The following is a 71,216-nucleotide window of genomic DNA, read 5'->3' on the forward strand; positions in this document are numbered from 1 at the left end:
CGATGGGTTGTTAAAAAAAAAGGTTTATTCCAGCTAAAGACGTTACTTTCCCTGAGAAGAAGCTTCAGTGTTACACAACATGATCTACAAACTGTAGACTGGTCACATTTAAATCATTAAGCAGCTACCGTATGTTCACAGCTTCCTAATTATCAAGGCAAACGAGACGCGTCAGCGTGACAAAGCAAACAGCACTCAGTTAGTATTTTAGTAGGAATAATGAACTCAGAAGGCCTGCCCACATTTCATTTCCCTCCCCGGCCTTCATAACACGCAGTTTTTCATTAGAACAGGCTCAGGCCCTAATCTCCTGGAGAAGGTGCCACTGTGCCGTCCAGTATTTCCCCCCTTTCATTTTCCCTGCGTCAAAGCTTCAATCCCTCCTTCTCCCTCTTCCACGCATTTCCGAGACGGAGTCACAAGTCCCGAAGGTGCTTCGATTGTAATGAGCCGCTGAGCGAGAGCTTCACTCACGCTCGTGTCAGAGTTTTTATCCATCAGGTTAATAACTTTCCACCATTGTGCTGTTCGAGGCAAAAGAGTTCGCTGTTAATTCAGGTGTTCACTGGAGGAAGCAGCGTGGCCACATGTCCCTTCAGCGACTCGCTCGACCTCAGTCTGACATCTGAAACTTTGTTTAGAAGGAAGTGACAAACACGTGACTTGTTGTTGTTTGAGTCACTGCGCTTCGCTCTCGGCCTGACATTTCCTGAACGCTCACATTTTAGTGATGTCCACGGAGTCGTGGATGTCAATCACCTGGAAGCCCAGGTTGTCGATTCCCAGCTTCTCCTGATTGTTGTGATGCTCTTGGCTGTGGTTGTTGTGGTTTCTCTGGTCTGAGTCGGTCTCGAAGCAGCGGACGCAGTGCGGCGTGGTGACGCAAACGCTTTTGGAAAAGTTCGAGAAATCCACGCGGTACTTTCCCGTCTTGGTGCGAGAGATGATGGGCAGGAAACTGTATCCCCACTGGATCTCCTGCGGAATGTAGGAGGTTCGGACCTGACAGGCGGAACTGGTGGACTCGGCGATCCCGTCCAAGAAGACCACCAACTCAAAGTCCTGCTGGGGAAGAGAGTCGGCTGACAGTTCGTAGAAAGGACTCGATCTGTTAATCACGTGGTAGAGGGTCAGAGGGCAGACAAAAAACAAGTTATCCTTGCCGGCGTCAACCATAAACTCGATGTCCACCTGGTCCAGGATGATGGTCTCTCCATCTGGTGTGGTTGTCGTCCTGAGCAGCTTGCCGTAGATCTGGCTGCCGATTAATAACGTCTTTCGAAGGTTGGCCACTCTGATGAGGAGACACAGACTTCCTTTCTTTAAGCAGATGACAGCTGTGTTGCTGAAGGTGACGGTCTTTGCCCTTTTTTTGGGTAATGAGATCTTGGCCAAGATGACGCCGCACATGAAACAATTGATGAAGACGCCGATTAGAGACTGGATGATGATGAGAGCTACAGTGCCAGCACAGTGCCCGGTCAGCGCCCTGCCGCCATACCCAATGGTGGTCTGGGTCTCCAAGGAGTAGAGGAATGCTGTTGTGAGGCCATTAACATTGTCTACACACTGGACATGTCCAACTGTGCGGTTTTGTCCCGTCAGATCACCGTTGCTCTTTGCGATCCAGTACCACAGCAGGCTGAAAATGAACCAGCTACCTGTGAAGGAAGCCACGAACAGGAGGAGAACGAAGCGCCAGCGGATCTCCACAAAGGTGGTCCAGAAGTCCACCAAGTACGCAAAGTGGTTACTGTACTCGATATTGCCAAACTCAATGTTGCAGCGTCCGTCTTTGGTGACCAGGCGAGTTTTGCGGCTTCGCAGTCCAGCCGGCTGGATGTGACCCTGGAGCAGCTGGAACATCCTGGAGCTGGAGAGATCAAACGCTGGATTAGTACAAAGCTGCGCCCATGTATTTCAGAGCAGGACTCACTTTGTGCAAGTTTCCCAAAATCACAAATTTGCCTCAAAGAGCTTCACAATCAACAACCATAATAAGACAAAAGGACAAAGAGACCAGCTGGTTTAGTTGTAGACAAGCTGAGTAAAAACCATGTTGAATATTTTCATATATTAGATTATTATTTGTTTATTCACTTCAAGGACTCAACAGCTAAGCAGAACAAATTTGTCTGCTGCGTTGAGTCTAATTCTCATTCCTTAACGATTATTTGTGTTTCCACTTCCTGTAAAGGACAAGTCTGTGATGTTCTATATTTTTCTTATTGTGAAAAGAACAAAAAAAGTATCTTTGTAGCCTCGTGTATCATAGAGCTCATCACCTTCAGCTCCATCATCAGTTTAATTTGACTAGAATTCACCCTGAACCCAACTTTAGCACCTTTAGCATGCGTGCTACAGGCCTCAGCCAGCCTTTGTCCTTTGCATATTCTGCAGTTTCTGATCTGTTTTCAGGCAGATGGTTCAAGTGGTGTGTGGTTGTACATGTCAGTCAGAACATGCAAATAATCATGCTGCACTAATGGCATCCAGTTTCTCTTCTTCATTATTATTCTGTTTAGTACAGACCTAGAACAGGATGGCTGTCCGATGCAGGCTCAAAGACTGCATTGTTCATCAATTTGAGTTATTGTACCTGTTTGTAATGTGCAGTACGCAGCACGTGGTCCACTTTCAGTCTTACATAACAGCCACTGATTAGAGTCCAGACTCAGATTCTAGAAACGTGTTTCTTTTGAAAGAAAGTGGCACAAAAAGCTTGAAAGACACAGAATAATCTTATTAACAACATGCTTTAATAAGGTTATTATTTTTAGAAACCTGCTAATGATCCTGTTTACGTACATGTTTTATTAGTTTTATATGATTTTGCTGTTGAAAAAACGAGGAAAACTACTTGTGCTGTTCCTGTTATTAAGCCTTGATAAAAGTTTTAAGAAGCAGTCATCAGATTCCTTTATTTCTTTGTGTTTTGCTGTTAAATAATTGGCTAAATCACTTCTGTATATTCTGCTAGAGAGCGCAGTGTAACATCAGTGTAAAGTAACATCCTCACAATAAGACTAACTCTCCTCTGATACTGTATGTGTGAGACATTGGACTCATCTTTGCTGTAAGAGACACATTAAAGCACCACAACACACACTCAAAGTCCAACAAGCGAATCGTTCATCCTCCCTCACGTCTGTAAAAAGAAAGTTTAGTTTCAACCTACCTGCTACGTGAGACCATGGGCCCGGAGTGCTCACTGGATCCCCGCTGGAACTTCAGACTGCTTTCTTTCAGCGAGTGGCCATGGAGGCGTTGGAAGGATTTTAATCCACAGTGAAATTTCCTAATCCCAGCCACATGCCACCATGTACGCTGGCTTCGTGCGGACGGAGGAGCCAGCCGGAGAGCTCCCAGTGGGCGTCAGTTCTGTTGGAGTGGCAGGGCGACCCTCTTCATCACTACACCAAAAAGTCTAACAGCACAACCAGAGGCTTGGTCGGCGCGGGGCTCGGGATGGCTGAAGTTCTGAGGAGGGGCATGTTCTGGAAAAGGCCTCAGTGCTTTTGTGTGGCAGAAGGTGTATCTATTGAAGGGGCCGAAGTGGCCGGTGCTGCACCCATGCTGTTTTTGTTTTCAGCCCTGAGAACATTTGGGATTTGCGTCAGGCCTCACAAAGAAATCCCCCAATTGCATTTCCCCTGGTCCCCCTTCCCCCCCTTCGAACCTGCAAGGCTGCCTCACATTTGCATCAAAATGAAGAGCTGCGGGGACAGAATGCTGCTGCCATATTCTTCTGGCTGTAGAGGGACCATTTTCATATTTGTGGAGCATATTTCAGCGATCTGTTCAGGTATAAGAGAGGTGTTGAACTGATAAGATGCCCCTCAGCGATGGATACAGATGCTATTAGCTGCATGCAAATGAAGGGAGCAGGAGATGGTTGAAGATGCAGAAGGAGTTCCTGCTGCATTGATTCAGCTGCAGAGATCCTGCAAGAATCTTACAGTAATTCAGAGAAACTGTCAGAACACAGCAAGTGATTTTTAATCAGGTGTTCAGGTGCGTCTGTAAATACACAAATGTTTTAAGGAAAATAACAGAGCTGCACATAAACATACTGCAGACTCATTAAAGGAACAATGCTGATTTGCTCTCTTGCAGCATGAAGCTAGCACCAGGACACAGGAATAGTTTGACATTTTGGGAAATTATTTGATTTCTTGATGAGTAAAATGAGCAAATTCAAACCACACTCACGTCTGTACTAGAAATAGTACAGCCGACAGCCAGGTAGCTTAGCTTAGCATAAGGACTGGAAACAGAGGGGAACAGCTATCCTAGCTCTGTCCAAAGGTCACATTATCTACTTAAGTTAAGATAAGATCAACTTTATTAATCCCCAGCTGGAGAAATTTGGTGTTACAGGCAGCATCAATAAAAATAGCAAATAGCAAAGGCAATGGAAAATGAAAAATGAAAAATACAAAATAAGACTACTTAACAGCACCTCTAAAAATTACTAATTGACATGTTGATATATCATGTTTGTCTAATCTGCACAGCACTGATGTGTAATTGGTGTGTGTGTGGTGTTAAACCTCATATTATGAACTATGTCAATAGTCAATACCGGATTTAACAATTGTTATTTCAGGGACACCACATCCTGAACAGAGACTCTGCTGTGTTTGTGATTTTAGCTCTCTGATGGACGTTCTGGGTTTCTGTTTCACTTTTTGTGCAAAAATACCCGACAAATTAATAAAATCTGACCAGATCGCTACATGCTAACAGCTAATTCTGCACTCTGAGCTGAAGAGTGTTTAACATTTTCCACTCATTACTGTTGCATTTTTTGCAGTTTATTGCACAAAAACAACTTTTTATGTTGTTTTCTCCACAAACTCTTAACTATTATGGTTTGTTTTCTACTCTCATGTGCGAGAGCGTCTATTCTCAGTGCTTGTATTGTTGGATATGTTCATTTCACCCTGCAATACTTCACTCAGTTTATTCAAAGTGACAGTTCAATCATCAAAAAGGAATAACTTTGCAACTGCAGCAGCTTTGATAGCAATGATCATACAACAAGAGCACCTGATCTGAACTCTGACTTTTAATTCAGCGTTTCAGGATGTGATTTATTGTTGCATCATATGAGTGGATTTTAAATTCATACTGCCTCTGTAATGGAAACATAATACACTTCATTGCCATCACTCTGCAGTTTGATTATTGTGTTGTATCAGTAAATGCTGGTTTTTGGTTTTTTGTCGTTCTACTCTCACGTTTACCTGAAACGAACAGAAAGGGCGTCGGTTCTTCTTCTTGATGTGGCTCTGATGATGACTGTTCTGCAAGTTTCACTCTTTTGCTGGTGTGTTGCACGCTGCAGGAAGATGACATGTAGAGGATGTGGAGGAGGCTGGTCTCACTGTGCCTGATCCGGGGAGGGGAGGGGGGGGGTGTTCAAAAAACCCCCCCATAGTTGCAAGAGAAAACCACAGCATGCTCGGTACCATTGAGCTCAGCAAGCTGTGTTCAATGGTTTGCAACAGAGCCGAATCCCAAATGAGCCTCATGTTGTTCAGTGTTTAAGTACATTTATTCAAGTACAGTTCTGAGTATTTAACTTAATTACTTGCTTACTGGAAATACCAACACGCAGTAATTATCCCAATATTCTCCTCTTTGACCAGCTGATGTTTGACATTTCTGCTTCTTTCAGGTTTTGTCATTCAGTGCTTTGTAGACTCTAAAAAAATCCTGCTTACTAATTACTGAGGGAATTAATTATGTCGACCCCCAGAGCAGTAAAAAGCTCGATGTGCCAAAAATAGACAAAGAAATAGTGAAGAGTTAAGGTATTAAACAAGGTAATTTTGGGTAAACACACATAACCTCGCAGCTAAGACCAGCAGACACCATCATTTAATACGCACCTCATTAATCCTGCACTTTAAAAAGCATTAACAGCCACGAGCATTACATTTTAATCCTCATGTTCTACAGGAATGTCATATTTTCTCACTTTGGGTTTGAGTACTTCTAACAATCTTTCAGTTATGATTGTGTTATTTTGCTTCTCCAGTTTGCCTTCAGTGTCCAGTGGGATGAAGCTTCATGCTGTAATGAAACAGAAATGGCTCCATCTGGTGCACGAGTTCCCTACGACAGCCGAACACCTGAGAGGTGTTGGAGGAGCCGCTCGCCAAGAGAAAGGCTGCAAGATACATAACTGTCATTTAAAAAACGCTGAAGTATTTTACTGTGAAAAGCTTCTGCCTGCAAAACTCTTTGAAACTCTCAGCCTCCCAAACCTGCAGTCTGCTGTTCAATATGACATCAAATGCTAAGACGCATTTGTCTCAAACAATAAACACACACACATACATGTATATCTATATATATGTATATATATATATATATATATATATATAGAGAGAGAGAGAGAGAGAGAGAGAGGGAGACAGAGAGAGAAAGAATGGCCAGAAAAATGCCTTTAAGAAAAATCATTTTGGTTTTATTTAGATAATCCCACCTGTATTCTCTGTATTCTATTCTCTAAATCAAATCATCCAGTTTTTAAAAGTTGAATTTAAGTTGTTTTCTTGTTTCTGTGTTTTGCAAGTAAAACAAACACAGTTAAAATAGATTAATTCTCAAATCTTCAAGTTTTTCGTTGTTCGATCCAAAACATTTAAGTAAAAAAATCAAACCGGTTTTGAAAAGTTGTACCGTGAAAGGAGAAAACCGCTGACATGGTGCCATAACACAGAGCAGTCAATAAAACAAGCTCTTCAACATCAGGATTAAATAAAAATGAGCTAAACTGAAACGATAACTGCCTGGTTACAAAACTAATGATAAAAAAATGATGAACATAAATTCACTGCTGTTTTGTTTTTTTAGCAACAAGGTACCAAAGTTCATTTATTGTCATTTTACAACACAAGGCTGCACATGGAAGCTGTTTCCCCTTCATGCTACATGTATATAGGACATTAGCATTAAGCACATTTTGTAAAAGTACTGTTCATGTACTGTGTGCTAATATATATGCCTGACCTGAACAAAAATAAACTACTGTAAAACTAAAACTAAACCTTTCCGAAAAACTAAACTAAAACTAGCAAAAAACTAAACTAACATGAACTCTAAAAGTCAAAACTAAAAATAAAATGAAACTGAATATTAAAACATTTATAACTTTGGATGCATGATCTTCTCCAGGATTAAAAATCTGAAACTCTGAAGATAAAACCAGAGTCGTAACAGTTGAGTCCAGGTTCCAGCTCCTCTACACGATGTTCCTCTCCAGCATGGGCTCCTGGGCCAGAATCCGTCTGAACCCGAGGGCGCTCAGGTCCAGCGTCTTAAAGTTCCCGTCAATGATGAGTTCTGCCACGCCACGACCCACCGCCGGCGAGTGCTGCAGGCCGTGGCCGCTGAAACCGGTGGCGAAGTACATGTTGTTGACCAGCGGGTGAATCCCGATGATGCCGTTCTGGTCGAAGGTGTTGTAGTCGTAGAAACCTGCCCAGGCTCCGGTCACCTGAGGGGGGGGCGAGAGGAGAAGAGCGGAGATACACCGACACTGATCTGTCTGATTTTTACATTTTCATTTGGCAAATAACAAAACTGCAGTGCCACACTTGTAGAATAACTAATTATATAACATGTTCCAACCCTACCTTCAGTTTCTCGAAGGCAGGGACGCGATTGGCCAAGTTGGGCCAAATCTTGTCCTCAAAAAACTGGTGGTCCACATCCAGGTTACTGGTATCAGGCTCCTCCACCTGAGGACAGACGAACGGAAAACAACAAATGTTTTTATTCTTATTTATTAAAAAAAAGTGAGAGAAACAGCCCTGAAGCTCAACAAACCTCCAGCGGAGACGTCCCGGCGATGTAGTTCCCTCCTAACCCCTCCCTCCTGAAGTAAACTCCAGAGTAATCAATCACGAAGGGCGTGTCTAGACCTGGACCATCAGGACAGTGGACCACAAACACATACCTGAACAGCACAAAGTAGTATCTTACATACAGTAATGCAGTAATACAGAGTACTTACAGGTTGTTAAAGCAGTGATGATGTATCTCATGCAAACCCACCCATCCATCCCCCCATCCCCCCATCACCCACCAATCCATCCATCCACATTTTACTGAACTGCTGCTCGATTGTTGTCCTTGGTTCAAGCAGGCAACTAAAATATCTATACCTATCAATTAATTCTAAAAAACATGCATTTTAATATCTAAAAATGTGTAAAATTTAGAAAATAGTTAGACAATTAAAACAATACAAATTCATTATGTAACGGCTCCAAACACAAACTGCATTAAAATCACACTGAAACACAAAATCACAACATTTAAAAACAGAAAAACTGAAACAAAAGTGGCAAATTTTAAAAAACTGACAGGTGAGTAATATTACTCTGCTGAGTACCTCGACGTCGTACAGTAAACACAACATAACCACTGCAGTTAAAGGGGGTTGACAGAGTTTACGATTTAGCTTTTCATCTATACAAAATGAGAGCGGGACTGAGCCGGAGCTGCTGTTTTAAACTGATCTTTCATTGCTTGAAAGCTCTCTGCTTTCATTCAGATCACTTTTCACGTGGCCGAGCGACGAGTGTCTTCGCCTTCAAGTGTGGCCGTTCGCTAAACGCCGCGGTCGGACTACGCGTCATATAAACCTGTTGTTTTCTAGCATAACCAGGCTTTAAGTGTGTGTTTGAGGGTGTTCACATCCAGACTGGGTGAGCAGTGAAACGACTCGTAACCCAAACTCACCAGTATGTTAAAAAAGGGCTATAATTTGTACACAGTTGATTGGATTTGGAGGCAAACACCCTGAAATTAAAGCCGAGAGTCAGCGCCGTAAAGTCAGAACACTAATGGAGTGTATGAGGCCGCTGGCAGCGCCTCTCAAAGAAAACTAGACTTTCTGACAGCAGCTAGGTTGTTTAATGAAAAGGGAAAACGTGGCCCTCAAGTCAAAGGCCGACCTTTTCCGAGGCTCAACGGGCAGCGGAATTCCAGCGATGGTGTCCCTGGGGCCGAAGCCAACTCCCAGCATCTCCGCCAGTTTACCAGAAAAGGCTCCTGCTGCATTCACCACAATGGCACATTCCACCAGCTGGTACTCCAGGCTGTTTGGCATCTGCACCTGCTCAACACAGCACATTCAACACATTATCCCACCATGTGCAACGCCGAGGAGCTGCTCGCAGTCCCACGGCAGCGGGACAAGTACTCACGTCCTCTGCTTGTGTAAAAATACTCCATCACAAGACAAAAAACTCCTACTGGAGTAAAAGTACACAAGAAAAAAAAAAGCACGAAGTCAGGAGAAAATAAAGAAATTAAATGACAGCAGAAGTTTTCAGATCAGGCCAAATTCTACAGTCAATCCTGCAAACTCGAATTAAAAACAGTGACTTAACGACCACAGAAACACGATAAATATCTTAATTACAGCAGCTGTTGTTAGAATTTAAATCACGCCATCACTGAATCCCATTGAAATCATCATACTGCATGTTCTGTATGTAAAATCTTCATTTGTGAACGAATACACAACAGTACAATATTTCCATCTGAGGTGTAGTGGAGTAAAAGTACTCAGTTACTCTCTGCTGCTGCAGGCCTACTTACTTTGACAGACTTTATTCTCTTGAAGCCCAAACATTCACCATCAACGGTCGTCATCTCGTTTGTCATGTGTTTAAAATCTGCGGAGGAAACGGAAACATGAGCGTCGGCCAGCAGACAGTCAGCGGGCCGCTTTTTAAAACGACGGCGTCGCCTTTGAGTCGCCGTCAGCAACGAGTCAAACGATCAGTCGATGACAGAAAATCAATGAACAACTATTTTATCAATGGTTTCAGTCACAGAAACGCTGATTCCAGCTTCACAAATGTGACAATTTTCTTTTTTTTTACTATTTGTTGGACAAAACAAGCAGAATGAAGCTGAAGGCTTTATTCTCACAACTCCTGACAACATTTCTCACTGCTTCCTGAGTTTTTACAAACCACATAATCGATTAATGGAGAAAATAATCAGCTGATTGATCCAGAATGAAAAGAATCATTAGTTACAGTCTGATAGAAAATAGTGTAAAATGAAGCTCAACCAGCTCCTTTTTATGAACGACTGAGTCACAATAATCTAATGAGATTTCACTGCATTGAATACTTTTATTTTAATACTTTAAGTACATTTTCCTGATTATACTCATTTACTTTTTTACCTTAAGTAACAAATTCAATGCAGGACCGAAGGTTTTAGTCCATTGTTTGCATTTTAATATGAACATTCTCTGCTCATTCTTCGTTTTTGACATTTATTTTTGAGAGTAAAGTGGAGCTCAACAGTGAAGTGATTGATCCGTTAACGAGCTCCATCAGGACGAACCTGTAACTTCTCCACAGCACTGAATGACTCCCATAGAGACGGCTTTCCTCCTGAAGGCGTTCAGCAGAGTCCAGGGGTCGAACCAGCCCTCGTTCTCCAGCCCTGGAAGGAAGGTGGAATCGTTAACACCGTCAGAAAGAGGTCGAGACGTTACATTTCCACACGAAAGAGAGGCAATCTGTAGCTTTATCCATAACGCCCTCTCACCGAGGTCAAGTCAGATGTATTTTCTGTCTTTCTATACTTAAACCTTTGATTCGGATAAGAAAAACGCAGGTCGCTGCTAACAGATAGGGGGCAGTATAACACCAGAAGACCCGCTAACTGCTGCTCTCTAAACTGTAGCTATCTTTGGCTTTGGCTATTCGCTGCTGTTAGCTAGTTAGCTCAGTTAGCTGTGCAGCTAGTGGTTCAATTAGCTGAACCAGCAGAACCAGGATCAGCAGCCTCCCAGTGAACACGGCCAGACCAGGACCGAACCAGGCCTCTGCACAAAGCAGATGGAGCTGAACGGGAAGTCAGACACAGGAACGGTGTAGAGAATCCAGTAAATTTTCAAAATAAAACACCCTGCACAGACTCCTGATCGTACATCAACAACAAAGACGACTAAAACAGAGGTTAATAAATACATTTGATAAATAAGAGAAACATGAATGGTGTCCAGCTGTATTTTTCTATTTAAAAACTATCGCCACCTGTGGTACAAAGTGGTATTACAAGACAAGACGAGCCGCAGCTAGCTAGTTAGCATGCTAACGTCCATAGACCTCTGCAGCTTTGACATCCAGCCAGAACTGTTACTTCTTCACATTCTGCTGATGTTAGTTCATCTTTTGATGATGGTTTAAATTAAAATCTTGGTCGTAATTTACACGTCGCACCTTTGAAACTTTTTTGATTTTTATTAACAATTATTTTATCGATACAAATTCTGGCTGACTGCTTGCTTTTGTTGTTTAAACCCTTCTGTTATTGTTTACTACTTTCTTCCATATTTACTGCTTGTATTATTTGCATGTTTGCTTGTTCTATTTCATATAAGAACTGCGCAGTGTGAAGTGGATCTGCGTCTCATGTCCTCGTCTTTCTTTTCTTTTTATTCTCACACACATAAATCAGCAGCTTTGTCTTTAGAGGGAGGGAGGAAACATGAGACTGCAGGTGTGACTTTGTTAAAACTGCTTGTATTGTTGAAGCAGACAGGATGAAAAGAACAGCTTCTTTAAAACTACTGGAAGAAGAATGAGAGCCGATCCATAAAAGCCTGAGTGTAACTTTATTCTCCGGTTTGTGTCTGATGAACTCTGGATGCATACAGACGGCTGTACTCTGAAAAACTGGCTTTGTTGGATTCGCTTTGTGATGTTATTTGACGACATCTGACGAGGATTTCTGTCAGACACAAACTTTGTTCTGTTAAATTGAATTTGCTTCCAGTGAGCTTTCAGTGCAGTGTGATACAGCCACAAATCATTAATGTGAGGAAGATCTTGCAGTATAAACAAGCAACTGTAACAGGGCATGTATGGAAGATTGATGCTGAGATTTGAATGGCATGAATTTGACACTGGAATACACAAAAAAACATCTTATCAGAGGTGGACAACACTGAGGGCCAGATTTACTGAAACTTTTTTCAGATTTGACTCTTTCTACCCTGAACACATGCAGAGTCTTTATTCAAACAGGTGCACCAGGCTGCAGTCAAGTCATGTTAGAAGGTGCACGAGCATTTAAGGGAAAATCCTGCAAACAGTGAGATGAGACACGCTAACAGAGGACGATTTTGTATTCCACTGGATTCTCTGAATAAACAGAGAGCAAACAGGACTGCAGGAAATGTTGTGGCCTTCAGATACAGAGCTAAAAATAAACCAATAAAAATACAGACTATAACTAAATCTAATTCTTGAAATAGAGATAGAGAAAATATCGATTAACATATTTTCTTAGTAAGTCTGGCCCTAATCGGCTGATTGTTGCCTGATTTATCAGCCTGATGCTGTTAGACAGTCAAACTCCAAACACCTTGAACTGACAATCTTACAGAGGGATTAACTAAGAGCTTGTGTATGATCTGCACTCACCGTATGAAGCGAGCACCACGCCCTCAGTGTTTATCCAGGGAAACTTCTCCTTCAGTTGTGTCGGCGAGAGGAGTGAAACTTTGGCTCCAGCGCTCCTACATCAGAACCACAAAGTCAGAGAACGTCTTCAGCTCTCTGATATCACACAGTGCAGGGCCCAGTGACTTTCACTATTCTTCATGGTAACAGTATGCTTATACTCTTATATAATGTACATATATACAGTAGGTTGTTATATTTTTTATTCTGTATCCTTTTTGTCTTTTTAATCTTTCTATGTCTCTCTTTTATTCTTTGCTGTCAGCGTGGGATTAATAAAGTTTTATCTTATCGTATCTTGCCAAAATGTGGATGCAGGATCTTTAACAGTAGGAGAGTGAACAGAAAAATACGTACTATGTCTTTGTGTCTGTTTGATTAAAAATAATGTTTTGCATCAAATTCACTGATAATCATTACATTTTGATTTGATAATGTGGGAATAAATAGAAGTGAATCTGGAGAAAATGAAGCTGGATTTCATTGGACCGTGCACACAGCAGCACTGAACGACTGACACCTCTGGGTGCTGTAGTTCTCCTCCATGATGTGAGCCACCTCCTCGCTGGCCAGGAACAGGTATCCTGACTGGTTGAACTGCAGGTCCACCGGGTCTTCATTCAACACGCTGAGGTGTTCCTGAGAGGACACAGAGGTGAAACGGTCAGTTGCCCTCGTTAACACACACAGACGATTCTATGCTAACAAATGAGAGAGGTATGGATTTTCTCAATTGACTGAAGTGAATAGAAAACTGTGTGGTCATTTGCGATGGGGTTTTGTTTTTGGTGTTGTTGTGTTGGATTGCATTACGATGTAGATAATAAAATGAATAAATTAAGCTTATTTCTATTGGATAGTTCAGATGTCAAATATGATCACTTATAATAACTGGTATTGGTCAAATGTCAGCTGGTGCACAGCTGCTCTCGCTCACATATTAACACGACACACACTGAGTGTGATGGGCCACGTTTAATGAATTAAAGGCTCGTCAGTCATTGCCAGTGCGATAGAGGCTCTTTGTAAACAGTAACACCACCCGTGGCTCCGGCGTCACCCACATTGATGTTCCTCATGAAGTCTGCGGAGGCCAGGGAGAGGTGGATGTTCTCGGGCAGGGAGAACTGCTGTCGGATCCCCCCAGCAGACAGCACGGTGGAGGCCTGCGAGTACTGCAGAATCACACACAGGAAGAAGAAGGTAATACTGACGATGAATGAAACACTCAGAGAGAAAACCTTAAACCTTATTTCTCTCATCTTCTAGCACCTCCAAGAATGATTAAAGGCATTACTTCTGTTTTTCACAATTTTATCCACACATTCCATTATGAACAAACGTAAACAGCAAGACTGTTCATGCATGGATCCTCACCGTTGGGTCTTTCTCCACCACAACAACTTTAAGTGCTCCTCTCCTCTTCTCCTTCTGCTTCAGCCAGTAGGCGATGGACCAGCCCACCACACCTCCTCCGACGATCACAATGTCGGCTCTCTCCGGCGGAAGGTTCTGGTTTATCTGAAGGGGGCTCCAGTCGCTCCCTGGCAGAGCGTCCGACGCCTTCTTCCTCATAGCTGCCAGCTGGGCCTCCAGGTCTGAGGCACAAAAGCACAAATTCTATTCTACTTCATCATCACATGGCAGATGTTGACTAGCACATTACAACTCCAGATGTTTTCTGAAACTTTAACCACCACTCTACTATTCGGCATATAAAGTAATTAACATATTAGAGAATATTTCAATATAGCTAATTTCCAATGTAAGTGGGCTGCATTTAAATCTTCCGCCAAATCTCATGACGTTAGAGTAAGGGGTACAACTATTTCGAAATAAAAGGGGGGGGGGATTACATGCATGCCGAATTGTAAAGAGGGGCCTGACAGTTCATCAGAGACCTTCAGCTGTGACATATGAACTGTATAATCTTGAGGATATATAAATCATTAAATAATTTGGGGTTTTCTGAATGTGAATCAGCTCGCTTGTTCACGTGTTCTTTATCTGTCATTTCCGTTCATGTCACTCACCTTTGAAGAAGTCATTTCGGAGAGGTGTGCCTGTGCTCAGGCTTTGACATGATGTTAGATGTCCACACAGCCATGTGTGCCGGGGTGTCACTGGTCTGGAGGTGAGTAATCCATGAGCCGTCCCCACCTTCACATGCAGCCGACGCCACGTTGACATTGCTGTGAGCTAACTAACGTTAGCTTGCAAGTCGGTTAGCGTTAAGCACACAGCAGGCTTCACCGTGCAAACCAAAGCAACAGCAGTGTGAACAAACTTGCATATCTTCTCTTGTGTGCAGTCAAACCTGGCAATCTGACAGCGAGGTCACTCTGAGACGACGTCAACAAAACAACGGAACACCGGCTGGACGGTGCTTCCCTTCAAAATAAAAGCACACATTTGTCTATGGCTCCTTCGTGCCATCACGTTTAGGAACGCCAGTCTGTGCCTCTCGTGTATTAACATAGCAAGGAACAAACTGGAGCTAGAAACAGGTATGAACTGGCTTTTTAATGTTAAGTATAGTTTAGTATACGTTTAGTTCATTTAAACAAAAGCACAACAGAAACAAAGAGCATCTCCAGACTGGAGAGAGCGAGTAATAAGATGTTTATAAAGTGCTTTGATTTTCTATGAGAAAAGGAAATGTTTCATAGCTTGTTTCGCTTTAGCCGACGAGCAGCCCTACAGTGACACCAGGTTGTCTATAAATGACCTCTCCGGAAAAATCAACTGTTTTTTCACATGAGTCAGTTTTATAATTCCTTAGTCTACTTCTCCTTTTCAAATATATCCACATTAGACTTTGCATCCCCTCTCCATCTTGGTACTAGTTGGTGAACTTGGAAAGCACTAAAGAATAATTTCTTTTATTATCTTTTGTACATTCAAATGACCATATCGAGCATTTTTACTGCCTATATACATGCAGAATGTGGCAACTTGTGTATATCATATCTGACTGGGAAATTGGGATGAAAGGACAGGATACGACTTGAATTCACATCTAACGCAGCTCACTCTCAAATATGGTGCCATGTGTTTGAGGAAAAAATATTTTATTTTGAAATCTGCTCAGGGAACCTTAATTATGTTCCTGCAAACTTGCTGCTGGGTAATAAAAGAGGCAGTGGCTCATCATGTGACCGCGTAGGGCCAATCAGAGGTGGGCAGACCAGTTTGGGTGCAATTTTTCCACACTGCAAAGTAAAAAAAAATCAAACAAGTGTGGGCATAATCTTATATTTTCCTTTAGCTGCTCTAGTTTGCCAGGTTCTCAACAGTGATTGGTGGATTGACACACGCCTCTTTCACATACTTTTCTGTAAACTGCTGTAAATACATGCTGAAAGGATACCCAATGTTGTACCCTGTTGCAAATTTAGTCAGCCACATACAAAAACATAGTGACCACATACAATCTTGGTTTATCCCTGCACTCCCAGCTCTGTTTGCCATTTGTTTAGCTGACCACACGTTCTCCACCAGTCATAATATTCCAACAGCACTCACAACCAACATTGTTTTCCTTCTCCCACACGATTTGCCTTTTAATGTGTGGGGTTGCTGTCAAATGTGTCATCCTCCACCGCAGTAACACATGTCGTCCTGCAGAAATGCATCCACTTTAGGTTGGTGACATGGTGGCATTTATCTTAACACTGTAGAATGAAGGGAAACCAGCACTGTACACTTACCTCATTCCTATAAATGGTGTGTTAATATCTCTTGAAGGCAGGAGGTGAGCATTACAGACAGCCTGATCAGATGACATGATTACAAAGATATAAAAACTTGTAGTACAGCAGGATTCAGGCTGTCGATTCCCCTGTAAAGACTCCCAAACAGAGGGTACTTCTGCAGTTTCAGTATGTGTATAAACCGTTGAAATACTTGTAGCAAAAGGTCACAAATAAATGGTTAAAATTGCTAAAGTAATGAATTAATGGCTGCAATAGCTAACGGAAATGGATAGACAGGTAAATTAGTTAGCTAAATGTAATGAACAATTAGCTAATAGTGAGCTAACATTCAAAGTAATGCATAAAAGTCTGAAATAGTTAAAGTCAAGAAACGGATGAATAGCTGCAATAACTACCTAAAAGTAATGGCATAGTTAGCAAATGTTAAAAGTAATACTTAACATTACAACATTTGAAATAGCTAATGACAAAAGTTATAGATACAAGTTTGAAATAGTTAGCTAGTATCAAAAATAATGGATAAACGTTTGAAATAGTTAGCTAGCATCAAGGGTAAGGGATAAATGTGTAAAAGGATAAATGACTGAAACTGTTAGCTAATATCAAAAGAAATGAATACACATTTGAAATAGTAAGCTAAAATTAATGGCAAAGTTAGCAAATGTTAAAAGTAATACTTCACATTACAACATTTGAAATAGCTAATGACAAAAGTAATAGATACAAGTTTGAAGTAGCTAGCTAGCATCAAATATAATGGATAAACGTTTGAAATAGTTAGCTAGCATCAAGGGTAAGGGATAAATGTTTAAAAGGATAAATGACTGAAACTGTTAGCTAATATCAAAAGAAATGAATACACATTTGAAATCGTAAGCTAAAAGTAATGGCATAGTTAGCAAATGTTAAAAGTAATACTTCACATTACAACATTTGAAATAGCTAATGACAAAAGTAATAGATACAAGTTTGAAGTAGCTAGCTAGCATCAAATATAATGGATAAACGTTTGAAATAGTTAGCTAGCATCAAATATAATGGATAAACGTTTGAAATAGTTAGCTAGCATCAAAGGTAATGGATAAACATTTGAAAGGATAAATGACTGAAACAGTTAGCTAATATCAAAATAAATGAATACACATTTAAAATAGTTAGCTAAAAGTAATGGATAAACATTGGAAATAATTAGCTAGTGTCAGCAGAAGTGTTTGAAACAGTTTAAAGTAATGGATAAACATTTAAAAGGATAAATGGTTGAAACTTCTAGCTAACATTAAAATAATGGATACATGGTCAGTAAGTAATGCATCAGTGAGAGTATTGCTGATAGTTTATGATCCCAGATGGACTCATTTATATTAGTTTAACCTAACTGCTACCTGTGCTGGACCCTTGTTAATCTCTAATCTGTCTCTGAGAGTGAACCAGTCCAGGATGCCAACACAATAGCAGGCGGTGTGGGAGGAAGTTGGGTATAATTAAAGGAAAACATACAATGAAATATGGGTCGACTGAGAAACCAGAACTCTAAACAGATTTTACATATTGTTTAAAAGTGCGACAGGGGAAAATCCGATCCTGTGATCTGGTTTGAAGCAGTTTGAGGAGATGGTGAGAGGATCATGTCTGTGCTTCTGTTTGTGTTTGCAACATATTAGTTTATGACTGTCAAGCAAACAACACTGACAAGCTGACAGCGGTTTGTGTCATGCAAAAACAAATAGATTTCTGTAAATGACCACAGTCTGCTTGTTGCAGCTTGGACATTTTCACTGTTATGTGATGAGAACATAAAGTTGTGTGTTCAATAGATATTAGCCTCTGGTGCTTAATGGCAACAGGTCTCTGGTGCTTAATGAGCGTATATAGTGATATTGATTAGATATAGCTCAGTGATGGGCCTATCATATCAGCTGAAATGTAACATCAGGTGAGCTTGATGTTTTAGCATGACAGGATTAACCTGTTAGCTGCAGGGCTCCTAATGACCCCTGTTCTTTCCAGAGTGAGCTAGCCCCAGATTTACAGTGGGGTAGTTTGATTTAACACGTTAATTTAGGAATATGCAACATTCAGTATAACCATGAAGGTTGTAAAACTAAAATTTCCCTCTGGGACCTTCTTCAAGGCCCCAAGAAGAAGTGTAAACCCTGACCTACCTTAAAGGAACAGTATGACGTTTTAGGAAATATTGATACCACTCTCATGTCTGTACGCTATGAAGCTAGGGCCAGCAGCTGGTTAGTTTATCTTAGCACAAAATGAGGGGCAACAGCTAGCCTGGCTCTGTTTGTAGGTGACAGAATCTGCCTACCAGCACCTCTAAAGCTCACTAATTAACACCTTATATCCAAGTTGTTTAATCTGTGCAAAGTAAAACAATGTAAAAAGATCATTTGCTGTTTTATGGTGCATTATTTTTTAGTTAAAGCAGGTAAGCACCAACACTGGACTTAGCAACACTGAACAAAGAATTTACAGTTAAAAATGTATTGATTTCTTATATGTTTAACACACTAAATTATCCAGCCATTTCCATACAAATGGGGTGGAAAGAAATGTTTTGTTACAAAATAAGACATGATTTAGCTCAACATCAAGTAAACAGTGTGCCATAAAGTAGAAGATCATGATCTATTTGTTGTTAAGAGAAAACATATGGGAATGCAATTTTGTAAGTGCACTTGCAAGAACAGCTTTGCACCAAAACAATTATGGTTGATAAACTGGAATATGAGACAAAGTGGGATTGTGCATCAAATTCCTGATGCTGAGATATTTTAATCTGCTCACCCACAGATGAAAATCTTCAACAAAATTGTGGTTTTGTTTTTTCTTTGATGAAGAGAAACTTGTGAATGCACACTGACAGAAAGACAGGAGGGGTCCAGGTTTAATAAGTATCACTGATAATATACACAAGAGGATCACATAAATGTAAAACACAGCATATCACACACAGATGTGTAGTAATACAAGAACGCATCACCTTATCACCATTGATCCAAGTTCTCAGAGAGGACATGACCACTAGAGGGCTCACTGTCAAACATAATTTACAGTAAGATCAGAAGGTCCCGCACTGTAGTCTGTAGACATAGCATGAACACAAATTAATCTGTTTCCCCTCTTTGATAATTACATTAAATTGAACAAACACTGCAATGAAGTTAAAAAAATGCAATAAGATATTGCATAAGGCAGACTTCCATTGTATTAAAAGACATTTCTTAGCAAGTAAAAACAATTTACTCTGAGACAATACATCATAATCCCCCAAAACAGACACATCTGGGTTGGATCTTAATGTCCCTATGTAATAAATTATTTAGCTGTATCAAGAGTAATAATGTCACAATTTCATAATATATAAAACATATCTTCTTGATTGCATGTTGGGCTTTTAGAAGACAGTGAAGGATGAATATGTTGGTAACTAGTAACTAGTTCGATGTAAGACATGAAGACATGAAGATGAGTGATTGTCTTGTGTTTGTAAGAATGGATTCTGGATGATGGAATAATCCTCAGTGTCACCTAAAAAACAAGACTCCTCTACCACTGTATAATAACACAGTTCTCAATATTCTGTATCTCGTTCACCATGAGGATTTCTATTTTATTTCTTTACTCTGTCTGTTCTTGTCATTTTGTTTGTATTTTTCTACAAGGCATTACACATTCTTCCTCTTGTTGTTGATGATGATGATGTTGATCACTGTATAAATAAAGGTTCATTTTTTTAAATAAATGATGGTGTCCTGTATTAAGTAGTGAATTACTATTCCGGTTGTAGGAATTACATTATATGTATTTTTTAAATGTTTTTTTATAGGCATAAAATTTGTTGGCTGGGGTTTATTCATTTACAACTTATAAAGTTTATAGCATTTTTTTTTAACTGTCAAGACTTCCGATTTTGTGGCTTGGCCGCTTTTATTTTGAAGCTTGTATACGGAAGTAGTATTGTATGCGTATACTGCCTTAGGGATATTATTTTGAAAACGTCGCAGGAAGTGTGTTGTTTTATTGTGGCTGGCTTGACGCGTATGTTTTCTGTTCCCTGGGGCCACAGTGTTTTCAACGCGACTCAACTTACTATTTACTGGACCCGCTATGGCCGCTTGACTCAGGCTGAAATACCCTTCTTCAGTTTTCATTTGTTCGAAACATTTGAACAAACTTTTCCAGATAAACTTTCGTCTTTTGTGTAGTTTTTATGTCAAGAAATAAGGATGCAACCCCCACCGAGAAAGGTGAGTTTTTTCCCCGTTGTAGCCGCTGAAGCTAACGTTACTTGTCTGGAAACGTTCTCGACGAAGTGGTGCATATTTAATGGTTGAAAGTGTACGCTTTGTTGCTGGTCGGCTGGCTTAAACGATAAACTTGCCTTTTTTTGCTCTGCAAATGTGTACGAGTGTGTTATCTTACAAGTTTACTTCGCCTCTGCTGTGTCTTTAAATAGCGGCGAAGGAAGAAATCAGAAGAAAAACGTCCCATGTGCCACAATTTTTAGGGAGAATAGCCCGTTAACGTGCCCCGGTCCCTCTCGAATGGAGAGACTGTCCTGCCAAAGACATTCAAAATGTGCCAAAATAAATCGTTTTCTATGCCGACAAAGTACGCGCCGCTTCGACAGTATTTTCACATATGTGCAGGAATAACGTTAGTGGGATGTTGCGTGACATCGGCGCACAATTTAGCAAGCAACTCCTAAGTTCAAGTAAATATCAGTTTGGTTCACACTGATCCTGCTGCCATCCGCGGTAGCAACTAGTGGAGTGATTATGGCAGCAGCAAGCAAAACAAAAGTTAAGTTTTTATCCAAGTAAATTGCAGTTTTCGTTTTTTGTCTATGCCGATTTTTAGAGGGGATCCACATTTATAAAAGTGATCTAAAGTCAAGTCACAGTCGGTTATTTAAGTGTGCTTGGAGCTTTTGACTTGTAAAATGGCAGATTTTTGTAAGTAATTTGGTGCATTTTTTTTCTCGTGCAAGGGAAGTCTGGGGGGAAAAGAAGAAAAACAATCGTTGCCGTCAAAGGGTATTTATAGCTGAACTTAAAATAGTCTACGAAGCTTAAGTCAAAACTGAGCTTTGAAGCGTTTTAGTTTGAGAAATAACTTAAAAGCAAAAAAAAAAATCCAAATCAGCAAAGTCTGGTTCTGTGCGAAAAAATGTTCATGTGGGATCATATTTCAAAAACATGGCTCAGCAGCACAGAAACTTGACCATTTCTGCCCCAGAACGGTTTCACTGCACTCAGATAAGTGCAGGGTTTGTTTGTTTGTTTGCATAAATCCTGTCTGTCGACTGTTTTAAAACTGTTTTTGGATCATAATTTTATTTCTTCCTGTATTTCCCACCATGAATTGTAAAGAATGTGAAAAATCTATGTTTGTTGCTGATAGTCATGAGAAAAATGGCATTCATATTTTCTTGAGAATATCATGAAGTTAACACTCTGACTCTCTGACATGGCTCACATAGTGATAGATAATTCCAGCATTAAGCATCTAATCAAAACTAATCTGGCTCATAAGTGAAATAAGGGAGAAAACAACCATTTACCTGTTGACAAATGACTAATTATCAGGAATGCAACCTGTAGACTGCCCTTATTAATTTATTTCATGGCCAATCATAAGCCCGGAGACCGACTCTCACCTTGATAATGAATGGAGCTTGTTTCACTACGTAGATTTTTAAAATGAAGATACGTTTTTAGCCTCATTCAGATGTTTATACTTATTTTATATAAATTGTAGTTTAACACTTGCACTATATTTCAGGGCTGCAAATAATGATTGTTTTGAATATCAGTAAGTCTGCCGATTATTTTTCCAGTTAATAGTTTGGTCTGTGAAGTGTCAGAAAAATACTCCAGAGCCTAAGTTTACATCTTTAGATTGCATGTTTGTACAAAACCTTATCACGTAACACAAAAAAAGCATCAAAGTCACACATTTGAGAAGCATAAATTAAGCAATATTTGGCATTTTTGCTTGGAAAATGACATAAAAGATTAATTGATTATTAAAATAGCAGAGTATTCTTCTTTCAACCAGCTAATTTATTCATTGGCAATTTGTCTATTTTATTTACATCAGGAATACTTAAATGTCTGGTGTCACTGGATCTCAAGAGAGTCATTCATTATTTCAGTTTGCCATCTTTTTGTGGCTATTAAATGTGCCACTCTGCCCTAAATCACAGTTGTCCAGTAATTCCAACCAGTTCGCTTGTTCTACTTAAACTTAAAAGTGACACAGTGAGGCGTCACTATCGATCCACGAGTCCGTCACTAGTACACACAGCCACTTAATTAGGGCTGCGACTAACTATTATTGTCGTCACTGACTAATCTCATTATTGTTTTCTTGATTCATTGATTCGTTTTGTACAGGGCTGCACGATATTGGAAAAACAGACGTTGCAATATTTAATTTTTCTGCAAAATAAATGTTCTATATGAAAACGATTAATTGATTGCTAAAATAGGTGCAGATTAATGTTCTCTTCATTTTAGTTGTGATTAGTGACCTCAAATGTGGCTCATAATTGAAACAAGGAAGAAGTAAAAAAGTTGTTTCCCTGCTGACAACACTCCCTGTTATCAATAATGAGACCTGGTCACTTCAGGTTATCGTTTATCTAACAGCCAATTAGAAACCCGGAGAGACTGACTGTCACCAGGCGAGAGCTGCTGTGTGATAATGAGTGCAGCTCATTGTCACTAATACCAATTGTGAGCTCAGCTGAATCAAAACTAGCCTCTTGAATAATTGCTATACCTGTGGGGAATAGTTTGTCAAGCACCTGTGTTTTCAAAGTGGACCAAGTGTTTCTGTATGAGCTGAAGAGAAGGAGTTGTAAATTCAGTCTTTCTTAAAAGCCGTCTTTCCTCCCCTTTCAGGTCCGGGTCACCCAGGAGCTGAAACACACTCATGCAGAGCAGATGAGCAGATTACACATCAAGCACCAGGCAGAATGTGACCTCCTGGAAGACCTGAGGTGAGCGCTCAGAGGTCAAACTGTAGTCAAGCCGGATGTCAGACTACCGTGTTTGGCTGTTTAGAAAGTTTCCCGGAGATTCAGACAGAGTCCTCGTCCTTGAAGCCTCTTCTCGTACGCAGTGGAAACATGAAATAACTTCCACTGCGTCACTAAAGCAGAACATTTGTGCAGCTTGTCTGTCAGTCACACCCTCAGTCTGTCCTGCCAGGCTCTTTGTGTGTGTTCAGAAACATTTAATGTTTTATCCTGTTACTCTTACATTCAGTGATGCTGCTAAATCTCATAGCAGCTAAATGTTCCACTGTGCAGCCAGTAGCTAACAGTAGGTAGCGTACAGTGGGGTTTTAGAGCTTTTTCTTTGAAAACATCTGCCTGCTGCAGCTGAACATGACGGCAAGATCGAACCAGAACAGTCAAGTCATGATCCAGACAGCAAAACAAAGCTCCATGAAGCCGAGCTGCAGATTCATCTCTATGAGTCACCTTTCACACTGTCACATTGAGTTCACATTGTTGTTTGATATATTGTTATTATTAAAATATGGATTACAGCTGCTTTACAGTGGATGCTTGTGCTATAGTTGTCTGTTGCTGTATGGGATCACCTGTAATTTTTTTAACATGCATAACGACGACGCCCTCGCGTCAGTTCGCTTTCATTCTTGCTCAGCTGCACAAGACGTCCTAATTAAAAGCCACACAGTCAGTCAGTGTCTGCAGGTGGCTGCAGCATGATACCGCTCGTTTTCTTGGACAGTTGCTGAATCAATTAATTCCACACTGTCCTTGTTTGGTCCTTTTATTTTACACAAGTAAATATTTTCTCTTGGTCTGGTTCTAGTGTCCTGTGAACAGCTATCTGCAGCTTAAATCCAAAAATTAAAGCGTAATTGTAGGATCGGGCTAAGCAAACACTGGACTTAGAGACACGCAGACAGCTTTAGCCCTGTGTTCAGATGCGTAGGCATTTTAAAGGTTGAAAAGCCAAAGGTTGTGGTTGTGTTTTGAGCCTTAGTGTTGGGTTGAGTTGACAGCCTACTGGCTCCCCACTTCCTGTCTGTGGTTGGTGGCAGAGCTCCGAGCCTCCAAACAGCTGGAAGTTAAGGTCATAGAGAGCTGCCAGATGTTCTGATTGCCTTGAATCGTTCGCCGTGGGAGGCTCAGTAACATTAGTCTTCCAGAAACAATGCGAAACTCCGCTCGTGCAGAATTCGCGAGGGTCGTTCCCCGATCTCGGACGAGAAATGATTCAGCAAACTGGAAATTGCGTCTGTTTGTCAGCAAAAGCTGTGTTTGGGAAAATGACAGGAAGTGAGCGTGGGGGGGCAGTGGAAGAGAGGGAGCATAAGAAACGCAGAGAAGAGGAAGGGAACGGGAGAAAGGAAGCGAGGGAAGCTCCCAGGAAGTAAGCCAGAGATTGTTTAGAGTCGGGGTGGAGCGTAGCAGTCGAGTCTCAACATGTTTAATGACTTAATGATGATTCTGCAGCAGTCACGTCTTTCCCAGGGCGCTGACCTCTCGTCTCTTCTTAGACTTCAGTATAAATTTAACTTGAGTTATTGCTTGATTTGTTCCTGTTCCTGTTGTAACTCAACCCTGAAGCAGCTAAACATCAGTATAAAAACAATATTTACTCACATACCTTGAATCACTCAGCGCATTTTATGATTTGTAAACCAGCCAAACATTTTTTCGCTATTTAAAACATTAGCAGTGCATGTTTTGTTGGTCAAAAAGTGCGTCTTTAAAGCTCTACTTTTTCATGTATTTAAGCTGACAGAGAGAAAGATGTAGTGATTGAAGAAACAAATTCTGATGCGTTTTCCTGTTCAGGGCTGGTGTGAAAGCTGTCAGTGGAACCAAAAAACTGGTCTGAGAGCGCTTGTAAAGGAGGTTTTGTTTGTGGTCTGAGAGCAAACAGACCAACTGCAGGATTTCCTGATAATAACTACGTGATTTTATTATGAATTCAAAAGCGTCACTACTATGAAATGTTATCTTATAATTGATCTTTATAAGCAATAAATACAGCTTATTGCAAAAGTCATGATCAGTCACTGTGGTGTGTGACATAACAATTCCACGATAATCCTCCATCCCATAATATTACTGCACATCACGCCTCCTTTTCCTGTCTCTACCCGTTTGTCATAATTCATAACATGTACTTGATTTGCAGTCAGTTATTTGTAACATGCTCATAATTGGTTATGTATTCGCGAACTCTTTGTGACGCCGGAAAACGTGAATAAACACATTAGAAGTCCTGCGTGACCAGCTGACTGTCAGTGTGGATTAGTTTCCTCACATTGATGACATGATGATGATCCTGGATGACAGCCGTCCAATCAGTGAGCTACCTTCAGTCTGCACGGCTTCGTATTCACAGCTGTTGGTCTGTTTGGAAAAAGTCAGATCAAAATGCAAAGATTGTACAATTACAAATGACCTGAACTCTGTGAGCTGATCACCTTTAATGTCCGGGCTTCTGAATTGAGGTTTCAAGGCTTCTAAAGCAGAAAGGAAATTGCATTTCAGAAGTTCTTCAGTTGCACAACTGGACGTGTTTTCTGTTGAAACTGGATGTCGGGTGATGCTGACCACCTGACCCTGTTGGACTGTAACTAACACCAGGATTGCATTCAGGGGGGTTTGTGTGTGCAGAAACACCGCTGTCTTTCATACGTGTATGATGGAGAAGGGAGGAGTTTTTATGATCTGTGATGGTTTTATTGGTTGGGATCGTTCTGTTCACAAACCCTCTTTGACAAGAGAGAAAGTTCTTCCTTTAAAACTTTGCTAACGCAGATTGATTGGCTAAGAGGAAAACATTTAAATGAGCTCACTTTGATTCAGCAGCACAGTCTATATATTGGGTTATCACCAACGTGAGGATTATTATTTAGGTGAAATAAGTGGATGTAGGCCGGCTTTAAGAGCTCCTATAGGACTTTTTAAGGTGAGCACAGTCGTGGTGAACGGTGCAGAATTCAAACCCGCCGGTCTTGATAAACGTTTCACTGTACACAGCCTCTGCAGCTACAGCTTCTAATAACGGATGTTAATCTTTAAAGGATAACTTTCGTTTTTTACAACCTGGACCTTATTTTGTTATGATATGCTGGTGCTATTCCCCTCTGAGCCGGCGGTCGGTTAGTTTAGCTGTAGTTTGGCGCAGCTATGGTTCGTTGTTGCGTATTCGTAGCCGACCGCCGCAGAGTCAGCCGTGTTGTGGCTGGCTGCTCGCAGCGCCCGGCGTTCAGTAATGACATCATCCACGTCAGAGGTAGTTGTCTAGAGACGCCGGATGTTGATAACATGCCACCACGGGCTCAGAGGGGAATAGCACCAGCATATCATAACTAAATATTGGAATATGAACGAGTTTCGCCGCAGATTATGCGTTATATAGAGGCTGCGCATGGATGCCCCGAGTACTCGCATTATACGGATATACGCGCCGCTCCTCTGGGGCTAATTTCTTCAAAACGACTCCAAATGCCACCAAAGTTCTCTGGGTGAGTAAATGGTCGTATTTAATGCTACAAATAAGGTCCAGGTTGTAAAACAAAACGAAAGTTATCCTTTAAACACCCCTTGAGTACATATCGCCTTGAAAATATGATTTCTTCAGATATGTCGCACACAAACTTAACATCTAATATCACAATTATACAAAACTGTCAAATTCTACCATGACAGTCCATATGGGAGAGAGGATCCGGCCTGAAGGTAGCTGAAGAAGAGTGGAATAATGCTGGAGTAAGACCACCAGTTTAAGGTCCCAGTTAGAATTTTCTTGGGAGAACATAATCCAGTATTTTGTGACTCTGAGATTAACACAAAGAGGCTCTCAGGGACGATACAACACTGGATGCAGAGAGATAAAAAGTGGCTGATCAATTTCAGATTGTTCTTGATCTTTAATTTTATCACATTGACAAGTGATCACTGTAGAGATAATGCAAATATTTGAAGTAGAAGTTGCTGCAAACATTGTACATTGACCTGTACTGTATATGTGACTAAGATTAATCTATCTGGTGTCATGCATGCATCTTTGTGTAATGGCTGTATTATAACAGTTTGTTAGATATACTGTCGTCTCATCCTTAAATGTGATTTTGAGATGTTATCGTTCACATTCATTCTTTTTCTTCTCTTTAGGACTTTTAGCCAAAAGAGGGCAGCTATCGAGAGGGACTACGCCCAGGTGAGTAAATCTGAACCCTTTGTCGTCTCGTCGCTGCCCTGCCTTGTCATTTGCGCGGCTAAAAATACAGTTAGCTTTTACGACACTGTCCTCCAAAGACACCATATGACAGTGGGGTTGAGGATGTGGCCCTAAGAAAGCTTTTTGTTCTCATGTGGTCAGATAGCTCATGAATGGTAACCAGCCACAGGAACAAAACACCACAACAGAGAGAGAAACAGCATCCAGTAGTGATCCGCTGGCTTGTTGCCTCCTCGCTGCGTTGCTTTCGCCCGCGGCTTCCTGGAGACGTCAATCGACCGTCTCCCCGCCTGCTCGGCTCTGTTCCGGTTTTGCAGCCCTGTGAGGAATGTCCACCACCACCGTGAAGAGAGGGGCATGTCTGTAGCTATCCAACTAGCAAGCTCACGCGTCTGTCTGCCAATGTGCATCTGGTCCCGAGGGGTGTTTTCGTGAAGGCGGCTCAGAAAAGCCAACTCAGAGCTGATGTGGTTTAAAGTGAGTCAAGTCTGGTTTGTTTTATGACTCTGAAACAAACCTGAGACACCAAGAGCTGTTCACATCAATCCACAGTGAAGAAAACAGACGCATTGATACGAAACAGTGTGAGGGTTTTAGCAGTAAACAGAGCAACAGGTGTGTTTTGGCAGCCTGCTGTAGACCAGGTGATGATGGTCTACACATGATAGATGATGTATGAGATGCAACGTAGAAATAAACGACTTTGAAGTGTTAAATGGCGCCTCAGACAGGTAATTTGTTTTATTGCGAGAAAATAATATAATTAGCATTTTTAAGAGATTAAAGCTTTCCGTCAGTTGGAGGATATTCATTGGTTTGTACAAGCGACATAACAGCTCCCGTATGGTGAAAACACTGTTAAAATACCCTCTGGATTGGCTGTCTGCCCCTCCTGTATTTTTATTAGACAGATTTCTGTGTTTCTTTGATTAAAGTGGTGTTTAAAAAGAGACCTCATGGTGAAAATGTTCCTCACTCTGAGGCTACAGCCGAGGGTCAGAGTTGTTTCGACTGGAATACTGTGCAGAATCTGTGCGTACGTCCCATTCTCGTGAACACGACACCACAGGTACACCTTCAGGGTATTTCTTCAAAATTTGGCACAAATGTTCACTTGGACTCAAGGATGAACTGATTAGATTTTGGTGGTCAGAGGTCAAAGGTCAATTTCACGCAAATGTCTCATAGGATAAAGTGAGGAAATTATGACATTTTATATCCAAAGGGTCAAAGGTCAGCTTCACTGTGATGTCATAATCTTGTGCAGAAACCCCTGTCTGTCCATTATTCAGCATCATCGCTCAGGAACAGAAGGCAGATTGTTTTGCATTTGGTCAAATGCTGAATTGGTGGCTCTAATCTTGGGCGTCCACCTTGAAACTGAGCTGATTGTGAAGATCATCTGTGCTGCAGGTTCAGCATGTGTGTCAAAAATCCACGTTCTTTGCAGCAGCATCCATATTTGAAGCTTTGTAGTCACCACGAGCTGATTAGATGTGCTGATATTGATCTTCAGGTGATTGTTGTTGCACCATGTGATGAAGCTCTCCATCAGTCCTCTGTCTCTAAGTGAAGACAGCGTGTTTCTCTCTGGACATTATTCACTAGAATCATACATGTCAATAAAGTGGTAACTTCAATTTCACCAAAAAAGACACTTAATACCTTTTATTAACTTTCTACATATATATTATGAGTCTGGACAGACATGGATGTAAATGAAATTTAACTGTTTGATGGAGGTAAACGACGACATGGTCTCAGTTTTCTGTTCATTAAGCTAAGGCACTGTAAAAATGCTTATGATAGCAGGGAAAAGTTTTTATTATGAAGTTCTGTTGATCTGTCAGTGTTTTCTGCATTGTGGAAATCATAGGGCCCCATATCATCTGAACGAACAACAATCAGCCTGTTGGAGGTCTGATTCCCCCCCCGATGTCCAAACATCTGCTTATAAACTGCTTTGGGGTTTACTGTATTTTGATATAACTGAGTAGCATTTTACGTGTTGATGCTGAAAGTCTTGACTAGGACTGTGCTTTGATATAAAACTGAACTTCAGAACATATTGTCTTTTTCCAACCATTTTTCATCTATTCACTCTCTGTTCAGAGAACTGCAGTAATGTTGTGTTTCTCACTCTCTGTCACAGTGTGGAGGACACAGTTGTCTTGTCTGATTAAATTTAATTGAATTGTCAATGGAGCTTACATTCAGTCTGAGCGACACGTAATGGACACTCAATTCTGTATAGTTTGAACATAAAAGTCAGTTTATTTTTATTGATTGCAGCCAGTCAGACACTGACGTATCATGAAGAACACAACTAAAGTAAACTGTGTCTCTGCCTCCTGCGGCTGAAAATCTCTGACACCTGTTTGTACATTATTTATATCGCTCGGCTGGGTCCATGTCACCGTGTCACCTTGCATAAAAGATTAACAGTCTCAGAATAAGGAAAGATAAGTAGAAGTACCACACTACAGTCTGCACAGAAGAGGCAGAATACAGTAAAACCAGAGACACTGTAGAACCAGAGCAACAAAGTGAGTCTTTGGGGTCAGTTTTGCTGTGATACACACCATCCTGGACTAATTCCTGATTGGCTGTATTGTTCATTTAAAATTGTGAGTGTGTGTAGTTATTAGCTGTAAGCCGACTAGGAAGAGAATAAATAAGGGAACGGCTTTTTAAAGTTTCTATACTATGTTTTTAGGGTCAGGAAAATGTCTATTGCAAACAGTGTGTTAAACTATGATGACATTATTTTATTTACATGTATTTAAATGTTGCATAAAAGCTGTGAGAATGTGAAAAAAGGATCGTCAAACTGCGGGATGTGGGTGTCCGGTCGAGCCTGCAGGCTAACCTCTGTAACCCTGTGCATGTGTGTTGAATTGGATATGCATGCTCAGGTTATACCACATTTTTCAAGTCAGACTTCATCAGAACCGAGCAAAGTAACGCAGTTTTGTCTTTTGCTTAATCAACATGTTGTGAGTCCTCTACAGGATGAAAAGACGTCGAATGATCATGAAGGGTTTGTGCATATTTGGTGTACATCAGTGTATTTATGGTGCATTTCACTCCAGCTGCATCACACTGAATTTCATCAAATCTCAAACCCTGTAGAGCATCATAAATTCAGGTATAAAATTAATCTGGAAATATTTAAAAGCTAAAATGCCAAACATTCATTGATTCCAGCCTGTCAGGTGTGAACGTCTACAGTTTAAAGGTCCAGTGTGTGGGATTTATGGGGCTCTATTGGCAGAATAATAATTAAAGTTATGTTTTCATTAGTGTATAATCACCTGAAAATATATTTTTTTACTACCTTAGAATGAGCTCTGCATACCTGCAGAGTGAGCGGGTCCTCTTCCACAGAGTCCGCCATGTTGCATCGCCATGTCGCTACTGTAGCCCAGAATCTCCAGAAAGAGACTTTCATGTTTTTAGCGGAGGGTGAGGCGAGGGGTAATAAATTGGATGCAATTTTTTGACATTTTCTATACAAAGTTTTTGAAAGTGTGCAACAGAAATCTGTTTGAGTCCATTTTCAAGCAAAAATTCCAAAACCTTTGCTGTTTTCAGCATCGTAAATGTTTTTATTTTCTCCTTTTGGGGGGAAAAAACATCTGTTGACGTCACTTTGGGCTGTTTGGGCTGATTTTCTTACATTTTATGGATAAAATGACTATCGGGCTAATGGAAAAAGCGATTGTGAGATTAACCTATAATCAAAGTAATAGTTAATTCCAGCCCTAAACCGAAGAAAGCGTCTTCGTGGTGCGCCTCAGTTTGGAAGGTGTTCTCTGTGTCTGGGTTGTGCTGCCTGCTGGTTATGTGATCAATTAGACACCCGCTGCCAATGGTTGAATCAAAGTGGGTCAGAGTGTCTCTGGAACACTTCGTTCCCTTTGGTTACACCCCCCCCCCCCTTTGCTTTTTTTTTTCAAATCTCTTCTCTTTACGCGCCTTTTTCTGGGTCTCTTACACCTGCAAGCTGCTTTAGCCATGAACCGATTGCTATTCAGATCACACAGTGCGATAAAATGTCCTCCTCTGTGTGGCTCTTCCTCTACCGTCCTCGCATCCCTCCTCCTCCTCCCCTTCCCTTGTTCCCATCACACTATTCAGGCGTGTCCGCTAGGCTAGCTCAGTTGGCGATCCTCTCTCTCTATCTGAGTCCCACAATGGCCGGGTTTGTAGCGGCTTTGAAGCTTTGGCACCAAGATCACCAAGACCAGCGAGTTCAGAGCCATGGCCTAGCCCGCCTCAAGACTGCATGACAGGGCTTGTCCTTTCACAGTGGACAGAGGAAGGATAGATGGGCCCATTTCCTTGATGGGCACTCGTTGGGGCCTAAAGCACAAATCAGTTGAGTGTGCGTGTAAACAGAGGTAGCATGAAGTGGAAAGCCAGCTTGTATCTGCAGAAATGAGGAATATAGATCCTTTTTCCCACATAGTTCACTGTTCACATGTTCACTTTTGCACACCTTTGCATTCACTTGTCCAAAATTACTCCAGAGACGACTCCTTAAAGCAATTTCAGTGTAAGCGATGGGGGTTAAAATTCAGAGCCCTCGGTCTGTGCAAAAAAAATAAGTTTTTGTTGATTTATATGTGAGGATTCTGCAGCCTGACTCAGACAAATCAACCAAAGTTTCACTCTTTTTAGTATGAAGTTCCCTCTTTGGGCTGTAACAGACTGTTTTCTTGCTGCGCCACAGCAGAAGGATGTTAACGTATCGTTAGAAATTACTACCTTTACACGTAGACGATGTTTACATGCAAGAAGCAGGTTACAGAGAGCAATCAGGTCAAAGCAGAAGATCAGAGTTTACACACACTGCAGTAAATGTGCTTATTGTACAACCTGTTCACATCTGCTACAGTATCCCAGATGCACTGACTTTATGCAGCACTTTGATATTTTAAAGGGATGCTACAGCATCAGTGTGTGTGTGTAAATGACTTCAGCGATGATTTCTTTGCTCCGATCAATTTTGAACGTGACGGTTCGGCTGCAAACATTACAACCAGCAAAATAATGTTATTCCCGCCACAAAAAGATCAACAAAGCCAGTTAGCTGTAGCTTGTATGAGACTCGCCAGCTTGCAGCATCGCTATTTAAGACAAAATTTAAATCAGTTCCACTTTAATCACCTGCAAAATGCTAAAAATATTCTCTTTCCATCAGTTCAGTCTGGTTACAGCAGAGGTCATTTTTCTATCACACCGAACACGCTCTCAGAAACACCAGAGATATCCCCTTTGCTCTTTTTTTTCTGTTTACTCTGTCCTGCTATTTTAGCTCTTCAAAGGTTAACCTCACTGTTGGCTGAGGTGGAGGAACCTAATATATCTCCGGGGGTGAATGTGGTCCAAATAAATTACATTTTTCATCTAAAAATGAGCCTACGTCAGCATAAAAACCAGCAAGTGAGCCAGCCTAAACTCTTGCTAACAGGTGAACGAGTCCATGTGGTGCTGAATCACATTAAACTTTCTGCAAAGCAACTGCCTGCAACCAATAAGTACTTTTTAATGACTGAGGATTATTAACACAATGTGGTGTGTCTCAAATTGGTGCAGTGAACAAGGAATCTTTATCCAAACTGTTGACGAAAAGATGATATTTTTACTGGTTTTTGACACAGGAAGTGTGTGCTGGTGTCGGAGGTGAAAGGTCATCCCTGTGTGTGTCTGTCACTTCTTCTCTTTCAGGCCCTCCAGAAGTTGGCGAATCAGTATCTAAAGAGGGAGTGGCCAGACAGTCTGACAGACGAACAAGAGGATCAGAGGTAACACCGCATTGACAGCTACAGCGTTTTTCACCCAGTAACAACGATAAATTCTAGTTAGAAAGGTCTCAAATGCAACCAGTTAACTAATGTGGACGAGGCCAACCTGGGGATGATCTGATTGGACTACAACCCCAGGAAGTTTGTCTGACTGGAGATACGTATAACATAACAGTTTTAATGTTGAAATGACTGTTAATGACTGTAACATGTTTCCACGCTGCTGATTGTAGCCGAGCATTTGAGCGTACAGCCATGTTTCTTTCTGCCTCTTGCCCTTGCTGCATTCCTGCTGCTTTTGCGCCCCACAATGCATTGCAACGCAGTGATTCAGATGTAAACGCAACAGAATCGTTGTCACATAAAAACGAGATCACGTAGCAGCCCGAATGGATATTGTGATCATATTTGGATTAATTGTGCAGAACCTGCTCCAAAGTGATCATTTGGAGCAAAAAAAAGATTCTTGAGGATGCGAAACCTATACGTATTTTGCTCCTGTTTGGTTTAGGAACATGTATTGTGTGTGGAGGGCCTATTTGGAGGGCACGGTCCAGGTCACCCAGTCCAGAATCAGCGCCTGCGATAACTACAAAGTTCAGGTTGCCGATCCAGCCAAGACGGTCCGGCTGCAGAAGGAGCAGCAGCTGAGGAAGGTAATGCAGGCCGACCATGCACACTGCTCAGGTTTCTGTCGCTTGTGTCGCACAACTCTGCCTCCCCAGAGGGTCTGAATCTGATGGAGGGTCTGTCACAATGGGTTTGAAACGTGATGCTGACATTGTTTTGGACAAGAGCTGCATATAGCTAACAGTTGCATGGGTTCAGATATTATTCATTTTATGCTCACAAATATGCATTATGGAGAAAGACTGTTGATATTTCTCCTTCTCCACAATGTGATTACATGCTAGCAGCTGCCACATTTACCGTCCCTTCGTCCTTCTCCGGTGCGAGAGCATGAACACCTCCTGTCGCTGTTTGGCTGAAATAGTGTTGCGTGCTTCGGTCCGAGCCGCTTTGTTTCCCATTTACGGAGCAGGGCTGTGTGCAGTTAACTGATTTTCTTTCCGGACAGCTTTCAGCCTTGAGGAGATATTCGCTGATTTTCCAAATCAGAATAACTGAACTCCTGAATTTGATTAATGTCAGGTACGTATGGGTACTAACACCCCATTTATACTTCATCACCTCAAGCGTCTGTGGCAGATCCTGTTACCTGTACAGTATCATAACATCTTAGTGTAAATCTATCTAAGAAACACTGGACAGTGTGAAATTGACCCCTGATACCACTGATCAACCACTGAATGATCTGTATGGGTTAGAGAGCATTGATCTGTATGGGAGAGGTGAGGGTGTGAGAGCCTGTGAAGACAACAGAGCTCATAGTTCATACTTACGATTCACTTGTGCTTTTGTGTTTAGCTGATGCAAGCTAACCTGTTATTGTTGTAACTAAATTGCTTAAGTATACCAGACCTGCACGAGTTATTCCTGTGCAGGTCTAGTTTTTAACTGTTGTGAATGTTTCAGGACCACGTGGTTTTAGCCTGGGAAAACTACAACGTATTGCAATCAGGTTTGTGATCTGGCCAGTGGAGACAGACACATGCGTATGTGTCTATGTGTAAATGAAGGTGTTTTAAATCACGTCTGGATTTTAAAGGGATATGAGACACTTGAAATGAAAGTGTAAATGTGCTAATAACGGTCTGCTGGATCTGGTACTGGAGGCGATCTGATGCCGTTCCAGTATAGAAATGTTCACCAGCTCTGTGACCGGAGCTTTTCCCTGCTCATGATTCTCATGTGAATCTATATGAATGCCTATATTTAATGCCACTTTGTAATGACTCGCACATCAAAACTAGTTTACCATTTGAGTGTCTAATTAGTGGGAAAGGGAGAGAAGCGAGAGAGGAAGGAAGAGGGACAGTCTGAGCCTCTGTGATTCACTACAGCTGAATTCATGACAGTTACAGCAGCGGTAGCCATATTTTTCTGTTCCTGTTGACAGCTGAACAAGGATTAAACAGTTTTTCGTCACAGCTCATGTACAACACGTTAACCAGCAGTCATTCTCACAATGAGTGATCACAAGAGGAAGCAAAACTTTCCATCTTACCAGCCCGATTAGGCCACTCTTCACTGTTTAGATAATCTCTTACCTAAATCTTTTGTGTGCTTGTTTACGCTTTTGCTTTTGTTTGGCATTTGTTGTTGCACTATTCTTTGCGCCGTGTCATCCATTCATGTACTGCCGCTGTGACATGCAAGTTTCACCCCGAGGATAAATAAAGTGGCTGGCTGGCTGGCACAGTAATTAAAAACAAGTACAGCCACCAAGAATCTATTACTACATCTGAATGAGCTTCCAGCATGTTTATGCTTGTACAACATGAAAAACGGCAGTAGAACTATTCAAAGCTATAAAGTGACATCTGAAATGTTTCCTGTTGACATTGGGACTTCAGCACAGCTGCAGCCGGGTCCTGAGGACATTCAGTGTAAGACTCTCCACTGAGAGACATAATGAAGTACCGTATTTTCCACTATAAGGGTTCACCGAATTATAAGGCGCACCTTCAATGAATGGCCTATTTTAAAACTTTTTTCACATATAGGGCGCACCGCATTTTAAGGTGCATAGAAAGAAACAACCGTACTGCGGTGTCTGGGGTTGCGTTATGCATCCACTAGATCAGGGGTCAGCCACCCGCGGCTCCGGAGCCGCATGCGGCTCTTTCATCCCTCTGATGCGGCTCCTGAAAATAATTAATGAGCATTTATTTAAAATGTATTTTATTTTGTTCGTTTGAAACAAACACTGCGCGCTCACAGATGACAGCTTATCCTGCGTAAAGATGCAGGTGACGGCGCACAGCACTGATGTGCAGACGCTGTGCGCTGAGGTTCAGGAGCAGAAATCACATGATTAATATTTTAATTGGCTATTATTTAGCATATATTCATATTTTTTCATTGTTCAGTGAAATAGTCATTTTCTTATTCAGGTTGACAGCTGACTGCACGCGCCAGTAAAAGCATGACGGCACGCAGAAAGTGGAATACCGCTGTTACTTCGGCCACGCCCCCTGACTACGATAGCCATAATTAACCAATATTGATCCATATAAAAGATGCATCGGATTATAAGGCGCACTGTCAGTTTTTGAGAAAATTAAAGGCTTTTAGGTGGGCCTTATTGTGCGGAAAATACGGTAATTGTCCTGTAATGTTCACAGGTTCTTTATCCTCAGTTTAACTTCAGAATAATTTCCAGTGGGAACCTAACAGCGAGTATAACACTGATAAACGGTGCAATAAACGATCTGGCAAACGAGGGCAGAAGTCACAGCAGATTCTCTTATCATTCATGACTGCCATGGGTCCAGTATCTGTCTCACACTGGTTTGCAGGACTGTACTGCTCTGGAGGTTTTCCCGATCGTGAGGTCTGAGTCTGCCTCGCTGAAATGTAACCGGTGCCGCTCTCTGGTTGCTGCTGGCCACGTTCCTGCAGGCCACAATGCCGCTCTTGTTCGCACTCACCTTTTAGGAGATGCCATTATAGCTCCTGCACGCAGCGTTATGACGTCGCTTCCTCCACGTCCTCTGCAGATGCGGCTCGGAGGAATTTGCATATTTTCCAGGTGATGCGTTGCAGGAATTATTATTTGCATAAATGTAAACTCGTCTCTTTTTCTTTCTCTCTTTGTGGGTCTCCAACTTGCCGCCCTCAGTGTATTGATCAGCTGACGGTGGTTCAAGCTGAGCTGCAGGAGTCAGTGAAGGAGCTGACCAAGAGCAGGAAGAAGTACCAGGAGGCCGAGACGATGGCACAGGCTGTCCGAGAGAAGGCCGAGCTGGACGCCAAGTACGAACCACATTACTGTGCTACCTTTCAGAGATTATAGCGACATTATTGATGGAAAATGTTTTGTCAGCTGCTGCCGAATGAATGATTAATTGTTTCGGTCATTCTCTTTCTTTTCTTGCTTCTCATGTTTGATTTATAGCTTTTTATTGTCTGACATTTTGCAGACCAAACAGATACTCGTTTAAAGATCCCCTCCATGTTTTTAGATGCAGATATTTGTGAAAACAGTTTCAACTGACTTATCCATGGAACTAGTAACCGCAACATGTCCAGACTCCCTCAGCAATTCTTGCAAAACTTTGTTTGCTACTCTGAAAAGTCCAAGCTTGGTTTATTTTCACTAAAGTTTCCACATCACACATGTATGGAAACAGGAAGTTGCATATTGAGCCACAGTCGGTTTCCAAAACAGCTGCGATGTCACAAATCACGCTCATAGGTGCACTCAGATTTAAGGTGAGCGCAGAGAAACTTTCCTCCTTCCGCAGATTAATGTGAAAACAGGCTTTGAAGCTAAGTAACAATGAGCAAAGCACATTTTAGAGCGTAGCGGGACCTTCAGAAGATAATCGCCAGATTAATTGATCATGAAAATAGTCATAACAACTCATATTCAGGCTTGGGGGAGCCATCGCTTCTCTCCCTCAGTCTCGACACTTCGTCCTGGCGCGACACGAACTCTTTGACTCACCACATTGCAGACATTTTTCTGCCCATTAGGGAAGTTTATTATAGAGCCGAGGCTCAGCTCGGTGAACCTCTTGCTGTCGGACAGGCTCAGCAGCTGGATTGAAATATTACAAATACTACGTTCCTGGCCTGATGTACACACACACAGTAAATTACATCACTATCTTCATTTCCTGCATTTGTGTTGCAAGCTGCAAACGCTCCTATTTCAGTCAGTGCCTTTGGAAACCAGGTCACTCAGAGAAACTAGGTTACACAGGTAATTTGAGATTTTATTGTGGAAGCATGGCTTGTTCATTTTAACTGTAGTAGTGATAGAAGATGTGTCACAGATGGACAGAATGACAGAGCTTTTCCTGGCAGAGTGAATGTGTCTGATTTTGACAAATATTCCAGTGTTCAGAGGTGGAAACGGCGGCTTTGTTAGCTTGAGTTTCATGGATTTTTGATGAAATTATTTTTAAAATGAGAATGCATTGCTCCATGCATTTTTCTCTCATTTCATTCACTGCTTTGCTGTTATTTTTCCTGTCTGAAGCCTTTGTCATGCACATTCGAGTGTGTAAAAAGACGATTAGAAACCCAGTTATCCGTGTAAATGACAGAGAAATCGTGGTTTTCCAGGAGCAAATTGAAATTTTCTGATGATTAACTTTGAAATGAAAAAAACATGAAAATGAGCCACATTATGCTCACAGGCAAATCTACAACTGTAAGAAATATTACACATAATTACTGTATATATGACGGAATACATATGTTATGAAGTCAAACCATGTCAGACGAAGCCTCCTGTCTTCTGTTCAGGTCCAAGCTAAGTCTCTTCCAGTCCAGATCCAGTCTTCAGAGGGCCACCGTAAAGGTACGAATCTGAACATCTAAAAAACTGCTCTACACTTCCTGACACTTTGTTGCCTCGGTCAGCTGTGTGAACTCTTACATTCCAGCTGAAAGCCAAGAGGAGCGAGTGCAACTCCAAAGCCACCCATGCCAGAAACGACTACCTTCTCACGTTAGCTGCCGCTAACGCTCACCAGCAGCGCTACTATGACACGGACCTCGTGGACTGCATCAAGGTGAGGACGTGCAGTCTGAGTGTGCGGGCGGATGCTGGGAGATGGACAATAAACTCGATAAACTTGAAAACTTATATTCATCTGCAGGTGCTGGATGGCAGAATCTATGAGCAGGTAAAAGATTACCTGGTCTCGCTGTGTCAGACCGAGCTGGAAAGTTACCAGGCTGTCCATAACACCTTCAACCACCTCTTGAACAGCTCAAATGGGGTAAGTCTGAACACCTCGCTCTCGTATCCATCGTAGGGATGTCGGTTTTTAGTGTCCTGCCATCACTGAGTCTGGTCCCGACTTTAATTACGTAGAATTTAAATAATGTTAGCATCTGACTTTAGTGAACTTTATTGATCACTTTTCACATTTGCAGCAGTAATAAAGCATGGAAACCCTTTCTTTTCCATATTACAGAGAAAATCTAATTACACAGTGTTCCAATTAGCCATACTCGTTTAATACAACAACTCTCCGCCCTGCAAATACATATCTGATAGCCTACTACTTTTATCTTTTTATTGTTATCTATTTATTTTGGATCATTGGGTTTTTTTATTTTGTGTTTTTATCATTATGTCCAGTTCAAATTTTCATGTCTTTTATGTGCAACTAATATTTAACTAAATATATCATACAGTATTGCATCACAGTAAACAAATCTTAGAAAAGAAAGCAGTAATTTTCAGTCTCATGTGCAGTGAGATGCCCACAGTGTCGACTGAAAGGATCAGCTGTTTTATCTGATGTCAGTCTATCAAATTATCCTGATACCAGTCCTTAGGATGAATCTCTCATCCATCGGTATCACTCAATGTCTTTGTGAATGGAGGAAGAGCAGAACTCTGCTTCCTCACCATCAGCTAATTAATTGGAAGGTTCGAGTTACCTCGCGGCTCCTCGGTTACATGCTCCGGAGCCGTCGTTGGCCTCTTTCGGTCCGGTTTGTTTGGGTCGCCTTGCCTCTCTGGAGCTGCGGTGGCATTTTGTTTCTGCTCAGAGCCGAATATGAACGAATCGCCAGAGAGCGACGAAGCACGTGCGGTGCTTTTCAGATGAGCTCACGTTTCACCTTGTGTGCTGCCCGTGTCAGCATAACCGCCCTGGAACTGATCTTATGTTGCTTTGTGTAACGTGACGTTTTGATTGGATGAGTCAGTGAAGTACTTGTGAATATGTTTGATTTGATTATTGTTTTATGGTCTAAATAGGAATAAAGTAACTGGGAACAGCATGACTGGGTCAAGATTAAGATTATCAGGCACTTATCACTCCCATGTTTGGTATTATTTTATTTTTTGATCAGATTCTTCAACTCTTTGGCCTTTAGCTTCACATCAGTAAACTGACAATGCTGGATGAGCGCAGTCTCCTCTGTTATCAGGAGAGGACAGGACATATTAAACCGTCAGTCCCTATTAATCATACTGATTTCATATGAATTAAATATCTCACATCTGAGGAGCTACAACAGAGATTATGTAACAGTATGATCATTTAAGCAGGTTAAATCACAGGGTACAGGTACAGAAATATCATAAGGATAATTAAAAATATTATAGTGATGTAAGAAATAATGTGCAAAAATACTAGCCAAGTACTAAACCCTTATCAGATATGTATCCTGGAGGTAAGTATTTGTGTGCGTGGAAGTGGAAGATGCATTAAAGGATAACTTTCGTCTTTTACAACCTGGACCTTATTTGTAGCATTAAATACGACCATTTACTCACCCAGACAACTTTGGTGGCATTTGGAGTCGTTTTGGAGAAATTAGCCCCAGAGGAGCGGCGCGTATATCCGTATAATGCGAGTACTCGGGGCATCCATGCGCAGCCTCTATATAACGCATAATCTGCAGAAACTCGTTCATATTCCAATATTTAGTTCTGATATGCTGCTGCTATTCCGCTCTGAGCCCGTGGTGGCATGTTATCAACATCCAGCGTCTCTAGGCAACTACCTCTGACGTGGATGATGTCATTACCAAACGCCGCGCGCTGCGAGCAGCCAGCCACAACACGGCTGACTCTGCGGCGGTCGGCTACGAATACGCAATAACGAACCATAGCTGCGCCAAACTACAGCTAAACTAGCCGACCGCCGGCTCAGAGGGGAATAGCACCAGCATATCATAACCAAATATTGGAATATGAACGAGTTTCGCCGCAGATTATGCGTTATATAGAGGCTGCGCATGGATGCCCCGAGTACTCGCATTATACGGATATACGCGCCTCTCCTCTGGGGCTAATTTCTTCAAAACGACTCCAAATGCCACCAAAGTTGTCTGGGTGAGTAAATGGTCGTATTTAATGCTACAAATAAGGTCCAGGTTGTAAAAAACTAAAGTTATCCTTTAATAGAGATGTTGTGGAGCTATGCTAAAACACAGTGTCAGCAGTAATGTAAGTGTACTGATTCATTTCTGCATCTTTTCCCTTCAAACACACACATCTGTGCAGGTTCTGCAGGAGTTCCACCAGCAGCTGTTCGTGCAGAAGAACCTCATGTTCCAGCAAGCTGCCGACTTCTTGTTCCAGCCCATCGACTCAGATACGGTAAATCCTGATGCTTTAATTACTAAATCCATCAAACGTCAAACATGAACAGCGCAACACAGTGATGGCGTATCTGCTCAAGAGCAGCTTTCTGTTTCCTGTCGTTCTGTTGCTGTGTGTATGCGTGTGTGTGTGAGACCCCTTATCATCAGTTTAATCTTTCTAGAGTCATTAGCAGCTCAGCTAATGAACATTTAAATTCATTTTAAACTGGAACATCTTACAAGGAAATGTGAATGAATGGAGAAATGGAATAAATGAACGTCCTCCTGAGTAGAAGATGTGTTTAACGCTCTTCTGTCACGCCGATCGTCTCACGGCTGCTGAGGCTCAGCCGGGGGTTGGGTCCCTGCAGAGCGCTGCAGATAAAACAAACTGGAGGAGGCGGTTCAGGGGTGCAAACGGTCAGAAGGGCAGCAGAGCTCAACAGATGACGCTTTGATTTGTTTAGACTTCATTCCAAAATCTGTTCAAGTGGAACAAGGAGTTCATGGCCAGTCTACAACACCCTGTTCTGGATCCAGCTCAGGACCACTGGAGGATGAGTCCCTTTGACTTTGGTGATCCCCTCACTTTTTATCTAGCGCCATCATGAGGCTGTGGTTTTGAGTCTCTGCAGCTATTGGACGGATTGCAATGAAATTTAATACCAATATTCACGACAGCCTCGGGATTAATTGTAGAAATTTTAGCGACCCTTTAAATATGAATCTTAGGTTAAAAATTTAATTTATTCAATACTTTGATTTATAACCAAATGCCTGCAAAACTAATGCTAGCATGCTAACAAGCTAAACTAAGATGGTGAACACCTGCTGAACGCCAGAATTCAAGTCATGGTGTGTATTAGCATGCTGTTGTTAGCACGTAGCTCAAAACAGTGCTACGTCCAGCCTCACACAGCCTCGTCCTCTCGCCGTAAATCTCATAAAAGTTGTCTTTGCGAATATTAGTCTAGATGTAGCATCTCATTTCCTCAGTATGGGGCTATTTTGAGTTCTTGTTTGTAGCTTGGTCTGACTATGTAAAACTCTGATGACCCATGATTGACCTCCACGAGATCCGTCCTGTGTTAGAATTAAAGAAATAGATTAGCCTCCCCCACAGATAACCCCACAGTGTTCCTCATGGTGTTACACTGTACACAGCTGTGGTGTGTGTTCACATGCGATTTCAATCTATTGCTTAAACTGGACTTCCTGGATTGTATTTTACTGTGTTTCCCACTAAAACCTGAAGCATCATGGCTCCACCTGTGCATCCTCGTGGGAGTTTTTCTTTGTTATGCCTCCATGCTGGTGACAGCTGCCTGTTCGTCCCGTTCTCGTGAACAGGATGTCTCAGGAACGCCTTCAGGAAATTTCTTCAAATTTGGCACAAATGTGGACTCAAGGATGGACTGAAGAGATTTTGGTGGTTGAAGGTCAAAGGTCACTGTGACAACACAACACATTTTTGGCCATAACTCGAGAATTTGTTCACTAATTATGACAAAATCTGACACAGATATAGGATAAAATGACATTTTATATCCCAAAGGTCAAAGGTCAGGTCCATTGTGATGTCATAATGTTGCACAGAAGAACTTTTCTGTCAGTTATTCAGCAGCATCACTCAGGAACAGAAGGCCATGTGACCATATGTCACATTTGGTCAGATACTGAAGGGGTGATGCTAATCTTGGGCGTCCACGTGTGTGTGAAGCCTTCACATTTCACAGTTTGTAGCTTCTTTGCAGCACCATCCATATTTGAAGCGTCGTAGTCACCACAAGCTGATTGGTTTTGCTGATATTGATCTTCAGATGATTGTTGTTCCACCATGTGATGAAGCTCTCCATCAGTCCTCTGGACTCCTCTGGAAAAATAGTCTGTAAGTGAAGACAGCGTGTTTCTCTCTGGACATTATTCACTAGAATCATACATGTCAATAAAGTGAAAAACTCTGGACAGACGTGGACGTAAACTGCAACTCGACTGGTCGGCGGAGGCAAAGAACCACGTGGCGGTAATTCTAGTGTTTTTTTTAAACTTGGTGCTATTTTCGGTCTGAATCTCCTGCTGTGGTTTAATCAACATCTGCTCTCCCAGCTGCCTTGTCCAAACACTTGGGGCTGTAAAAGATTCGTGTGTGAAATTTGCATCCCGTAACAACCTGAACACCTCAGCGAATCCCACCTGACTCACGGGCCCTGACTCGAGTGCAATCTGTTCTGCACACCTGTTCGCGAAGCCCGTAGTGTCTCATGAGCTGAGAGTTTTCCACCCACACTCGCCATTTATAGCAAATTTTAGCCCTCTATAAAACAAACAGCATAAATGTCAACGTTCAGTATTTTATTATCAGCCTGTAAGACAACGCTGGTGTGCAGATCTGCTGCTGGTTTATTGGTGGCTGCTGTGCATGAATGTAATGTATTGCAGTCCAGGTCACACATGCTTCTTTCCTAGCCATGCTAGTCCGTTGCCCGACTCTGCTGGTCCTCCTTTGCACTGGCCCTCTGCTCCTCCGGACAACACTGGACAATTTGTTCAAACTGCAAACGCCGGCGTTGTTTTCATTGGAAGTCAAACAAGCAGCAGCCTGTTCCTAAAGAAAACATTAGTGGTGGAGAGCCTTCCCTCCCTCCCCACACCGCTTGCACCAGACAGAGGGATCCGGTAAGGAATAGAGCTGAGCTGGGAGGGAGGGGCAGGAGGTAGGCCGGACCCTGCGAACGGCCCAGCTGTGAAAAGGAGGCATTGTGAGTGGGCCTCATCGGAGCGCGCTGACCCTCCCCGCCCCGGCCTTTTCCCTCCGTACGCACGCACGTGCACACACACACACACACACACTGGTGTTGTCATATGGAAACCTCTCAACTCAAAGTTTAGGCATTTGTTTCCATCTTAAAGGATAACTTTTGTTTTTTACAACCTGGACCTTATTTGTAGCATTAAATACGACCATTTACTCACCCAGACAACTTTGGTGGCATTTGGAGTCGTTTCGAAGAAATTAGCCCCAGAGGAGCGGCGCGTATATCCGTATAATGCGAGTACTCGGGGCATCCATGCGCAGCCTCTATATAACGCATAATCTGCTGCGAAACTCGTTCATATTCTAATATTTTGTTCTGATATGCTGGTGCTATTCCCCTCTGAGCTGGCGGTCGGCTAGTTTAGCTGTAGTTTGGCACAGCTGTGGTTCGTTATTGCGTATTCGTAGCCGACCGCCGCAGAGTCCGCCGTGTTGTGGCTGGCTGCTCGCAGCGCCCGGCGTTCGGTAATGACATCATCCACGTCAGAGGTAGTTGCCTAGAGACGCCGGATGTTGATAACATGCCACCACGGGCTCAGAGGAGAATAGCACCAGCATATCATAACAAAATATTGGAATATGAACGAGTTTCTGCAGATTATGTCTTATATAGAGGCTGCGCATGGATGCCCCGAGTACTCGCATTATACGGATATACGCGCCGCTCCTCTGGGGCTAATTTCTCCAAAACGACTCCAAATGCCACCAAAGTTGTCTGGGTGAGTAAATGGTCGTATTTAATGCTACAAATAAGGTCCAGGTTGTAAAAATCTTTCCTTTAAGAAAAGAGGAGAAGTCGAATGTGAAACACTAAAACTAAGCTAAGTGATGTGAGGTTTGATTTGACGTGTCGGCATGCATTCATCATAGACTGAGTCAACTGAAGCTGCTGGCTCTGAAACAGATTCTTTCTGCTCTCTTGCATAATTGAGAGCCAGCTGAGTTTGGACTTAAGGATCCATACGTTTAAGATGAATATGCTCTATTTGATGATGTGTAACCTAAACACAGCTGTCAGAATTGACCTGGGTGGACAGTGGTGACGCCCAGCTCCACTCCTGTGTATCACTTTCCTGCAAGGTGCTTTTTAAACTAGGCCCATTAAATATGTAAAGAGGAAGTCAGAACAGAAATGGTCGACATAACTTGCACGAGTGGTTCTCTTACTGGCATTGGGGAAACCACAGGGTTCTCATAAAGGTGCTCCGGTAGGTCATAAAAGTTGCATGAAGCAAGATTTCATCTCACAATCAATGGAGGTTTCTATGTGGGGTCATTTACAGTAAGAGCTTTGTGCACAGAAAACTACTTCCAGGCAATATGAGGTGATGTCTTCCATGATAGGTATTTAAGATGTTTACTGTTCTCTTATCTCTGTTTTCTCGGTTAAATATTGTTATGGTTTTGTTCAGTCTGTCTCCATCACCTGCTCGGCCTCACCGTCTCCTCCCTCGCTTGTGTCTGAAGGTGATGCAGCTGCTGAAGGAGAGTGGGACGGCGGAGGAGCACAGTCTGGACAAAGAGGCCAGGAAGTGGGCGAGTCGCGTGGCCCGAGAATACAAGAGCATCATCCACACTCAGAGGGTGAGAGCGCGAAGCGATGAAGAGATGATGTTGTGGACGGGCTTCAGACGGGCTTTGTGATTCAGTGTGTTTACAGGCACTTAATTAACCAGCCCTCAGTCGGCTTTCTCCACTAAACTGACTTCTTAAAGCCAGTTTCACACCTCGAGGCAACATCAGTGACAATCTGTGACTATTCAAACAGCTGAATGTTTGAAAGTCTCACAGGATTGGAGCTCGGATTAACCTGCCGAGCTGTCCTTTGACTCTATCAGGAAGTTGTCGAGCCATAAATGAGTTTATCAATCATTTAGCACATCAGTTTTCTGCCCTCATGTCCTCGTGCAGAGACGGAACAACACACCGAGAACATTCAGCGTGTCGATAGAAACAATATCGACCTGTTTTGTCTCACATCAGTTGGTACAGGTGCTGCTGTCGTGTTTACCTAAATGAACATGTCCTCTCTATAAAGCAGCCTGAGGAAGGAGAACAGAAAGGAAGAGTTTCTGTGTCTGAAGCGTAGCTGTTCACACTTTAGTGTCGAGTAAATTTACAAACAGACACAATTTTATATTGCAGACTTTTGCTAACAGCTAACTAACCGACTCAACGGTAACATTATATTATACACACGTGCACAGGATTTCAACACAGGGCAAACATCACTGTGTAAATGGATAGAGGAGAGGATCAATGATCACCGTATACGCGACAAATATTGAACGTGTTAAACCGCCTGTTAATGACCAACGTGTCTTTTCCTCTGAACTTTGGCCTTTACCGTAAAGCATCAAGGTAAGTCAGTCTGATAATAATAAACCAGGACATCGTAAAATCACCATGTGTAAAGGAAAATATGACGAAGCAATACGACGCAGGTTGAGTGAGAGAGTTCACCACCGTCACCTGATGTTAACCGGTGTGGAGTTTAAGTGGTGGAGATAAGAGATCGCCGACCTGATCAGTGACGTTCTTCCACAGCAGCATCAAATGATTTGATGTTTCCATTTAGCAGGAAACTTCCTTTGTTGTTCATCAGTTTCTGTCCTCTGGTTGTTGTATGAGTTTTGGATGATAGTTGTTAATGCCAGCTGGTGCCAGTGTGACTTTGATTTTCCTCTTGTGCTTGTTTTTTCAGGCCCTGGAGGAATTTGAGACACAAGAATCATCAGAGCAAAACAACAGTGAGCTGGAGACCAAGATGGAGGTGGCCAGGCAGAGTCTCCGGAGGGCAGAGGTAATGTGTGTGTATGTGTGTGCGCCAGTGTAATTGAGTAGGAAGTGGATTTCTCTGTTTTCTTAATCAGTGTCTTATTACTTCAGATGGCCCCAGTGCTCCACCTGCTGGTTAAAAGATGAAATGACACAGTACCTGCTGCATTACTCGTCAATGCTGATATTGGCTCGTTAAAGCCTTAATGCAGTGTGTGATTAGTAGTGCTGTTACCACCCTGTTAGCATCCCTTTTGGCCTTAATTCAGAGGTTATTTTACAATTGCAAGAATAAAATTCAGTGGAAAAACTGATCAGATTGTCATTTTAATGCAGAAACAGTTCATCCGTTAATCGATAGGTGTTATAAATCTTCAACAAATTTGATTATGGATTAATTGTTCAAGTTATTTATCAAGGAAAAATACAAAATATTTACTGTTTTTTGGATATTTTCTCTTTTATATCTTTGTAAATGTAATATATTTGCATTTTGGAGTGTCGGTTAAGCAAAATGAACAACTAGACACTTTATGATTAATAGGAAAAGTAAAAGACAGATTAATAGGTGAGGAGAATAACTGTTGGTTAGTTGTGGCCTCGGAAACCGAGCTTGCTTTGGTTTGTTTAGACCAGTGTCATACTGGAAAAAAAAACTGGACCCAGACCACCTGAAGGAGTCTGAGAAGGTCTGCTTCCTGTCCGACTCGGTTGTTGGGTTTGGTTTTAATACAGTTTAGATTTTTAATTCATGCTGAAATTGACCATCTGCTGTAATGAAAACCTTTCAAACCACAAACAAACTGCACCAGAGTCTAACTGGAAGCAGACCAGGATCCTCCTTTTCAGACCAGACTTTGATTAAAATAAACCGAGGCAGAAAGGGAAACTCGTCAAACATGTCCGATGGAAGCGAATCAAACATGTCGGGCTTGAAAGTACACGAAACAGACTAAAACTGAAATGAAGCAATGCATCACTGTGTGTGCACCAAATTAACCGAGCTAAAGGTGTGAAAGACACTTAAATGTATAATTTTAGCCGGCTCACACCTCATGTCAGCAGGTGCTGGAGTTGTTAGTTTGGCTGAGCGACCATCAGACCTTCCAGATCCAGTTATATTTCCTTGTGTGTGTTTGTTGATCGGTGCATCATCGCGTTTGTTAATTTTTAATTCTGCGCCCGCAGACGGTGAAGGTGAAGGCGGAGGCTCGTCTGGACCTGCTGAGGCAGGCGGGTGTCGCCGTTGAAACGTGGCTGAAGAGCGCCATGAACCAGGTGATGGAGGAGCTGGAGAACGAGCGCTGGAACAACCTCAGTACCCATGATCCTTCACTCTCCGTAAGACCCACAGCTCACAAATGCATCAACGCTAATCTTAACTTCTTATTTTAAGAGTGCTCGTAAGAGTCTGTTTGCGCGGGATGTTTCATATTTGTGCAGGGAACAGCAGATCTGGAGCGAGAGGATGAGGAGGAGATGGAGGACAGCGGTGAGGTGTTAGATGACAGCAGCTCCAGCCCCTCCAGCACCTTGAAAAACTACCCCCTCACCTGCAAAGTGCTCTACTCCTACAAGGTACCAGCAGAACTCAAAGTACTGCTTCCTGTGTTCATCTGCTGCTCTCAGTACAGCTCACAGTTGTGTATAATCTGACAATTTAAGTAGTTGTTCCTTCATATTATGTCTTATTTTGTATGTAAGTTCATATTTTTCTCATATTCTGACATGTTTAGAGTGAATCACTTAAAATGCTTAATTTTTAGTACTGTTAACTGTTAATTTACTATATCCTGCACATAATAACCTTGCAGAGTAGCAACTAGCAATAATCCACAGATATAAACTTCTAGTGTATGTGCCTTAAACTTGTATATATTAAAATCTAATGCAGCCAGTAAAATATTATATATCACTGAGTCACGAGTCAAAATGCACAAAAATCACCTGACATTTCTAATTATTTTGCACATTAAACATTCACCTTATTTTCATGCGGACTGATCTGACTCCTTGTTTCCAGGCTTCTCAGCCAGATGAACTGACCATCGAGGAGCAGGAGATCTTGGAGGTCATTGACGATGGAGACATGGAGGACTGGGTCAAGGTACACATCCTCACGTTTGAGCTTGGCTGTTGAGTTCGTAGACAGATTCGAGCAGTTTCAGCTGCAGTTGTTGGTTTGGAAGAACTTTTCACCACTCGTCATCATCGTGAGTTTGTATTTTCTGCATTTCCAGGCCAGAAACCGCAGCGGACAGGTAGGCTACGTCCCGGAGAAATACTTGCAGCTGCCTTCCTCCAACAGTCTACTGAGCATGCTGCAGGCTCTGGCCGCGCTGGACGCCAGATCTCATTCCTCCAGTAACTCCACCGAACCTGAAACCGAACTGCCAACCGGCTCGGTCAACGGAGACTCCAGTGGTGAGGGACGCGTCCACCAAGCGACTGCTTGTACAGCCAGAAATGTGTCTATGTAGTGACTCCTCACCCTGTCCTCCTCTGTCGCAGTGTCGTTTGCCAAGGCGCTGTACGACTACGCGGGGCAAACGGATGACGAGCTGTCATTCCCAGAAGGCGCCATCATCCGCATCCTGAGCAGAGAGACCCACGAGGATGATGGTTTCTGGGAGGGAGAGTTCAACGGCGTTGTCGGCGTCTTCCCCGCGGTTCTGGTTGAGGATCTCACCGGCGCCAGCGAGAATGGAGACGGGCAGAGAGATGGCAGCGCACAGGTATGTTGATGCTCATAAACTGCCAGTCCGGACTGATTTTATACAGCGGGAGACTTGTTGATTAAACATTTTGGACTGTGTAAGTTCATATTTTTTGCCTGCTGTCTCCAAGGCCTCCCCCTCCCCTTTGGCCCAGTGTGACCGATCCCCTCGTAGTCCCTTCCAGCCGGGGCCTCTCCATAGCAGCCCCCTGCAGACGCCCACCATGTCCTCTCCCCAGTCGAGTCCCTGCAGCGCCACAGCCTCTCCCATAGGCCGACCACCCTCCTATCACAATGGACATCACAGGCCGCCACCGGCGCCGCACAAAAGCCCCTTTCAGAGTAAGACTTATTGGTTTGTCTGTGTTTCAGTAGTCAGAGTGAGTGTGGTGTCTAAATGGTAGTGACAGCTGTTAATCTGTGTCCACCGTTCTCTTCAGGTCCAGCCCAAGGCTCACCTCAGCCTCCCAAATACCCGGAGAGTGGATCTGGCACCATTCGACCAGTGAGTGGACATTTTCTGTGTTTCTAAATGTGTTGGTCCAGTGATGGAGGAGCGACCCGTGAGCCCGGCTCATTACCTGTAGTGAGCCTCCCGCCGCCAGAGACCTTTCAAATGATTCTCAGTTTAAAGACTGAACAGACAAATCATACTGTGGAACCTCAAAACGAAATCCACAATGGGAGATTTTATTGCCTGTATTCCTGTTTCCAGGTCTGCTGTTGCAAAAAAGTTGCATGAATCTGCCAATTGCTTTTTTCAATGACTCGTTTGGTCTATAAAATGTCAGAAAACGGTGAAAAGTGTCACATTTCTACCGTCAAGATTGTCTTCAAACATGTTTTGTCCAACAAACCGTGTGTCCAGACGAGTGTTATTCAACTACAAATGTAATATTTCAGTTACAGTTACGGACATTTAAATGAACTCGTTGCTTTTGAAAATAGTGGACAGCTGCAGAGGATAGCAGACAAATTCCTGGATTTTCCAGTTTATGATCAGACGACCTCACGGTTCAGGAAATGTGAGCTTGTTTTTCATCATCGTGATTGTAAATCTTTTTAATATAAACTGAAGAAACTCAAGTTCATCAGATAGAATGATTAACTATTGTAGCAAAGCTCAGTTAACATGTACATCCAGCACCGTGTACCGACTCCTACTGTCTGACCACCACAAGGAACGACAGCTTAAGAGTAGGAACACTACTCATTGCTGCCCTCTGGTGGCCGGGAGTATTAATAACTCCTATCACCACAGTGATAATGGGTACAAGGATTTGACCGTTGTGTTGTACACACTGTGCCACAGCAACACTAAGATACTACAGCTGTCCGCGCATTAATACGAGGATTGAAGCAGACATTTAAAAGTAATGCAGAAGTTACTTTCTCCAGTAACTAACTACTTTCATATGCAGTAACTGGTAAATAATTCAGTTACTTTTGAGAGAGCTGTAACTGTAACTAACAGACTGATTCACTTTGTTGCACTTTCATGTTGAACTTTAGTGCTTTTAATGAGAGGATTTGATCTGTGAGAGCTCACTGTATCTGATTGATTGATGGATCTTTCCAGGTTCGTGCTGCTCCTCCGCCCCCGAAGCAGCATCCCCGTGGGCAGGTGAAGCGGAGAGAGGAGGTGGAGATCACGCTGGTGTGAAGACGATGGCGGCGGCGGCGACAACTCTGTTCAAACCAGCTGGGACTGGGCGGCTCTGTGCCTCTAAACGCACTCCCAAAGGAAACCCGAGGAAACCGAAACCCCCTGAAGAGGCCTGGAGGCCAGGAGAGACCCTCCTCTTTGTCCTCGTGTCCTTTCACACAGCACGGCAGAGGGTTTGTGTGCTGTGGAGGAATATTGTGCCTTTCTCTTAACTATACTCCTTTAATTTCCTCTCATCTTCAGTTGTGTCATTTCTCACACTCCCTGACTCAGTGTTTGTCTCCCGTTTGACCGATAAATAGAGCCGATAATTTCTTTTGTACTCAGAGTTTAAGAATCCACATTGTCCACGTCGTCTACCTGGACAGGAATCATTTTCAGCCCTGATAAAATATATTGATCAGTATCTTCAAACATCAGTCTTCAGTTCAAATCCTGTTTCTGTTCTTTGCTACCCCTCATAGTAGCTGATATAGTGATAACTGGCAGATCATGTGACCTCTCGCGGTGTGAAACAGCGTCCCTGTGCAGGGCCTAAAACAGTACAGTCTGTTAACGTAAGGAAAGGTAACGTCGTATCGTTCGCTCGTGGGGGCGAAGTAAATCCACACAAATCTTTCAGCTACGAAAACACACCAGTCCGACTGATAACACGTTAAAACGAGAACACTGGTTTCCAGTACGGTCCAGTAACAAGGAAGCTATCAGAGCTGATTAGCTGTGTCGCACCGTCACCTTTTATTTAACCTCCTTTTGTTGGAGTAAAAACTGCCAAGAGCGGAAATAATACTAAACATGAGCGCGGCCTTCTCGTCAAACACTCAGACCATCAGGTCAAAGATCAATACCTCCTGATCATGAGATACAAAATCATAATTATGAGAAGACTTTTTTTTTTTCCTTTGGTGAGTCCACACATATCTATATCGATGTCGTCTGCAAATATTATTAATATATTAATAATAACGGTTTCTGTTCTGCCTCACTATATCACTTACCGTGCGGCTCCTTCTCTTATTTTCACAAACTGATGTCGAGGGTTTTCACAATTGGATTACTTCTATGCAACGACGTCACGCTCGGCAGGACATCGCAGCATGTTGTGAACATGCTAGTTCAACACAAACCCAAAGTCTGGTCGTCTCCGCGCTCGATCAAAGCGCCAGCAGGGACGAGGCTGGTCCTCTCCTCCGACACGCAGCTGCACACGGTTACGTTAACAAGGGAAAAGTGGCAATTTTTAGTCGAGTGATTGTTATGTCAGTAGGGAGAATCTCCTAGGAAAGTCGTCTCGATCAAGAAGAAATGGATCCTTCGCCTTTTTATCGATTAATTTTTAAAACCCTGCTTCTTATGTTAGTTTTCTTTGCACCAAATGTGGAGAAATTCCTAAAGGGAGAAACGTAGTGCGAGCATGCATAGTCTAACTTTTTTTTTTCTTTCTCTCGTGTTGTAAAATAAAGATCTAGAAATGTTGTTATGACACTAATGTAGCCAGTGAAGGCTGCTGGTGCCAGAGGTGGTGTGTTGAGGAGGAGGTTGCCGTGGGTGACAGTTTACACTGAGGTAATGTGCAGTTTAAACATGCCTTTATTTTTAAGGAGGAAACCATCCTGAGCTGCTAGCTGTCCAATAAAAAAAATCTATACTGTCATAGTGAAGCACTTTTTGATGTCTTCTTATTCCTTTTCAGTATTGTGGATGCTACGTTGTTTGTTCAATATTTCTTGTTTGACGTTTTGTTTACCAGCTATATTGGTAAGATCTTTTTTCTTTCGTCAGCTCTTGCGTTATTTAGCCTTAAATAGCCATTGTAGTGTCTTTGAGATTGAGATATGACCTTTTGATCGTATTGTTTTTGAAATACCAATAGTTTACAGAGAGCTTGGAGATGGATATCTGTACAAATAATAGCACAGCTTTTTTTTTTTCGTTTTGTTTGTTTAGGATTAGGATAAAAACCTATTAAACCTTAGTTCAATTCGATCAGAGGAAAAGAGATATCTGTCAGCTGTGTTGCTGTGTTCTCGTTGATCTCCTTGAGATCTGAATGACATCAAACTTATTTTTGAAGTTTGCGTTTACCCTGTTGTATTGAAAAAGATAGTCGTCAGACTGAAGTCTCTTTTCCCGATAGAGAAGTTGTTGATAAGTTGCTACTGGTCCTGATTCCATGTTAAGTCTGAATCTGAAATTCAGTGACAAACTACCCACATTTTACAATGTAAGCTCTGCAGAGGCTGCTGAGCGTCATATTTACACACCAGTGGATGTTTAACTGTATTTATTGTGTACAAATAAATGTGAAATAAAGATAGCTTAAATGAAATGAGACAAACGAGACTCCTTTCTTATGAGGTTTCAGTTTGACATTGCCGTGATTGCAGTATTTGTTTTGAAGCTCTTTGCAGCAGGTGGTACAACCATCACACAGCAAACATAAAACAGACATGTTCGCTGTGGGTGATTTTAAATGTAATAGCTGCAGATGAAAGAAGAAAAATGATCCCTGTTCGTTTCCAGATGTTTGAGCGAAAGCGAAGCAGCAGTTTCATATTTGATATAATAAATAGTGCTTGCTGGCTGTGTGGGTAATGAGCACAAAGGTATGAAGATCAAACAAGGTGATTACTAAAATAAACCAATAACCGATCATCGTGATGACAGAGAACGCATCGCAGGGGGCAGATATTAAACTGATCATCGCTGTTTGTTTACATTGACTTTTTAAATCACAAACTTTTGTCAATTTCCAAATAATGAAAAGTACCACTTCCTGCCAGATCTTTTAAAATAAATTACGTATTGATCTTGATCATTATAAAGTCCTTGAATAAAACATGTCTATAGGAAGGCAGTGGTTGCAAAAATACAATATTTCTGTCAAAAAGATGTTTTGCTGCGTATTTCCTATAGTGTTATAATGAGATTTTATGTGTACAAAGACAGTCGAAATATACAAGCAGTGACTACCTCTTGAAGGTCATCGAGAGAATGCCAAGCGTGTGCGAAGCAGTAATCAGAGCCAAGGGTGGCTATTTTGAAGAAACTAGAATATAAAACATGTTTCCAGTTATTTCACCTTTTTTTGTTAAGTACACAACTTCACATGTGTTCATTCATAGTTTTGATGCCTTCAGTGAGAATCTACAATTTAAATAGTCATGAATATAAAGAAAACGAATTGAATGAGAACAAACTTTTGGCCTGTACTGTATATGTTTTATTTTGTCACAAAACTGAAGGCATTTTTAGCTTTTATCAGTCAGGCTGCTATCACCTATACCACAGTCAACCACCAGGGGTGGTAGAGATATTTTGCCTCAATTCCATTCAAGTAAACTTTATTTATAGAACACTTTAAAAACAAACACAGCAGAAACAAAGCCTCGATTGTGGGACAGTCAGATCAATCACTGGCTTCAACCGCAGACATACATACGTTTATATGTCTATGACTCCGATTACCTTCACCGTAAAGATTTCTGGGCCTATTTTCTTTGTCGCGGTGCATTGTGGGTCGTCGTCTGGATTCTCGCTTCCGTTTACTCCGGAAGTTGTGTGAAGTTGGACAAGCAAGAAAAAACATTAGAAATCACTCAATATCACCTTCAAAAAAACTGTATACAGTATATATTAATATCAAGTGATATTGCTTGTGTGTTAACGCACATGTCTTTTGGTTTAAAACGGTCATTTATGGTAATAAGTGACAACAGGAAAGATAATTTTGACCCTGTTTGTAATCACTCTTGTTTTGATCCTCACTATCTTAAATGCTAAATCTATAAATCGAAATTAAGCATAAGCAAATTTTTATTTATTGTTTTAATTATTGTCAAAAAGTATACCAATGAACGACCAACGATTAAATTACATTAAAACTGCATATAATTATAAAGAGATTAGATAGCAAATTGAAATTTATTAAAAGAAACTGACCTTTAAAGTTGGGAGTCCATCTGGAAGTCACCAACACAGAGTTTCAGAATCGTTTAAGAATAAAATAATCATCTAATTTCATTGACAGAATCCACTTGGCGCCTGTTAAAATGTATAAAATGAGTATTCTCAACACTGACCTCTGCTGGCAGTAAAGGTAACGGGTCCTCTTTCCAAGTGGTTCTGTGGTGACCAAAATAAAAAACGTTTTCTGGTAACAATTGTGCTTTTAAGGACAAAGTATATTCATCAGCCCCGGGGGGGCTGCTGCAGCACTGAAGTGATGAACACATATTTTGATGATAGTACCTTTGTACTTTTACTTAAGTGAGATTTTGAATGCAGGTCTTTTACCTGTAACAGTGTATTTTTACACTGTAGAATTTCTACTTTTACATCAGTGAAAGATCTTAATACTTCTTCCACCACTGTTTGTTGTTCATAAATCTTCAGTATTGTCTGTGTATTATTTATTATACTATTAGATATTATATGATGGGGCCGTTATTACTCATGCATAAATGTGTAAGAAGCATTTTGATCTTATAGTTGCTCAAGGTTGACTCCTTTTAATTACTTTATAAGACATAGACATAGACATGACTTCAAATGACTAAGAATCTCCACAGACAGTATGATGGTAGGTTGCAGTGTATGGGCTGGTAACTGCTGAGTGTGATCAGTCTTTGTCAGTGGGAGTAAACAGAGGTTGCAGTTGTTTGTTTGTTCTGTTTTTGATTTTTTGTTTTTGTCATGTACCTTCTTCCCCAGAGGAGGAGGGCAAACAGAAAATGTCCGGGGTGCAATGGGTTTTTATAATACAGCTGTGCAGCAGTGGGCCGAGCTGAGGAGGTTCTCAATGGTGGCACCGTTAATGTCCACCAGCAGCTGCTCTGGCTGTTGATTTTTGATCATATATTTTGGGTGGAAAATTTTAGTCTGCATACTAAAAAAGTGTCAAATACATGTAGGGGATTCAAAAGTACAATATTTATGATTGAAATGTAGCAAAGGAGAAGTACAATATAAAGATGCAGAAAATACAACTGCTTAAGTACAAGTACCTTACTTTTGTACTTTTATCATCACATACCATACAATATCAGTACAACAATCAGTAATACAAAAGGGATGTTATTATAAAAAAAAATGCTAAATACAAAGGAGCAGACACTCACAGATACGCATTTATTTAAAAGGAACCCTTCAATCAGATATTATTAGTGACACGCAATGGTCAAAATGTGTGTATTTAAACCCAAATTATAATGAAATAATATTGCCTGCTACAACTTTAAAATGTACATTTGTGTCACGCATCTGAGTGAGCTTGCTTAATCAAGTTTTCTGTCTGTCTCTATCCCTAAACCAGACGGACCACAGCTAAACTAAAAAGTATAACTTCATGAAATATATTTGCAGCAACATTATTTGAAACTGTAGGTTTAAAAAAAAAATGTCGCTCAACGTTTTATTTTGTTAACACCGGAAGTTTTACATTTTATTCCGGCTGGCTTGACACTGGTGTGGAAAAGATGGCTGCTTCGGCGGCAACGGCGAGTTCTTCCCCCGGTTTGTGTCCAAATTACGCCGTGATTTGCTCCTTTTTGGAGCGTTACGGAGCATTGTTGGACTTACCGGAGCTCACCTTTCCCCAGCTGGAGAGATATCTGCAGGACACATCCTCAGGTAGGGTAGAAAATCACCCAGCTGCTAACGGGAGGAGGAGGAGGAGAGACTTCACCATTGCATTAATGATAATGGTACCGTGCTAGCAGGCTAGCAGCTATGTTAGCTAGTCGTGTGTTATTGTGTGGTTTTCTAACCTTCGTGTTTACTTAAATATAAGTTAACTGCGCCTCAGAGCTGCTGTTCGAAGTAGAAAATTTGCCTATGCTTTAATTGATGATTATTAAGGCGTGAGCCCGCCGAATTATTCGAGGTTTTCTCTCACTTTTTAGCCTTTGAATAGGGCTTAATTTTTTCCAAGCAGCCTTTATCTGGTGTTGTAACGTTACTCGTAGCACAACACAGGCAGAAATGTGTGGTGATAGTAGTGTTTGCGAGGCAGTAAAGACGGTGATAATTCATGCAACACGTCGTGGATTCTGATAATTTATCGGTGAAAATGTCATTGTGTGCAACGCGAACGCAATTGTGCACTTTATTTACAGTTAAAATATTTTGCTATGTAGTGGTTCGCACAGCAACCTTCAAACTGCCCATAAGAGCTGCAACATCCGTTCGGGCCTTTCAAAATAAAGCTTTTTTTTAGCGCTCACAATATAATCCTGCGTATGTATGATATACAGCGATATTCTCCCTGTCCATTGAGTAAGTTTTAAATGCATGTTTGTATTATTTCCAGACGTTAGCTGGTATGCGTACCTTAGTGCTCAATCTCCGTGTACGTCAACGAGAAGTTAAAGTGGTTGATTTCCGTTTGTGTTGCGTATCATGGTTGACTTGACTTTTTTTTTTCCTCCCTTCATTGAGCTGGATTGTTTTGCGCATGCGCAGCCCTGTCTGAAGTCTTCCTGATTGAGAGTGACATTTTTCGCCTCACGTTGACGGCTGCTCCGTTCAGATAAACTCGGCTTCATCACGTGTAAACACAACTCTGACAACGTTACCGTGTTTAATTAACCGTGTAGATCGATTTTCCACCGACATTATTTTCAGTGGCCACCTTGGCGAAATACTAGACTTTAGCAGAGACTGCTAGAAATGTTATAGTCGCATATCATGGGACACAATCAAAGTGGGAAATTAGCACCAGCCTCTCAATAGCAAATCATTATTTTGTGTCTGAAATCTACTAGCAACTTTCTTATTTTACCAGTTTGTGACTGGTCCCTGGTGCTAATTTCCAACCCAGGACTCAATGTCAGATCTGTTTTCAATAATAAACAACTACATTCATGAGTTGTCAGATGGTGACCGAAGCCTTTATTTACCTCGTGTGTTTGAGGATTTTATTTGCAGAAGGATCATATGAGAGACAAGCCTTTTATTTCTAAGCCTCTCTATTTGAGAAGTGTATTTGATTATAATTTAGTTTGAATCCTCCCTCTTTTCTGATCTGCCATGCAGTTAATACAAACTCACTTCCTCTCTCCGTTTCAAATTAAAAGCCCTCTAGTGTTTAATTGGACAGAATCCTTTCATTTACAAACAAGTTTTTTATTGTGAAACATCTGCAGGACTGAATAACAACAGCTGGACAAGGCAGAGTGCATCAGGATGAATGAATCACAGTTTAAACACCACCATTGTGTCAGTTTGACCACTGTAAAAATGCATCTATTAGAAAGAATATTCTCTTAACACAAAGTGTGTTTCAGGCTATTTCAGTAGGTTTATACAAGACAGTGGAAGTTTTTAAGAGCTGACTTATAGTACAGGCAAATCAGTTTTAAAGTGTAATTTTAAAAGTTAACTTGTCGTCCATGCCTTATACGTCTGTACACACAATCAATTTAATTGGTGTGAAGTATAACCAGTCCTATACCGGAGGGTAAATATACTCAGGTGCCACAAAATACAACAAAACACACCTCAGGTACTCTGGATATGAACAGGAATGACCGTTAAGATTTACAGCACAGCCATATATTTAATAGCAATCACCTGATTCAGCTGCAAACCAGGATCTTAACTTGATAAAATCAGTGCAATTACACATGGTCACTGTCCTCCTCCTCATAATCATCATCCTCCTCACGTACTGTACTTTACCCTCTTCACAACAAACTCTTTCCGGATTTTATTTTTTTGTTGCTACAAGTGCAATAATTATCTTTCATCCTGTTGTCTGCAGACACAAAACACTTATTTACCACCTGAGTCCGTTCATTTAGGGGCAATTTTGTTTTTCATCTTTTATTGCGACTTCTGTGTGTCCTCGCTTTGTTACTGTTTTTGTCTCAGTACATTTATTTACTTACTTACTATCTTACTAAAGTTGATCTTACCACGTAAGACTGTCCTTGTTAAATGAGCAATAATTATAACCTTAGATAAAAGTGGGACTTTATGTACTGTGTATTATCTGTATCCTAAAAGAAAGCAGCACTTCTCTGATGCTTACACCTTTAAAGTCTTCCAGAACTGAATCTGAAGGCAGTGGTGTCCTTTTTAATATGTTGGGTTTTTTAATGTGTCCCAAATACAAAATCTTAATTTTCTCCAGTATTTAAAATCTTACATCGTGAGAAATATAGATGAAATTGAACTTAGATGGTGAAGAAAATCTGAGTTTTAAAGGTCCACATAGTAATCGCTCAGGCATCATCGTCACATGATCCTAAAGGTGAACTTTCGGTCACATGGGGACAGGTCATAAATGGCTTGGGGAGTCATCAGATGTCCTCTTTGACCTCGCCCGTATACGACGAGTTCAAAAAAGTTTGCATTTAAGTTAAGTTAGCAGGTCAAGCTGTTCCGCTGAAACATACGTTTAGTCCAGTCTGTGGAAATAATATATTTAAACTTGTGTTTCTCCCTGGTTGGGTATTTGTATTTTGTCTTTCTGGGCAGAGATTATATAAGAATACCCGAACCCTCACACCACAGGCACCTCTACCACTCGAGAATGTTTGCAGCCATCACTTATTTCGGTGGAAGTGGCAGTCTAACAGACTATACTACGAATATTACACTGTTGAGCATGGAAATATCGTTAGTTTAACAATTAAAGGAGTATTTCAGGACTCGGGTTATCATTAGACGTGCTTAGTTTACTGTATATTGTGCTTCAGTTGGCTTTTAAAAATATAGACATGTTTGAGGACTAAAGCATTTCATTAGCAGTCACAGCTACTGATTCTGATATCGCTGTTATTTACTGCACGTGTCTAATAAACTATACCTGACTTGATACTGAGTTATATATAAAATGTGGTTTTCTCTCGGGTCTCTCCTCAGTTCCAAAGCTGCTCGCTGATCTTCACGTCAAGTTGCTGAGGAAGATCGGCAAATCAGTGTCAGCAGACAGATGGGAGAAGTATCTAGTAAAGGTAATCTTTGAGTTTTTTATAGCTACTTCCACATAATGTGTAATGAAGTGCAGAACTGTATTGGTTTTTGGACTAGGGTTTTTTTTGGTGGCATTTGGTACAAAAAATTAAACAATGAACTAAAGAACAGGTTAAACATAAAGCTGAATAAGTTGGGTTTTTATATTGATTGATTGATTGACATTGTACAGCAAACATGTTAGCATAGTTCAGTCTCAAAACAGTTTCCTTTTGCTGAAACATGTTGACCTGCAGCCATAAAACCAAAACAATCAGCTAACACAGGCAGAGTTTGGTGGTGATTGGCTCGTCGCTAATCTTTCACATTAGTCATTTGATCCATTGTTCATATGAAAAATATTGATTTGTTCCATTTATGACCAGTGAAATCACATTTATTCTATAATACTGTCCATTAAAACCCATCTTATAGCTACTGTGATACTCAAGGGTGTATTTATGAAATCGGTGATAATTTCTTCTCATCATGTGGAGTCGATATCAGAAACAGAGACCTGTGATGTTCAGTTTTTTTGTTGACTTTTGTAGCATCTTTATAAAAGAGTCTAAAAACAGTGACGCAAGCAAGCAGATATGAAGAGATTACGATATTTCAAGAAAAATAAGTGAAGCATTTGACATTTAATGAACTAGTTTGCTGATCAAATTTCTGGTTTTTCTTGCAGGTATGCCAAGAGTTCAACACAACGTGGGCATGGGAACTCGAAGAAAAAGGATACAAGGAGATGCCGACAGAGTGCAAGGCGGGGATACTTAAAGTGAGAGCACAGTTTTATTTGTCGTTCCTGCCGTTCAGAACGGCAGTCTGGTTTCCTCGCTCATTTTATTTCGTTTTTATTGCATCTTTAAAGAGGACAGTTTAGAGAACGAGGCAGTGATGTTGCCTTACAGAGTAAATGGCCTTTCTCTGAATAGTTTAACATTATAGAAGGAAAAGAATAAATGTAATTTATAACATTAATAATGGCTGAATTTAATTTAAGACTGTCAGAAATCACTCACAATTTACTATTACAGTGCACTGTATTTATTTATTGTGTGCGTGAAATTTATCCAGTGTGTATTTGCCTAAAACTAAAAGGTTAAAGTGGAGTCTGTGGCTCGTACAGTAATTAACAGTTCAAAAATCCACTTGTCAGCGCTCTCTGGTGGACAAACTGTGTAATGGAAACACTGTTCTTAAATTTTGGCACAGCATATTTCTTGACACATCATCAGGTGACACATACACGATACACATATATCTGCAGTAGGCTGATATTGGCCAATTGGCTCCCATTATCTCCTACCATTTGCCTGATAGTTAAGGGTACTGAGTGACATTATCTGAAATGACCTGCCTCCAGACTGTGGCGGGGAAGCAAAGGGGAGGCAGCTTCACTGTTCAGGGCTGATTTTATACCGAGCTTGTCCCCCATCGCTGCACTCTGGAGCTCTGCTTTTCAGAAGCTGTAGCATTTATTTTCAACAATCTGCTCCTACAGCGTAGCCAAATTGTGTAAATATAGACAGTCTACTTGTAAAAATAATAAACCCAGTTGGCTGCATTCCTCCCTGAGCTGTTAATGAATGTTCTTGATAGTAACATCACACTTGCAACCAAATTTCAACACATCTTTGCCACTTGCAGCAAAGTAACTATGAGTCCTCCATTTTTTATCAGCCACCGTAATTATTCCTACATTTTATGGTGTTCTGAAACATTCTCTACTTTCTCTTCTTTCTCCAGTATTTATGTGAGTGTCAGTTTGATGAAAATGTTAAGTTCAAAACTGCCATCAATGAGGAGGACCCGGATAAGATGCGGCTGCAGCCGATTGGCCGGGACAAAGATGGTCAGATGTACTGGTTTCAACTGGACCAAGACAACAATGTGCGTGTGTACGTGGAGGAGCAGGACGACTTAGACGGGTCGTCGTGGAAGTGCATCGTCAAGTAAGCAGAGAAAACTGGTTTTAATGGAACAAATTTGCTGCAGGCGCTTTGAAATGAAATGAACTTTAATTCCTACGATGGGAACTGTGTGTTATCTACTGTGAACTGGGAGCTGTTATATCCATCCCCTGTTTTCTTCCTGTAGAGATAGAAATGACTTGGCTGAGGTCGTGGCTCTGCTGAAGACACAAATTGATCCTGCGCTGTTAAAAAAGGAGCAAGAAACCAAACCTGAGGGCGACGAGGAGAAAGCAGGAGGTAAAAATGATGCTTTTAATTACGTGTTTACCGATTCACATTGACAGAAAAGTCTTCTGTCGGGTAGGAAAAAATCAATACAGAACACATGAGAATCGATATTCTTATCTTCTTGATTCTGAATTGAGTCACAGATTATATTGAGGTTGGTTCGTTAGTACGTTACGTGCACATATTCGAGCTATCTAGAGTTGATCTGCTATGAAGGGAAGTATTGGGGACATGTTTGGTCATTATCATAAAAATTAGCTTTGCAGGACAAAGGTTACGTCTTTTTGTCGATACATCATATGCAGTCACTGATCACACTAACATTAACAAAGAGGAGCATCGAGGTCCAGCAGGAGCAAACGAGTCGACACGTCACTGCTGCACAAAGCAGTGGAGGAGACAGCTGGGTCCACAGACCTGCAGGTTTGCAGCCTGAGAAGTTTCCCTCACAGTTTAGCTGAATGGTCTGGATGAAGGTCACTGACGGAAAAATGCAAAGAAAAGTGTGTGAGAGTAGTTTATCTATTTAAAAAAAGTTAATGGTGACTGTATTAATTTGGAAGCATGTGTCAGAATAATGAAATGAAAGTGTGGTTTTCTGAGCAGCATCACAGGTTAAATGTTTTTGTAAAGTCGGGGGATGTACTCTGGAGTAGTAGCAAGCAGCAGCAGGGAACGGCCTCGAAAGCCACCATTGTTCAAAACGCTGTACAGGCAGCAAGATTTTCTTTGACCCTTCAGAGATGAAGTTTTGTAAAGTGCTGCAGTGGGAGCTGGTCCGCTGGTCTCATTTGTAAGTGCTGGAGTTTGATGCTTTGCTAACGTTAGCTAGCCTTTGGGTGATGGGGTATGAGGCATTCACACCTTCGTCTCGCAAAGCTAATTGTTTAGTTATAAAATCCAAAATGCTCCCCAATGCCACTTTTGAAGATGAACGACAAGATAACTTCTGCATGTGTGCATCTAAATTCCAATTTTCTGTTTCATGAGTGTAATGTTATTGCAAACTTTTGTTTTCTGGATTTCTGAATCGATTAAGAATCAGAAGATAAGAATCACACCTATTTGACGGTTATGTGTCATATGTGTTATATGTGAAACCAAATCACAATCGAGATTGCTGCTCATCTTCTCTATCATTTCCATTTGCGTTACAGGTGACGTTAAAAAGACGGAGGACTCATCGTGTGAAGACAGCACAGACTCTAGCAAAGCTGTCGGTCCACTTTCACCAAAGACAGAGAAAAATGAAAAAGTAATACAAGCAGACAAGCTGAAATCAGAAGCTTCGCTGAATGGCATCAGCGAAGGCAAAACTGGAGCAGAACACTGTTCAGAGAAACCGGCCGTGGATCTCAATATAAGTACAAAAGCCCAGATCATCAAAGAAGAACCAATGGAGGTGTCAGACACTAAATCAAGCACAGCGACGAGCGAGCCCGCCTCTGAGACACCGTGTATATCAGTAAAGGCAGAAAAAGCAGAAGAGGCCAAGAAGAACAGCGCAGAGGAGATTCAGCAGGCTCTGAAGAACGACCAACAGGCCAAAATCCCTTTGAAAAAAAGAGGAATGAAGTTTAGTGAAGACTTTGAAAAAAACATTATAGTGCAAAACCCATCCGTCTCTCAGGTCAAGGAAGCTCCGAAAACCGACTCGACTCCTGAACAGACGAAGAAAGCGCCGAGTGTAAACGATCACGTCAACGGCGAAGTTCAGCCCGCGCCTGAGAAAGGGCTCAGGTGCGAGTCACTGAAGGACGCCGCCGTCGACAAAGAGCAGACGGGTGAAACGGCTGCAGGTAAATCTGAAGAAATCAGAGAAGACGAGTCGCCGTGCACAGACAAGGATGACGTGAAAGATAAAAAGGATGACGGCGCAGAGAAGGTCGCGGAGGGCGCTACGTCACACCGAGCAGACGTGGACAAGAATAACCTCGATAAACAGGAAGAAAAGGAAAGCACTGCATCAAACGAAAAGAAGGAGGAGTCTCCTTCAACACCAGCAGAACCGCCACGTTTACCTAAAGACGTAAATAATGCACGTGAGAAGCCGTCTAACCGCGAAGAGCAGGAAAAAATAAAAGAGTCCGAGCCAGCAGATGAAAAAGAGTCTTGTGCAGGAGACACGACGATCAAATTAAAGGAAGCTGATGAAACATTAACAGCTGGTGAGTCAGAGAAAGTCAAACCCAAAGAAGCCGAATCAAAAGGTTCAGAGGAAAAACCCGCCTGTGCAGACGTGGACACACCAGAGTCGAGTCAGACTGAAGAAACCAAGACGTCGAAGATTCTAGAAAATATAACAGACGTGAAGCAGGCAGAGGCGGACGAAGCTAAAGAAACGGAAACATGTTCGACTGATGCAGAGAAATCGGATAATTCGGCGCTGAAAGAGAAGCCGGCAGTTGTCAAAACAACAGAGGCACAGAGCGAAGACAAAGATCCTGATCCTGAAAACACGTTGTCTCCATCTGCCATTAAAAACACAGAAACACTAAAAGACAGCGATGATGCTCAGACCCAAGATGTCACACAGAGCTCTGAGGTCACGGAGAAGGCAGACAAGCCACCAATCAGTGAGAAATCAGAAGAAACACCCAGCGCTAAAGAGAGTGTGGAGTCTTCTGTCGTGAAGAAGTTCGACAAATCGGACTCGTGCGAACCCATCGAGAAACTCGACGACATCAAAGATGCAGCGGCGACGCCAGAGAAAGCCGGCGCAGCCTCCGGGGGCAACTCCAGAAAGATGGAAAAGTCTGAAGATATTAAGAAAGCTGTCAACTGTGAAGACAACACGACGCACGATGGCGGCAAGATAAGCGAGTCTACGCCCGGGCCTGTGGAGGGAGAAGCAAGGGCCGTGAAACACGATCTGACAAAGCCACAAGAGGATGGCAAAACTGTTACGAACTCGGTAGCACATAAGACGACAGAGGAAGCGTCTGAGGGGAAAGATAAACCATCCGGTCCTGTTGAGAAGACGAGCCTCTCTGAAGAAAGTGATAAAAAACCTGAAAGGCCAGACACAGATCAGGAAAAGGAGTCTGAAGAACAGGCAGCAAAAGTAGAGGCAGAGCATCCATCATCAGAAAGTAAAAAGGATACCGACAAGGAAAACAGACAGGGAGAGGACAACGAAAACCTTAAAGATGACAGTGAGAAGCACCTTTCTCAAGAGCAGGAGAGCAAAGACGATTCCACAACAGATAAACTGTCAAAAACTGATGAAACAAATGAAACAAAGGAGGAGGAAGATGCTCACAAAGAGAGCGAAAGCCAAACCCACGTGGAGGAACCTGGTCACCAAACTGTGAGCAAAGAACCAGACGGCAAATCCACAACGAAAGCGGGCCAGCCGGGCAGAGAACCGGACGCCGAGAAGCCCACCGACGAGGAGAGCAGAAGTAAAAGTGAAGAAGAGGAGTCTGCGACAAAGCAAGAGGTGGCGAACGGCGGAGAAGCTCCGTCAGATACTCAGGAGAAAGGTGTCCGTCGAAAGGTCAAGCGTCCGGCCCACCGGAGGAAAGCCGAGCTTCAGCGAGAGGAGAGACAGGCCGACTCAGAGTCTGACACCAACACGGGGAGATCGCTTCGGAGATCCCCGAGGATCTCCAGACCAACGCCGAAGGCTGTGGAGATCCACGACAGGAAGCTGGAGAAGTCACAGGCTGCTCCACCTGTTGAGAAGCAGGAGGACAGCAAGGGTGAGAAGGAAAAAGACGAGGAAGAGGAAGAGGAAGAGGAGGAGGAAGAGGAAGAGGAAGTGAAAGCTGTTCAGAAGAAACCCAGAGAGAAGAAGGTTGATCAGGAGGGCCAGCCCAAAGCTAAGGTAACACTGCTGTGTGTTTTTGAGGTTCAGCTCATTTTCAACTGTTTTGTATCAGACTGCAACTAATGACTCTTTTCATGATGGATGAATCTGCTGATCATTTTCCATTAATCGATTGATTGTTTGGTTTGTGGACACCGTTACACTGTGTGTTTTGTCCAACCCACAGTCCAAAACCTCAACATTTCAGCTGTGCCTAAATTTCTGACGTAATAATTAACTGAAGCTGTCAGATAAACGTAGTGAAGTAAAAAGTACAATACTTCCCTCTGAAATGTTGTGGGGTGGAAGTAGAACGTGGCATGAAAAGAAAAGACTCAAGTAAAATACAAGTACCTCAGATTTGTACTTCTGTCCAGTACCTGAGCAAATGTACTTACATTCCACCGCTGCCCTCTGCTGGACGACAAGGCAAACTACTGCAAACAGTCTGTTGTGCTTATAAACTGCACTTTTTTAAAGTCAAACAGGTCATTTCAGTTTGAATATTTATCTCATTCAGAGTATTTTAGCTGCTTTGAGCTGAATTTAAGTTGATTTACTGAGCTATGCTTTAGTTTGTCTGCTCTGATCCAAGTCAACATGTTGTGCTTGTTTCAGGGGAGAAAGAGACGAAAGGCCCGATGGTCCAACACGCGAACGCGTCGTAAAAAGAAAGGCTCGGAAGACGAGAACAGCGACGACGAGTCCAGCGACGACGACGAGAGCGAGGAGGAGGACGACAGCGATGAAGACTACAAGGTTGAGCGCAGCAGAAAGAGGCGGAATCGTAACCGAGAAAGACGAAGCTCGGACTCCTCGACGTCCTCGGACGACGGCCTACCTCCAAACGACGACCCCTGCAAACATTGCGGTCTTCCAAATCACCCTGAGCTGGTGGGTACTAACTGTGCCAGCCTGTGTTTCACGCGAGGTGACACGATGCCTCCAGATGTCTTGCTTTGTTCGTCCCAATCCATAAATATTTATATGATATAAGACAGAAAAGCAACAAATTCACATATTGGTGATGGGGGGAATCAAAGTCTGGCATTTTTGCTTGAAAATGATGAAAAGGATTAATCGATCAGTCACCATGTTCCTTCCAGATCTTACTGTGTGACTCGTGTGACAGCGGGTACCACACAGCCTGTCTGAGGCCTCCCCTCATGATCATCCCCGACGGAGAGTGGTTCTGTCCGCCCTGTCAGCATGTACGTACCAGTCAGAGCACCAAACATTAAGACAGAATAAATGAAGCACGATCGCAGGTTTCATGTGTCGTTAATCCCCTCTGTAGAAGCAGCTCTGTGACAAGTTAGAAGAGCAGCTCCAAAACCTCGATGCTGCTTTGAAGAAGAAGGAACGGGCCGAGAGAAGGTGAGATATTTACATATTTATTTCAATATTTGTGATTATTACTGTTTCGCTGTCTCCAGATGGAGCTCTGCCCTTTTTCTTTAGAGCCTGGTTCTTGTTTGTAGTGTTTCAAACTGTTCTGCATCCATACTGAGGCTGGGCTACAGCAGTATCATACGAGCACAGCCACAAACACTGCTTTCCTTAATCGTTTGTGTAACACTTGTTGACTTGTTGTCGTTCAGCTGGTAAATGTTCAAATGTTCACTCCTGCATTCACAGAGGTGTCGTTCAGTTTAGAGTTGCGCTGTCGGTGATGCTGGACCGTCTTTTTTTATTTTTATTTTTTTTTATTTTCTTTTTTATTATTATTTTGTTTAAGTAAACAGTACAAACAAAACAAGTATAGCACATCAGGAGTCGGATGAAGAAATTTGACATTCAGGCTCCACATGTGGTAAATTGTAAAAGGTAAAAAAATATATATATAAATAAACAAAAATAAGATAAATGGGTTACAGACTACCAACTCAAGTTACAACCACAATATAATGAAAGTGATATTAAACAAGGTTCATTATAAGTAGAAGAGAATCTATAAAACGTCCATATACTGCTTCCATTTCTTCCAACATTTCTCATATTTTCGAACAGCACATCTTAGAGAGAGGGTAATTTTTGTTTTAGTGTGAATTTCTCTAACTATTTCAATCCTTTCAGCTACTGTTGGGGGCTCTATACTCAGCCATTTCCTGGTTATAGATTTTTTACAGATGCCGGGCCGTCTTTAATGTGTGTTATCTCCTCCAGGAAAGAACGGCTGATCTACGTTGGAATCAGCGTTGAAAACATCATCACGCCCTCAGTAAGCTCACGATGTGACCGTCCATTTTTGACCACATAAACACTCCCCTGTTGATGTTTGTGACACGAAGTCTCGCTCTTGACAGGTGGAGGAAGAGGAAGAGAAGCCGGAGATCGTCATCAAAGAGAAGAAGGAAACAAAGCGAAGTAGGAGCTGGGGTCGAAGGTCTACGAGGACCAAGAAATCCATCAGCTACAGGTCTGAAACATTCTGGGAAATATCTCATGAGTACATTTCTCTTTTTGGGTTTTTTATGTGCTGATTTTTATTTTCACATTTGTTTAGATGATCTGATGCAAGTCTTATTTTATAAGATAAGTCTTTATTGATCCCTGCGGGAGGAAAGCAGATATTTGCATCAAGGTTCAAGGTTCCTTTATTTATACCGGAGGGTAGATTTGTTTTGCAGAGAGTGATTCACAGCAAACCACAAACAAACAAAACACACATCAAACCAAGTGGTACTTGATCAAAGTGACAGGACAGAAAGTGCTCAGTATAGCTTCATGGATATGTGCAAGGATAAAATAAATAAAATCAAATAGATAAAACAACACACAATAAAACCTACTAAAAGACAAAAAAACTCAAGAAGATAAATATAAGAACATAAAAGTAGTAAAAATCACGATAAAAGATAGGGCACATGAATAGGATAAATAAGATAAATAACGAGATCAGTAAATAAATAAATAAAATGCTATGTCACTGTATCTTATTGAGCTCAGTGACGGCGACAGCTGTTTTTATAACGCTGTGTCCTGCACCTTGGGACTAGAAACCTTCGTCCAGAAGAAAGGATGGGAGTCATTATTAAGAATTGATGTGGCCATCCTCTGTACCTGTTTAGTGTACAGGGAGGCAGGAGAAGACTGGGGTTCACCTATCAGGCGACTGGACCACCTGACTATTTGATTCAGCGAGTTCTTCTCTGCTACTGAGGCCTGACCGAACCATGCCACCATGCAAAAAGATAAAACAGACTCAATAAAAGAAGGATAAAACAAAGTTAAAATGGTTCGGTCAGTGTGGAAGTGTGCCAGTTTCCTCAGGCACTGATGGCCCTGTTTACAGACAGATCTGCAGTTTTCATTAAAACTCAGTTTGTCATCTATTATGGTATTATGGTATTTATATGATTGCACTTGCTCTACAAATAATAGAAATATGGGTTAGAAATTAAAATCAAGAGCTTACATTAAAAAGCTGTTCTGTAAATAATATGCATTACAATACCTTCGGTTATATAAGTGAATTTAAATATTCGGACAGAGAGAGCGCAGACCTCCACCACGGCCAATAGTTCACTTGTTTATATATGCAAATGTATGTTTCCATAGCTACACGTTGGTTTGAGGAATGTTAAGATGCACGGCACTTATTCTGCCTCTCGCAATGTTCACGAAACACACAAATAATTTGTGTAACTGCTCCAAAATTCATGAAATCGGGCCAGTAGTTTTTGGCAGCAAACTTAACTGTAAACGTTAGGTAATAAATACTGGAACACAGTTATGCATTAATAAATGCAATACTCATATATATTAAAGTATATAGTGTCAGAATATGTATGTGCAGTACACATGCACAGTAAGAATACTGTATATGTAATAGAAATGGAAAAGAATACTAAGATATAGCTTATAATATAAAGATACAATGAAAACAATGCAGTAGTCATACACTGTTATAATATACTCATACAGGTAATCTTATACAATGTAATGTAGTGTTATTATTATGATATTTTACATTTACTGATATATTCAGGATTTCATACACTGTCGTCAACATGTTCCATCACTGTAAACAACCACTGATCTGCAGTAAGTTGTCAGTTATCAGGGGACTATTTCAACCGTAACTCTTGCATTCAGTTTATTCTTAGACCCGACAAACTTAATCCATCAATACGATCAGTTATTGAGAATATCACTGTGTTGAATTCTCTTCTGTCCCGACACGGCAGCAGTGATTCAGCAGTAACTGATAACAGAGCTGCACACTGTCGGTTTTTTTTTTTTTTTTTTGGAGCGAAGCTGATGTTCTGATGAAGTACGATGTGATTTACCTCCCATTAAAAAGAAATTCTTGTCTGCGTCGATGCAAATTTCACAGATTTGATGAATTCGACGAGGCGATCGAGGAGGCGATCGAGGAGGACATCAAAGAAGCAGAGGGTGGAGGTAGGAGGACATGACTTCTGACTCTTCTGAAAATAATTAAAACAAGTAGTGCTACGTTTTAGAAAATGTGCTCTCTTGCCGATCATTCAATGCTAAGCTAAGCCTCTTTGCAGTACAGACTTGGTAGCATCAGTCCTCTCGTCTAACCGTCAGCAACAAAAAGCCAAACCGGCCCTTTAAAATCTGAGGACATGATGGGGGGTGTTTTCACAGGAGCTGGTCGGGGCAAAGACATGGCCAACATCACGGGCCACAGAGGAAAGGATATGTCCACCATCCTCCAAGCAGACGAGGGCAAGGAGAACGGCCGCCCGCCACGACCCCCCGCCGGCCAGCGCAGGAAAAAACGCCGGCGACTCAATGACCTGGACAGCGACA

At 41.8% G+C, this 71,216-nt stretch overlaps 4 protein-coding genes across 4 annotated transcripts in view; 2 read left to right on the forward strand and 2 right to left on the reverse strand.

Moving 5' to 3' along the window:
- Positions 1 to 717: 717 nt before the first annotated feature.
- LOC121617652 (ATP-sensitive inward rectifier potassium channel 1-like) lies at positions 718 to 2,297 on the reverse strand. Its single transcript, XM_041952853.1, has 2 exons — positions 2,286 to 2,297; positions 718 to 1,905 (listed from the first exon to the last, which is right to left on the reverse strand). Exons 1-2 carry the CDS (start codon positions 2,295 to 2,297, stop codon positions 718 to 720), a joined length of 1,200 nt encoding a protein of 399 aa, XP_041808787.1.
- Positions 2,298 to 6,851: 4,554 nt separating this feature from the next.
- Positions 6,852 to 14,831, reverse strand: foxred1 (FAD-dependent oxidoreductase domain containing 1). Its single transcript, XM_041952481.1, has 11 exons — positions 14,549 to 14,831; positions 13,893 to 14,113; positions 13,580 to 13,690; positions 13,036 to 13,154; positions 12,477 to 12,571; positions 10,387 to 10,488; positions 9,625 to 9,701; positions 8,976 to 9,136; positions 7,843 to 7,972; positions 7,650 to 7,754; positions 6,852 to 7,510 (listed from the first exon to the last, which is right to left on the reverse strand). The coding sequence occupies exons 1-11, from the start codon at positions 14,703 to 14,705 to the stop codon at positions 7,256 to 7,258; spliced, it is 1,533 nt and encodes a 510-aa protein (XP_041808415.1). The 5' UTR covers positions 14,706 to 14,831; the 3' UTR covers positions 6,852 to 7,255.
- Positions 14,832 to 20,324: 5,493 nt separating this feature from the next.
- On the forward strand, positions 20,325 to 53,730 carry LOC121617114 (F-BAR and double SH3 domains protein 2-like). The gene is made up of 20 exons (XM_041952156.1): positions 20,325 to 20,490; positions 23,152 to 23,249; positions 27,420 to 27,465; positions 33,220 to 33,296; positions 33,808 to 33,952; positions 37,042 to 37,175; positions 38,676 to 38,730; positions 38,816 to 38,944; positions 39,032 to 39,154; positions 41,401 to 41,496; positions 45,763 to 45,879; positions 47,000 to 47,098; positions 48,262 to 48,414; positions 48,517 to 48,651; positions 49,097 to 49,180; positions 49,314 to 49,497; positions 49,585 to 49,808; positions 49,921 to 50,131; positions 50,230 to 50,294; positions 51,369 to 53,730. Exons 1-20 carry the CDS (start codon positions 20,470 to 20,472, stop codon positions 51,450 to 51,452), a joined length of 2,280 nt encoding a protein of 759 aa, XP_041808090.1. The 5' UTR covers positions 20,325 to 20,469; the 3' UTR covers positions 51,453 to 53,730.
- Positions 53,731 to 56,932: 3,202 nt separating this feature from the next.
- The window catches only part of rsf1b.1 (remodeling and spacing factor 1b, tandem duplicate 1), an 18,327-nt gene continuing 4,043 nt past the window's right edge, over positions 56,933 to 71,216 (forward strand). Inside the window, exons 1-13 of the mRNA XM_041952459.1 lie at positions 56,933 to 57,086; positions 60,324 to 60,415; positions 61,102 to 61,194; positions 62,166 to 62,371; positions 62,517 to 62,629; positions 63,778 to 66,449; positions 67,050 to 67,325; positions 67,538 to 67,642; positions 67,729 to 67,808; positions 68,598 to 68,652; positions 68,738 to 68,850; positions 70,771 to 70,838; positions 71,052 to 71,216. The exon at positions 71,052 to 71,216 is cut by the window's right edge and continues 49 nt beyond it. Coding sequence (XP_041808393.1) covers positions 56,933 to 57,086; positions 60,324 to 60,415; positions 61,102 to 61,194; positions 62,166 to 62,371; positions 62,517 to 62,629; positions 63,778 to 66,449; positions 67,050 to 67,325; positions 67,538 to 67,642; positions 67,729 to 67,808; positions 68,598 to 68,652; positions 68,738 to 68,850; positions 70,771 to 70,838; positions 71,052 to 71,216 — 4,192 coding nt within the window. The remainder of the gene's footprint in view (positions 57,087 to 60,323; positions 60,416 to 61,101; positions 61,195 to 62,165; positions 62,372 to 62,516; positions 62,630 to 63,777; positions 66,450 to 67,049; positions 67,326 to 67,537; positions 67,643 to 67,728; positions 67,809 to 68,597; positions 68,653 to 68,737; positions 68,851 to 70,770; positions 70,839 to 71,051) is intronic.

This window comes from Chelmon rostratus, chromosome 14, assembly GCF_017976325.1.
Source record: "Chelmon rostratus isolate fCheRos1 chromosome 14, fCheRos1.pri, whole genome shotgun sequence".
Taxonomy (NCBI): domain Eukaryota; kingdom Metazoa; phylum Chordata; class Actinopteri; order Chaetodontiformes; family Chaetodontidae; genus Chelmon; species Chelmon rostratus.

Excerpts from the sequence above, each read along its gene's own strand:
- foxred1 (XM_041952481.1), bottom strand. The coding sequence starts at position 14,705 with ATGTCAACGTGGCGTCGGCTGCATGTGAAGGTGGGGACGGCTCATGGA. Across the intron at positions 13,691-13,892 it reads TGGTGGAGAAAGACCCAACG|TACTCGCAGGCCTCCACCGT; the intron begins GTGAGGATCCAT and ends GTGATTCTGCAG. Across the intron at positions 9,137-9,624 it reads AGAGAATAAAGTCTGTCAAA|GTGCAGATGCCAAACAGCCT; the intron begins GTAAGTAGGCCT and ends TGTGTTGAGCAG.
- LOC121617114 (XM_041952156.1), top strand. The coding sequence starts at position 20,470 with ATGCAACCCCCACCGAGAAAG. Across the intron at positions 23,250-27,419 it reads GACCTCCTGGAAGACCTGAG|GACTTTTAGCCAAAAGAGGG; the intron begins GTGAGCGCTCAG and ends TCTTCTCTTTAG. Across the intron at positions 33,297-33,807 it reads GACGAACAAGAGGATCAGAG|GAACATGTATTGTGTGTGGA; the intron begins GTAACACCGCAT and ends TGTTTGGTTTAG.